At 44.6% G+C, this 72,089-nt stretch overlaps 1 protein-coding gene and 1 long non-coding RNA gene across 2 annotated transcripts; both read left to right on the forward strand.

The window, feature by feature from the left end:
- Positions 1-11,705: 11,705 nt before the first annotated feature.
- Positions 11,706-15,564, forward strand: LOC141147190 (uncharacterized). Its single transcript, XR_012245033.1, has 2 exons — positions 11,706-13,026; positions 13,798-15,564. It is a non-coding gene; the product is annotated as an uncharacterized lncRNA (long non-coding RNA).
- Positions 15,565-36,284: 20,720 nt separating this feature from the next.
- FEV (FEV transcription factor, ETS family member) lies at positions 36,285-52,557 on the forward strand. Its single transcript, XM_073634991.1, has 3 exons — positions 36,285-36,376; positions 40,591-40,662; positions 50,251-52,557. Exons 1-3 carry the CDS (start codon positions 36,304-36,306, stop codon positions 50,784-50,786), a joined length of 681 nt encoding a protein of 226 aa, XP_073491092.1. The 5' UTR covers positions 36,285-36,303; the 3' UTR covers positions 50,787-52,557.
- Positions 52,558-72,089: the final 19,532 nt, after the last annotated feature.

Raw genomic sequence — 72,089 nt, forward strand, 5'->3', positions numbered from 1 at the left:
ACCCCCAGGCCGTGGACCAGTGCCAGTCCGTGGTCCGTCGGGGGCCGGGCCGCATGGCGGGGGGTGCGAAGCGAGCGAGGCTCCATCTTCATTGGCGGCCACTCACATTGATCCCTGGGCTCTGCCTTTTGTCGGAAACGGGGTCCAGCTGTGGGCTGCATGTGCGGGAGATATGAGGCTTTGTGTGGGTCTAGTGCACTGTCACCCTCCTACCACCAGAGGGTGCCCAGTCCACTTCTCCCAGCAATACCACTCCCTTCCCTCTCTGTGGTCACAGTGTGTGTGTCAAAAAAAAAAAAAAAAAAAAAAAAAATATATATATATATATATATATATATATATATATATATATATATATATATATATATATATATATATATATATATATATATATTATTATTTAAAGAATGTGCATTTTTTGTTATTCCAAAAAAAGTTTTTTTGTTTAAAATTATTTTTGCACTATTACAGTGCCTTGCAAAAGTATTCACCTTGGCATTTTTCGTGCTTTGTTGCCTGACAACCTGGAATTAACATGGATTGTTTGAGGATTTGCATAATTTAATTTAAAGAATATGCCCACAACTTTGAAGATTTTTTTTTTTTTTATTGTGAAGCAAACAACAAATAGGACAAAATAACAGAAAAAGTCAATGTGCATAACTATTCACCCCCCCTAAAGTCAATACTTTGTAGAGCCACCTTTTGCGGCTATCACAGCTCCAAGTCGCTTTGAATAAGTCTCTATGAGCTTGCCACATCTTACCACTGGGATTTTTGCCCATTCCTCCTTGCAAAACTGCTCCAGCTCCTTCAAGTTGGATGGTTTGCTCTTATGAACAGCAATCTTTAAGTCTGACCACAGATTTTCTATTGGATTGAGGTCTGGGCTTTGACTAGGCCATTCCAACACATTTACATGTTTCCCCTTAAACCACTCAAGTGTTGGTTTAGCAGTGTGTTTGGGGTCATTGTCCTGCTGGAAGGTGAACCTCCGTCAGATCACACACAGAGTGGTACAGGTTTTCCTCAAGAATATCCCTGTATTTAGCACCATCCATCTTTCCCTCAACTCTGAGTTTCCCAGTCCCGACTGCTGAAAAATTTCCCCACAGCATGATGCTGCCACCACCATGTTTCACAGTGAGGATGGTGTTCTTTGGGTGATGTGATGTGTTGGGTTTGCGCCAGACATAGCGTTTTCTTTGATGGCCAAAAAGTTAAATTTTAGTCTCATCAGACCAGAGCACCTTCCTCCATACATTTTGGGAGTCTCCCACATGCCTTTTTGCAAACTCAAAAACGTGCCATTTTGTTTTTTGCTGAAAGTAATGGCTTTCTTTTGGCCACTCTGCCATAAAGCCCAACTCTATGGAGTGTATGGTTTATTGTCATCCTATGTACAGATACTCCAGTCTCTGCTGTGGAACTCTGCAGCTCCTCCAGGGTTACCTTAGGTCTCTGTGCTGCCTCTCTGATTAATGCCCTCCTAGCCCGGTCTGTGAGTTTTGGTGTGCGGCCATCTCTTGGCGGGTTTGCTGTTGTGCCGTGTTCTTTCCATTTGGTTATGATAGATTTGATGGTGCTCCCAGGGATCATCAAAGATTTGGATATTTATAACCTAACCCTGATTTGTACTTCTCAACAACATTGTCCTTTACTTGTTTGGAGAGTTCCTTGGTCTTCATGGCAGTGTTTGGTTAGTGGTGCCTCTTGCTTAGGTGTTGCAGCCTCTGGGGCCTTTCAAAAAGGTGTGTCTATGTAATGACAGATCATGTGACACTTAGATTGTACACAGGTGGACATCATTTCACCAATTATGTGACTTCTGAAGGTAATTGGTTGCACCAGAGCTTTTTATGGGCTTCATAACAAAGGGGGTGAATACATACGCACATGACAATTATCAGTTTTATGTATATATTTTTCTAATTTTACTTCACCAACTTAGACTATTGTGTTCTGATCCATCACATATAATTCAGATTAAAAAAACATTGAACTAAAGGCTGTAATGTAACAAAATAGGTAAAAATCCAAGGGGGGTGAATACTTTTGCAAGGTACTGTACATGATGTTCCCCAGAGCATTGCCTGCCCCCACCCCACCCCATGGTAGTTTTTGCCAACCCCTTCCCTAGTAGCCAAGATAATTTTTGGTTTAACACATTTGGCTCCTATTGATTTCAATAGGGTTCGAGTTTGGCGTCCAAACTTCTTTGAAGTTCACCGAACAGCTCAGCTCAGCTCATCACTAATCCCAAAAATAAGAGGATTGAACCTCATTTCTGGGTAGTGGACAGAACCATCCAAACCAATCCTTTATGAACTATTAATCAGATGCACATCCAGAAACGGCTCGTGTATATTGCAAATACAGCATAATATTATGGATCCATTTATTCCAAACCTGGGGCGTACATGCAGGGGTCGCAGGGGTTGCCATTGCGACCTGGCTCCAGGGGGCCCATGCGCCCCCCCTGTACAACCGGGAAGGAGGGAAGTGCCATGTAGAGGTACCAATCCCCCTTGCAGCTGCTGAATGCCCACTTCCTCCTCTCCCTCCCGCAGACACAGGGGTGGCAGTAGGGAAATGGAGGGCATTGGTTCCTTTATATGCCACTCCCGTCGCCCCATGTGTGCTTCCCTGCCCCCCCCCCCCCCCCAACGCTCCTCTGCCCCACCTCTCGACGGCTGCTGCGGGGGATCTGTCGGATTTGAGAGCGGGGAAGGAACCAGAAAATGTGACATTTACTGGCCCCTTCCTTGTCCTAATAAATAGAGTCAGTGATCGGTACCGTTTTGTTTTTGTTTTTTTTCATTCGTAGCTCAGGCATAGTAAACTGTACAGAGCTATTCCTGTTCTTTCATTCTGTACAGCTGAGGCTGCAGAGAAAAGGACCGATGAATCTATCCTCAGTGCCCTTCTCTGTCTCAGAAGACATCAGGGGGTCTAGGGGGGGGGGATATTTCACCAAATATGTAAAAAATAAACAATAAAATTGTTAAAAAATCAAATAAAATAAAGTGGTAAAAAAAATGATAAAAAAAGAAAACAACAAAAATAAAACCCCAATTACATCGGTGGTGGAAATACCAGGGTTGCAAAGGTCGCACTTACCTCTGGTCTCTGGCCCCCCGTGGGTGGGGGGGGGGCAAGGTGGTAGCAATGTGGCCCACTGCAGGACCATAATAGAGGGTCCCATGATGTGAGTAAAGGGTCCAGTGGGAAGTGAAGGGACCTGATTAGGGCTAGGGGGACCTTTAACACTTGCTAGATACACAGTGAATCCTTTGATCGCCCCTAGATATTAACCCCTTCCCAGTCATTAGTACAGTGACAGTATATAGCAGCCGTCATTAAAGGGGGAACTCTGATGGGCACATTTTATGTTAAGGGGACACACTGATGGGCACATATTATGTTAGGGGGGCACTCTAATGAGGACACCTTATGTAAGCTGGCACTGTGATGGGGACAACTGATATAAAGGAGCACTCTGATGGGCACACCTGATGTGATGGGGACACCTGATACAAGGGGCACTCAGGACAGGAATACCTGATGTAAGGTGGCACTCTGATGGGGACATCTGATGTAAAGGAGTACTCTGATGGGCACATCTAATGTAATGGGGATACCTGATGTAAAAGGGCACTCTGATGGCAACACCCTATGTAAGGGATCATTGTGATGGGGGATCTTTATATAATGGGACACTATGATGGGGACAAATGATGTAAGGGGGCACACTGATGAGAGACACCAGATGTAGGGAGTCTTCTGATGCAGAAACCTGATGTAAGATGGCACTGTGATGGGGACACCTGATATAAGAAGCACTCTGACAGGAATACCTGATGTAAGGTGGCACTGTGATGTGGACACCTGATGTAAAGGGGCACTCTGATGGGCACATCTAATGTAATGGGGACACCTGATATAAGGGAGCACTCTGATGGTGACACCTAATGTAAGCGGGCACTCTTATGGGGACACCCTAAGTAAGGGGTCACTGTGATAGGGGACAAGTGATGTAAGGGGGCACACTGATGGGGACAAATTATGTAAGGGGGCACACTGATGGGAGACACCAGATGTAAGGGGGCCTTCTGATGCAGAAACCTGATGTAAGTGGGCACTCTGAAAACATTACTTAAGGGGGCACTCTGGTGGGGAAACCTGATATAAGGGGGTGCTCTGACGGTGGCAATTGGTTTATGGGGGTAGTCTGATGGGGGCACCCAATGTAATGAATTACTCTGGTAGGGGCACCTGATGCATGGGGGAACACTAATGGGACAGCACAGACTTGAGATTCAGGCCTCGGCCGGAAAAAATTTTTAGTGACCGGACCTCCTTTAATTTTAATTCAATACTCCTGGGGTAAAGAATTGCATGACCGCGCATTTACCAGTTAAGGTTCTGCAGTGCTGAATAGCACAAAATTGACCTTGCTGCAGTGGTTAAACAGAGCTGGTGATTGCAGAGCTATTGGTCTGGCTCAGCAGAGGTGTGTCAGACCATTGCAGAGAGACCGCTGCTTCCACACAGAAAGCAAGCATCCATATGTACATTGGGCTGGCAGGGGACAGGCTTTTCTACCCAGGCTGTGGCTCCTTTCTAAAGAAAAGAACTGTAACCATCTTTTGCTTTAAAACACCTGATCTCTCTTTTGCCAATTTAGCTTGAATGTTTAGTTAGGCTTTATGATTGTTGGCAACCATGGATCCGGCCATTCTTCGCCCTTCTGGACTCAATGCTGCAATACAAGATCATTTCACGTTGGTTTTTGAGGAAGACAATGCAAGCTGCACCCTGTACAGGTGAAGAAAGAGGATATGGGATCGGGGTGGGGCATGAGAACCAGGTTTGAGGACAGTATCCTCTCTGTCCAGGATATTCCTGGCTGAGAACAGGATCAGGTATAAACACATCACTCCGCAGGAAGTCACTGTCATTGTGTAAACTACGATGAGGTCATTGTGCCACGTCTATACCCCCCCCCCCGAACCCACCAACTGCAGGAAGGAAAATTCAACAAGGTGTGCACTGTTAGCCTCAACTGACAGACCACCCGTTGTGTACTGTTCCTTTAAATAGACTTGTGCCTTTAAATGCAGATGTCAAACATAGATCATCTTTATATTATTATCTGTTGTATTGTATTTCATTTTCTGCTGCTTTCTTTGGCTTATCGCTCAGAGAAACATAAAAAAAAAGCAATAAGAAAGGACCGTTCCGTCTAAGCCCCTGTTCACATCAGTGTGACTTGTCGTGCGTTTGGACAGGTCCAAATCACATGACAAGTGACATCCTATTGTCAGCAATGGAGCTGTTCAAATCGGTGCAACACCGATTTGAAAAAGAAGTTCCTGCAGCACTTTTTGCCGATTTCAGGTGCGACTTGAATAGACATCTTAGCATGAAGTCGCACAGATGTCAGTCAAGACGCACCTGAAGTCGCACTGACATGCGGCTTTAAAATCGTCCACCAGCAGAGCCACTTGTGACAGCAAACAGCGTGCTGTCAGTGAGGAAACCAAGTCCAATGTTCCAGGAGGTGAGGAAAGCCACTGTGGAACACAGGGCAGGATGTGACGTCACAGGGCAGGATGTGACGTCACACCTCGGGTGTGCTGGTTGCTATAGTGATATGTTTCTGAACTCCTTTTGGTTCCTTTCTCAAACCACTGTGAGTTTGTACAGTATTTAGCTTTTTTTTTTATCATAATAAACTCATTGATGCTGCACTTAGCTGGCGCCAGAGATTTGTTCCTGTCTCAGGTGGAGCTGCCTACTGAAGCACGACACCCTTCCTATGGGATTTTTATGAACTTCTTATGAACATTTTATGAACTACCTATGCTACACAAGTATATCTTTACATTTATTTAGGGCGGGTAGAGGCTAACTCATGTGGATGGTGCATTAGCATTTGTTTGCGCCACAATTTCAATTGTAGTTTGAGCTACAGTATTTGTACCTGCTCACTTTTCATTTTTTTGAACAGGACTGGAGCTCCTCTTGAAGGCCTCATTCACACGGGCACACCGATCGCTACATCCACAGGAAGGGCCGTCTTCGCTTGTGCAGGATGCTTCTGGATCCTGTGCTGAGCAGCTGCCTGGCGCGGGTGCCAGTCCAAGAATGCTTTGCATTCTCTGAATGAAACAAAGCATCTTCTGATTGAACAAGGTGGCGAGGTGAGCCCACTCTATACCCCCCCCCCCCCCACCACCACCTCATCCAATCAAAGAACTCTTTGTATTCATTCAGAAAATACAAAGCATGCTCTCTGCAGCACCTGTGCTGATTGGCCAACCTCCTGTGTTTACAATGCAGCAAAGCAGTTGCTCAGCGCAGGACTCAAGTGGAGATCAGTGAAGTACGTTGGACCAAGATGGACCAATGCAGGGGCGGACTGACAACTCATGGGGCCCCTAGGCAATAGGAGATTATGGGGCCCCCAGGCAATAGGAGATTATGGGGCACCCGGGCAATAGGAGATTATGGGGCCCCCAGGCAATAGGAGATTATGGGGCCCCCAGGCAATAGGAGATTATGGGGCACCCGGGCAATAGGAGATTATGGGGCACCCGGGCAATAGGAGATTATGGGGCCCCCAGGCAATAGATTATGGGCCCACACAGTATACACACACACACACACACACAGTATACAGTATACACACACAGACACACAATATACACACACAGTATACACACACACAGAATACACATACACACACTGAAAAGGTACTGGAGAAGCGGGGCAGCTATAATCTTGGAATTTTTAAAAAAACACAGATTTTTACATACTGTCCCTGGTTTTATTGAGGCTGGCAAGCCTGATGGGGCCCCTTAGTGGCATGGGGCCCTCGGGCAGTGCCCGAGTGCCCGAATGGTCAGTCCGCCCCTGGACCAATGTAACTATGTAACAATATACCATACCTGGAATTTGTCTTTAAAGGTCTTCTTCTTAAAGCGGTTGTATATGAAATACAAAAAAAAACCCTGTAAGGCAAAGGCATAATGAGCTAGTATGCACCGCATACTAGCTCATTATTAAATACTTACCTTAGAACGAGGTCCCCGCATCGCATCCTGGTCAACGCTGAGGGAGCTGACATTTTCCCCTCTGCATTTCGCTCCGGGTTTGCGCCCCCCCCCCGGCGCTGAGTGGCTTGAGCCGTGATGACGTCACTCCCGCGCATTCACGCGGGAGTCCTCAGTTCCGACGCGATACGTCGGACCTTCACTGCGCATGCGCCACTAACGTCCGCGGCTGCATGCAGGGTGAATATCTTCTAAACCGTGTAGGATTATGAGATGTTCATTTTACCTACAGGTAAGCCTTAATTTAGGCTTACCTGTAGGGAAAAATGTAAAAGCAAACTTAAAAGAAAAATGTAAAATGTAAAAAAACATGAAATGGCATCCCAGTCTTAGTCCGTAGGGTTCAATATTGAGTTGGCCCATCCTTTGCAGCTATAACAGCTTCAACTCTTCTAGGAAGGCCGTCCACAAGGTTTAGGAATGTGTCTATGGGAATGTTTGACCCTTCTTCCAGATGCACATTTGTGAGGTCAGGCACTGATGTTGGATGGGAAGGCCTGGCTCACAGTCTCCACGCTAATTCATCCCAAAGGTGTTCTATCGGGTTGAGGTCAGGACTCTGTGCAGGCCAGTCAAACTCCTCTACCCCAAACTCGCTCATCCATGCAGGGCCGGACTGGCCTACCGGGATACCAGGAGATTTCTCGGTAGGCCGCCTGAGTTGCGGCTGCAGTGCTCCCCTCCTGCTCCTGTGTGTCACGGAGCTGGCTGGGTCTGTGTTCGGCGGCCGCGCTGTAACACGGTCCCGCCCCCCTAGACCGGCTTGTGTGATAGTGGATAGAATCAGTGTTCCGCCTATCACACGAGCTGGTCTAGGGGGGCGGGACCGTGTTACAGCGCGGCCGCCGAACACAGACCCAGCCAGCTCCGTGACACACAGGAGCAGGAGAGAGGGATCCAGTAGATGCCCGCCCGTACAGTCCGCCCTGTGTGCCTGTATAGGAGGATCGGCGGGGGGGCGCATATAGAGGAAATTAGCTTTCTATATTCCTCCATGCAGCCGCTGAATACTTGCAGGAGGGAGAGGAGGAGAATCAAGTATTCAGCGGCTGCATGGAGGAATATAGAAATCTAATTTCCTCTATATGCGCCCCCCCGCCGATCCTCCTGTCCAACTTCTTTTACTGCCCCCCCCCCAGTTCTCCTTGTGCTCCCTGGCTCCCCCCCATGCTCTCCTCCCCTCACCACACTCTCCAGCCCCCCCCCTCACAGTTCTCTCCACCCGTGTTTTTTCTGCCCCCCCCTGCTCTCCAGCTCTCCCCATCCTACTCTAGCCACCATCCCAGTGCTCTTCACTCCCCCAGTGCTCTCCACCCATGTTCTTTCTCCCCCCCCCCAGTGCTCTTCAGCTCTCCCCATCACTCTACAGCCCCCACCCCAGTGCTCTCCGCCCCCCACAGTGCTCTCCAGCCCCCCATTCTCCGCACCCCTGTTTTCGGTCCCCCCTGGTGCTCTCAAGCTCCACCCATCGCTCTCCAGCCCCCCCCCCCCGTGCTCTTTGCCCCCGTGCTCTCCACCCCTGTTTTTTTTTGGCTCTCAAGCTTCCCCCCCAGCACTCTCCTCTCCCCACCCCTGTACTTTCCACTCCCCCCTGCATTTTGCCCCCACCCATGTGCTCTCCAACCCCTGCCAGTGCTCTCCAGTCCCCTGTGCTTTCCACCCCTGTTCTTTCTGGCCCCCACTGGTGCTTTCAAGCTCCCTCCATTGCTCTCCACTCCCCCCTGCTCTTTGTACCCCCCAGTGCTCTCCACCCCTGTTTTTCTGCCCCTCCCCCACTGGTGCTTTCAAGCTCCCCCCATTGCTCTCCACTCCCCCCTGCTCTTTGTACCCCCAGTGCTCTCCACCCCTGTTTTTCTGCCCCTCCCCCACTGGTGCTTTCAAGCTCCCCCCATTGCTCTCCACTCCCCCCTGCTCTTTGTATCCCCCAGTGCTCTCCACCCCTGTTTTTCTGCTCCTCCCCCAGTGCTCTTCGCCACCCCACACTCTTAGCCCCCACAGTGCTCTCCACCTCTGTTCTTTTTGGACCCCCAGTGTTCTCAAGTGCCCCCCCCCAGCGCTCTCCGCTCCCCATCCCTGTGATCTCCACTCCCCCCTGCTCTTTGCCCCCACCCATGTGCTCTCCAACCCCGTCAGTACTCTCTGCTCCCCCTTCTTTCCAGCTCCCACCCAGTGCTCTCCACTTCCCCAGGACCAGAGGACAGGCTGACTGGGGCCGGTGTTCTGCCATATAGTGTCCTCGTATCAGATAGTGTCCGCCTCGTACTGCGCAGGCGCAGCGCCTGCGCAGTACGGAGGAGCAGGAGATGCCGAAAATGCCCGAAGTTGATCAGCTGACCATCAGCTGTACACGGCGCTCGGGCACCTGTTAGCGATGGCAGTGTAAGAGGGCCCCTCGCGGGCTCGCTTCGCTCGCCACGCTTCGCTCGCCACGCTTCGGGCACGGCCTCGCTGCGCTCGGCAAATATTTATTCTAACTCTATGTCCACTTGGATAGTAGGGAATGATCCTGGACATAGGGTAAGAATAAATGCGCAGGCGCCGTGTACAGCTGACGATCAGCTGTTGAACTTCGGAGACTTTCGGCGTCTCTTTTGTCCTCCGTACTGCGCCTGCGCAGTACAGGGAGGACACTATATGATAGGGGACTGAATTCGATAAGACACCGGAAAATGAGGATGGCTGAAGGTGCAGGTGGCCAGGGACCACTCCATCTCACAGCAAACAGATCCTCTGGAAGGAGCACTGTCCCCATCCAAAACGAGAACAGACCCTGCCTGCTGTTGGCCATCATGGATATCCTGCTGGCATGCAAGGTACCGTACCGAGCATCAACAACACACCTTCCCACAGACAGGGACTGCTGACTGGGCCATGGGGCACAGGAGGGGCTGCAATGATGGGCACAGTGAAGCTGCATTCCTGGGCACAGTGAGACTGCATTTGATGGGCACAGTGAGGCTGCATTGATGGGCACAGTAAGGCTGCATTGATGGGCACAGTGAGGCTGCATTTGATTGGTACTGATGAGGCTGCATTTGATGGGCTCTGGTGAGGCTGCATTTGATGGGCACTGGTGAGGCTGCATTGAGCTCCTGTATCATGTCTGCAGTCTCTGACCATCTCCTGTATCATGTCTGCAGTCTCTGACCATCTCCTGTATCATGTCTGCAGTCTCTGACCATCTCCTGTATCATGTCTGCAGTCTCTGACCATCTCCTGTATCATGTCTGCAGTCTCTGAGGGAGTCTGCAGAGGAGTCAAGAGTGGGAGCACCGCCGGGACGGTGCACCTGAGAGGAGGTCAGTGACAGCACCGCTAGGCCAGTCTGAAGGGGGGGTCACTGATGTAAGGGGGGAGTGAATACGGTAATGTAAGGGGGCACCGATATAAAGCACAGCCTTATATCAGTAACCCACCCCCCCTTACCTTAGTGTATTCTTTCTGCGGAAGGTGGTCCCCCCCCCTCCGACGTTCTGAGTTCCTGGGGTCCCCCTTGATGATTGATCACTTACCACTTTTAACTGGAATTTGCTTATATATATATATATATATATATATATATATAAAGCCCTATGTGATTTCATATCTGTCTTATCTATATATAATACACTCTTCAAATGTGCATTTTATGGTTTTCCCTTTCATGAACAAGAAATCAATGACGTTATGCTGTTGCGGTGGTATAATAATGCTGTGGGGCTGGTATGAAATTTTTTCCAGGGCTGGATGTTATTCCCAGTCTGGCCCTGCATCCATGTCTTTATGCACCTTGCTTTGTGCACTGAGGCAGAGGGGGGATTATGGTGTGGGGTTGTTTTTCAGGGGTTGGGCTTGGCCCCTTAGTTCCAGTGAAGGGAACTATTAAGGCGTCAGCATACAAAGGCATTTTGGACAATTTCATGCTCCCAACTTTGTGGGAACAGGTTGCGGGTGGCCCCTTCCTGTTCCAACATGACTGCGCACCAGTGCACAAAGCAAGGTCCATAAAGACATGGATGAGCGGGTTTGGGGTGGAGGAACTTAAATGTCCTGCACAGAGTCCTGACCTCAACCCAACTGAACACCTTTGAATGAATTAGAGTGGAAACTGCGAGCCAGGCCTTCTCGTTCAACATCGGTGCCTGACCTCACAAATGCTCTTCTAGAAGAATGGTCAAACATTTCCATAGACACACTCCTAAACCTTGTGGACGGCCTTCCCAGAAGAGTTGAAACTGTTATAGCTGCAAATGAGTACAGTTATTGCATACCTCCCAACATTTTGAGATGGGAACGAGGGACACCTACTAGCAAATGTATGTAGGCATAGGACACGCCCCCTGCCACGCCCCCTTAAAGGAGAATTAACCAAAAAAAAGGTTAATTAAATCCACAAGTGCTTTTTTTTACCACTACTATTCCTTTATATTGGCTATTAAAATTTACAATTGCAGCAATTTAGAAATCGGATGAAAGGTTTAGCGCTGGGAAACACTATTTGAAAGATAAAAAGTGCATTTTATATACATCTATATAGATCAGACCAAAATGAGGGACAAATGAGGAGGAAAGAGGGACATTGCTCCAAATCAGGGACAGTTGGGAGCTATGATATTGGGCTACAGAACAGGAGTGCCCATAGGCACAGGAAGGACACTGCTAGGAGGAATATCCTTTCCAGCACTTTCATTTATATCTTTGTAGCACATATGTATGTCATTGTAATTATTTCTTGTTATCTACAGGCTGTAGGAGGTGGCAGTTCTCTGGCTGGACCAACGTCAAAAACCGATCAGAGGAAGCGGCTTTACCAACATCCAACATGGACCTCCCCTGTGTGCCTGGCTTGTTTTAAGTTGCCTGTGATAGTTGATTATAACACAGGCAGCTAAAGCAAGTCTGGGAAGCAGGGGGCTGCCAGCCAGGCCCAGCAATGGTCTAAGGGAGAGAATGGAAACTTCAAGCAGGTCATAACTTTCATCACAATAACTTTCATCACAATACACTCCTGAATCTTATATCCACGGCTGTAATTAATTGCTGATGTAAAAAGATATGTGATCAGATCTAACTCTTTTATTATTATTATTATTAATATAATACAGGATTTATATAGCGCCAACAGTTTACGCAGCGCTTTACAATATAAAAGGGAAGAAAATACAGTTATAATACAATAAAATACAAGAGGATTAAGAGGGCCCTGCTCAGAAGAGCTTACAATCTAATAGGGTGGGGCGGGCGGTACAAAAGGTTGTAACTGTGGGGAATGAGCTGATGGAAGTGGAACTCTTAAAATCAATAATTTAAGAAAGCGCACACACCATTTTATATGTCCACAGCTTAAAAAAAATAGTCGAAAGCTGAACACCAAATATATGTAAAAAATGTAATCCAGATATATATTTATTAAAGTGACTATATGCTCATAGAGATCAGTGAGCCCTAAAGGCAGCTGGGGACGGGGTGCTGCGTGCAGCTGGATGTAGGCGGGGCTTATTCTTCCAGGATAACAGGGTAATGAAATTTGTTAGAGTGGCCAATGATACAAATCTTTGCCGTTGTTCTACAATGTAACCTATATGGCCCTTCCTCATTCCACCACATTAGCCATCAGCGCAATCTCACAGAGGAAGTAATAACTTTTATTGATTAGAAAGTGGATCAAATCAGCGAGCCTTTATGATAATACCGGTCACTCCAGCCTGACATAAAGCAGAACTGACTTTTATTACAGGCCACTCACTTTGCAATTTTTACACTTGATTGTGATCACAAATCAATCCATTGGTTTACATGTTTATATGGAGGGGTGGCGATAGGCTGCCATGATCTGTTTGATGTTTTTTTGTGGTCAGAAGTTGAAAGAAAAAAAAAATTCCTGAGTGTATGACCGGCTTAAAGGGAGGATTTTTATTCTGCTTGTAATGTTAACCTCCTTGGCGGTTTTCCCGAGTGTGGCTCGGGGTTAAAATTCAGTACCATTAGCGGTAACCCCGAGCCACACTCGGGATCGCATTGCAGGATCCTGGGGCGGCATTACTTACCTTGTCCCCGGGATCCTGCGATGTCCCCCGCAGTGTCCGAGGGCTCTGTCCTCCTCCGAAGCCTCTCCGTGCCAGGCTCCGTTCCCTGCGAGCGGCGCGATGCACGGGGACGGAGCCTGGCGGCAAATTAAAAAAAATGTCAAAATCATAACACATACAGTACTGTAATCTTACAGATTACAGTACTGTATGAAATGATTTCACATCCCTTTTGTCCCCAGTGCTCTGGCCCATGCCCTGCATGCAGTTTTACATGATATACACTGTTCTTTCTGCCTGGAAACTGGAGATTGTCCATAGCAACCAAAAAGTGTCCCTTTACGTCAAAAGTGGCTTTAGACCAGCTAGAAAACAGCGATAGTAAATTAGAACACTTGCAGAATTGAGCGATAGTGAATTGTGGGGAAATTTATTTTATTACTATTTTTTTTTATTTTTTTTTATTATTTATTTTTATTTATTATATTATAATTTATGTTTTTGTGTTTCAAACTTTATCATACCCGGGATATCTACTAGACTCTGGTTTGGACAGATTTAAGTGTGTTATTGTTAAGATTTACAGACCTACAATATAAAACGCCAAATTTCCATGCAAAATAATTGTACCGCTTTCAGCACCTAAAATCCGAAATAATCATACCGCCAGGGAGGTTAAAAAGTATCACTTCAAGTGTAAATTCACCTGCATTCATTAGAAAAGCAACCCGCAGTAATGCAGTTTTACCCATAGGTGGCAGCATAATATTATTAATATATCATTCAGATTTTGTTGGTCTTATTCAGTATTGTTATTATTATCATTTGTAATATTATTATTATTATTATACTATACTATTAGTTTACAGGTGGCTGTTTTTGTATTCTATTGCAATTGGTTACCTAATGATACAATATTACCATTATCTTGTACCTTGTTCTTACCCAAATAAACAAATTGAACAAGAAGAAATATTATACTATTAATATTATTATTAGTAGTAGTAGCAGTAGTGCTAGTAGTAGTCTCTGTAAAAAAGAAAAACAAAAAAACAAAAAACAATTAAAATATATTCCAAGCTTGAGAACCTACAAAGTCGATAAGTTAGCACTAATGCCCTGTACACACGATAGGATTTTCCCATGGAAAATGTGTGATAGGACCTTGTTGTCGGAAGGATCACATTTTCCATAGGAATTTCCGACACACAAAGTTTGAGAGCAGGCTATAAAATTTTCCGACAACAAAATCCGTTGTCGGAAATTCCGATCGTGTGTACACAAATCCGACGCACAAAGTGCCACGCATGCTCAGAATAAATTAAGAGACGAAAGCTATTGGCTACTGCCCCGTTTATAGTCCTGACGTACGTGTTTTACATCACCGCGTTCAGAACGATCGGATTTTCTGACAACTTTGTGCGACCGTGTGTATGCAAGACAAGTTTGAGTCAACATCCGTCGGAAAAAATCCATGGATTTTGTTGTCGGAATGTCCGATCAATGTCCGATCGTGTGTACGGGGCATAAGGCTGCATTCTCACCTGGGCGTTTTGAATCACGGGGAGAATCGCTGCCATTCTGCCCTGCAATTTCAAAATGCTCTGCTAAAATGACGCACACCGTGAATTTCGGATACCATTAATTTTAATGGCATCTGAAAACATGGTGCCGTTCTGCCACGATAAATCGCGCTGCAATTGCGGCAAACCAAATTGTGTGAAGCTTGTTGCCCCAAAAAAGGATCAGGAGCTTCTTTCGGCTGACAAGCTCTGCGCAATGCAGTTTGAACTGCGATTCTGCCTGTAATTCAAAATGCCCAGGTGTGAATGCAGCCTAAAATGTACCACATTCCGTCTGTCTTCAGCTTTAAACCTTAACTGAACTTCCTGTTTAAATCAGCTAAATGGATCTCTGGTACAGTAAAGCAAACGAAGTGCAAATTTAATGCCTCGTACACACGATCGGATTGTTGGCCAACAAAACCATGGAATTTTGTCCGAAGGGCGTTGGCCCAAACTTTTGTATACACAAGGCCACACAATTGTTGGCCAACAATTATGAATGTAGTGACGTACTACGTGGATTTTCAGCTCTTTAGCACCACCCTTTCGGCACCTTCTGCTAATTTTGTGTTAGTATAAGTTTGGTGAGTGTTGATTCGAGCTATTCATTTCGTGCTTTTCAGTTTGTTTATGAACGGCCGTTCGTCAACCAGACATGTTGCGGAATCGGAGGAGATAACGTGTTATTTATTATTGGCCTTGGAGTTATTGCTTTGACATTATTATTTTGGTTGAATAATAATGATTTGATTTGTTAGATTTTCTATATTTTTGGATGCATAGAATGCACTTTTTGGTTAAGTTCTATTGGCAGATAACATGTCTAATTTTATGTTTTCTTTTTTTAATGCTCAATAAAAAAATTGTGTAGAATAATACTTGGCTATGTGTTTTACTTCAAATGACAGTTTGGGAGTAGACAGTTACATTTAAAAAAATACAATGTAAAATTGACAAGGGACACCAACATAGTTGTATTTTTAATCTTAAAAACTACGAGATAATGGTGTTGTGGTAATTTGCCCAAATAAAAAAAAAAAAAAAAAAAGCATAATAATATTATTCTTGATATCACTAGAAAAAAAAGCCCTTGAAAATTTGTTTTCAATAACTCCATCAGTATCACCAGCAAAGCAGCTTCATTATTATCCCATGAAAGAAGAAGAGAATTGTGCGCTGCATTTCCAGATTTCATAATGTTAATTCTCCATTATGAACGCTAGTTTACAAAACCGACCGATTCTGGCTCATCCTTGCTTCCGAGCATGCGTGTTTGTACTTTGGACTTTTGTCCGACGGACTTGTGTACATACGCTCGGAAAATCCGACAACACACATTTGTCCGAGGAAAATTTGAGAACCTGCTAGCCAAAATTTGTTGGCGGAAAGTCCGACAACAATTGTCCGATGGAGCGTACACATGATCGGATTTACAGACAACAGCCTGTCATCGAACATTTCCCGTCGAAAAGTCCGATCGTGTGTACGGGGCATAAGAGTTCTTTTTTTTTTTAAAGTAGAAAAGCCTGTCCACTGCCAGCATGCTATAGGAAATAATCCTTGCTTTTTGTGTGGAAGCAGTGGTCTCTCAGTAAAGGTCCGACACAGCCCCGCTATGCTCAGGCTCTGCAATCATCAACTCTCTAGATCCCTGCAGATTGGACAGCTGTACCTTGGACTACTAGTGGAAGTGTTGGACCTCTTCAGAGAGACTACTGCTTGCACACACAGAAAAGGGGTCCTCTTTTTCAGCATGCTGGCCAAAGTCAAACCTTTGCACTCCCCAATAAAAAATTCAGAAATGGCGCAAGTTGGAGTACAGCTAAGACATATTATCCTAAACATGAATGTCCTGGGAGGGGGGGGGTGAAAACCATAAGGGCCTATATTAACTTAGAGTCCATAAATTTATGTTGAAATAGTTTGTTACATAGTTACATACATATAGTTACATAGTAGGTGAGGTTGAAAAAAGACACAAGTCCATCAAGTCCAACCTATGTGTGTGATTATATGTCAGTATTACATTGTATATCCCTGTATGTTGCAGTCATTCAGGTGTTTATCTAATAGTTTCTTGAAGCTATCGATGCTCCCAGCTGAGACCACCGCCTGTGGAAGGGAATTCCACATTCTTGCCGCTCTTACAGTAAAGAACCCTCTACGTAGTTTAAGGTTAAACCTCTTTTCTTCTAATTTTAATGAGTGGCCACAAGTCTTGTTAAACTCTCTTCTGCGAAAAAGTTTTATTTCTATTGTGGGGTCACCAGTACGGTATTTGTAAATTGAAATCATATCCCCTCTCAAGCGTCCCTTCTCCAGAGAGAATAAGTTCAGAGCTCGCAACCTTTCCTCATAACTAATATCCTCCAGACCCTTTATTAGCTTTGTTGCCCTTCTTTGTACTCGCTCCATTTCCAGTACATCCCTCCTGAGGACTGGTGCCCAGAACTGGACAGCATACTCCAGGTGTGGCCGGACCAGAGTCTTGTAGAGCTGGAGAATTATCGTTTTATCTCTGGAGTTGATCCCCTTTTTAATGCCAATATTCTGTTTGCTTTGTTAGCAGCAGCTTGGCATTGCATGTCATTGCTGAGCCTATCATCCACTAGGACCCCCAGGTCCTTTTCCATCCTAGATTCCCCCAGAGGTTCTCCCCCCAGTCTATAGATTGCATTCATATTTTTGCCACCCATATGCATTATTTTACATTTTTCTACATTGAACCTCATTTGCCATGTAGTTGCCCACCCCATTAATTTGTTCAGATCCACACAAAAGAGGCATGATGTAGTCAGCTTCACAGTATGACTTCAGGGAAGCCAAGCACAGATGCTGCTGTTATATTCAACGCTGTTCAGGATACGAAACTGGAAGTCTCTGAACCACCGTGAAGCGCATAGACTGTGCAGGGCCGGAAGTGACATCACACCTGGGAGGGCCGCACCTGGGGGGCATGGCTACGTTTCGGAGAGTGAATGCTCCTTTGCCAAGCCTATAGACTTTTGTCCTCAGCCTGCCATATGACAACTTTTATAGAAGATTTTTAGCTTGCTAAAATACTGTGCATCATGAACAATTGTCATCATTATTAAAATACTTTCATTTTATCTTTTGTTGCATCTCAGTGTTGCCAATCTTGTCCGGCCTTTCTGCAGCCACTAAGGGTTTTATTTACTAAAGCTTGAGAGTGCAAAATCAGTCTCACGTCTGCAGAGAAACCAATCAGCTTCTAACCTCAGCTTGTTCAAGCTTTGGCAATAAAACCTGGAAGTTGATTGGTTTGACTAATTTTGCACCCTCTAGCTTTGGGAAGTAAACCCCTTACTGTCTACATGAACCAGGGACATGCAGTCAGGGGAGGCAAGTGAGGCAGAGGCTCAAAAAAAAAAATAAAAAAAAATCAAGCTTCAGGGGTCATAGCTCGGAGAACTGGGGTCACGGAGATTTGGGGGGTAGGTAGCTAAAGTCCTTCCCAACCACTGGTCAAAATTTGGGTCTCCTATGACCTATGGTTCCGGAGATACTGGGCTCTTTGCGCAGCCTGTCAGAAGCTACATACAGAGCGGCCAATTTAAATACAAGCTGGCACACTCTGCAGCAGACTGAGAGGATGAGCTCACAGAGCCTCTCCTTACTTCTTGTCAGAGGCACTCAGCTTAATGGACAGCTTGGAGTCTTGGACCAATGGTAAAGAACCATTGGTCCCAGCTGTCCAATAAAAATGCTGCAGTGGAGGCTCTCCTCTCACTGCAGTGTCATAGAAGGGGCATGTGTCTAAAAGATAAATGCTCCCTTCCAGCCCAGCCCTCTTAACTAGAAGGAAAAAGCATGTGTTTATTGGTGGATTTACCCACAATCCCATGATTTTCTCACACAGTTAAGAGGGAGAGTGAGAATCTGCTGATGAAAAGATACTGTTTTAATCAAGCTAAATCAGGCCAATTCTGACACTTCTCTCCTACATATAAAAATCTTTTTTTTTTTAACAGACACCCCAGGGAATAAAATGGTGGTTGTTGCAACTTTTTATGTTTCTTGGTATTTGCGCAGCAATTTTTCAAACGCATTTGTTTTTGGAAAGAAACTGTTTCATGAATAAAAATAAATAAATAAAAAAAACCCACTAAAGTTAGCCTGATTTTTTTGTATAATGTGAAAGATGATGTTATGCCGAGTAAATAGATACCTAACATGTCACTCTTTAAAATTGCGCACACTTGTGGAACGACGCCAAACTTTTTTACAGATTACATGTTTAGTATTACAGAGGAGGTCTAGTGCTAGAATTATTGCTCTCGCTCTAACAATCGCGGCGTATGTAACCTGTGGGTATCTGGCTCTGATTCTAGCCAGTGCCTCACCAGCCACTGACCTCACTGCACGTCCCTGACTTGAACTCCAGCCACAGCTGCATGGCATTTCCGGGTGGGTTTCCTGATGGTAACAATTGAGGACCATGCCAGAGTAATTTCTGCTAAAATGCCCACTTGTAGTCTCCATCAGAAGCCCACATTATGGGGTGACAACGCAGGAGCCCAATTTTTAGAAAAGGACAGATTGGTGTCACCCTAGAACAGGAAGTGCCTGAACAATGACTTGCATGATAGGCTCACCAAGTATTATTTTAATTAAAGCTGTTGTAACTTACTGCCCGATTGTCAAAGTAAGAGGACACCAGACCTAGAAGAGGCAGAGAAGAAGATGGCAATGGAGCAGTGATTGGCATTGCAGAGCTGTCAGTGATGCAGAAAGAAAATCCCAGACATAAGTTTGCCCCAGTGCAAGAAACCATAAAGGGCCCCCCTGACCCCTGTCCGGGGGCCTTTCCCTCTGTGCCCAGTGGCGGAATTCCAGGGCCTAAAGAGACCCTCTACCGAAACTAATTGCTTAAACTGATTGTGGACCACATCCCCCAAGAATAGAGTCAAGACATGAATTCTTCTGATTGGGACTTTAAACTGGGCCACAAACAGTTTGATGGTAAAAAAATATATTCAAAATGTATTACACATTGATAATATATAGCAACATGAACATGGGGATATATGCAACAAACACAAATATTGGGAGCAGAAATGGAAACCAGCTGCAAGGAAAAGCCCAGAGCTTTGTCAGACAGACAGAACGTCCAACGCGTTTCGAAAAACAAAAATGCAGATCTTCTTCAGGGACAGAGGGCTTGCGGGTTCCAGAACTATAGCTTATATCCCAAATATTGATGCTCCACCCATAAAGACAAAAAACATAACTCAAAAATTTAAAAAAAGCTATGTCCGTCAGAGTAGCACACAAGCAACTGAGAACGTGAATGACATCAGCCAGGGGTCCGTATATTGTGGGATGGTCTTATTTTATAACTTAGTGGTATAACTCTATATAGACCGTAGCTATAGAGAGGTAAAATAATACTTTCCCCTTGATGCAGGTCTGGTTGATAGATAGTGTGTATCAAAAGTTATTAAACCATCCAAAACATAAAGGGTTAAAGATGATTGTATTCATCGGCCAGAAACCTGGATGTGCCTTATGGATCTTAAAGTTGGAGTCAAAATGATGTGGCTGGAGATATGGCTGGTGGTGTCTGCCAAGGTAGAGCAGAGCAGAACAGGGCCTGGTTGCCAGTGCTACCTTTGTGACCCTGGTAGTTACGCCACGGGTGTCAGTAGTTTATTTTTTGGAGCTTGAGAGGTCTAGCAAAGAAGAATGGGAGAAACTGTCCAAAAATAGGTGTGCCAATCTTGTAGCATCATACTCAAAAAGACTTGAGGCTGTAATTGGTGGCAAAGGTGCTTCAACAAAGTATTGAGCAAAGGCTGTGAATGCTTATGTACATGGGATTTTTTTCTTTTTAATAAATTTTTTTTTTTAGACTGTATTTTATTAATCTTTATCACATAAAGGATACATTAGAAACATAGTACATAGGAAATTCAGTGTACAATTATCAATTCGCCAGTATCAAGTGTATTTTTCACAGGCAAATTTTTTCCCCCCAACCACAATCTACATATGTTCATAACGGGATGCTCTTTTAGTCAATTCCCTGACGAATAGAAATATTTTACTTTTATAAAACGAAACAACTCTAACCAGTTAAACACTTGCACATATAGCAATTAATAGTAGAAGCTTAAAGCGGGGGTCCACCTATCTATCGTTTTTTTTTTTTTTGGAGTTCATTCACAAACTTTTCTTCTCTTGATTATCTACTCACATGTTCTGTGTAATAAGTCCGCCTGTGTCCAATTTTGTTGTAAAGAATAACTTATAAAATTCACTGAAGGCGGTTTCCATCTTCATTGTGGGCATTTGAAGCCCACAAGCATGTATTTCCTGGATGCGGTGAATGCTGTGCTCCCAGCATTCACCGAGATGTTGTGATGACGCTGTTGCACAATGCATGCTGGGAAGCCTGAGACTAGCTCCCAGGGGACTGTGGGAGGTCTGGGAGAGGCTAGAAACATGTCTACTCCCATGGGAGGAAAACCAGGAAGTGCGAAGAAGATTAGAAAAAAAAAAAAGGTAATTACGGCGATTTGAATTTTTTTACACAGCATGTCAGCATCTAGGCAAGGAAGAGAATGCATAGAGATAATGTTCAAAATTTGGGTGGAACCCCGCTTTAAGACGCCATAGTTCTTATTTCTCAGATATCACAGGCAAATAGAAATTTTAGTCCCCATCCCAGCCTAATAGAATCATCTCTTTAATCGCCCTTCAGGAGTTCAGCTCACCTTCAGGGCGTTCACATGTATCAGTAAGTTCAGTCCATTCTCCCCATATTTTCATGAATTTACTAGCACATCCCCTAGCTTCATATGTGAGTTTGTACGTCGACAGTACCTGATTAAGTTTTTCCATTGATTAAGGGGAATTGGCATGGATTGTATCCACTGCAAAACTTTTTAATACATTTTAATAATTTTGCAAAGATATCAAACAAATTTCTTTCACGTTGTCATTATGGAGTATTGTTTGTAGAATTCTGAGGAAAATAATTAATTTAATCCATTTTGGAATAAGGCTGTAACATAACAAAATGTAGAAAAAGTGAAGCACTGTGAATACTTTCGGGATGCACTGTATATATGATTTCAGGGCTGCATTATTGTGTGTCCGCACAGAGTTCAGCTTTAAAAATATTCATATGCAATACGTTTTATTTACCTGATTAAAAATGAATTTAAAAAATTGCAATTTTTTTATCTTAAGCATAATAAAGCAAATATACAATTTTCTGTACAATCTCTTTAAAGATTAAAAAAAAAAAAAAAAAAAAAAAAAACTTCCATGAATTTGCTTGTTTTGAGCTTCTTTGTTACTGAACATGAATAGAGGGAGATGCGTATCTCTCCTTGTTAATATTCATGATGAAGCTGTCTCTCTCTGTATTGTGGGGCAGGCAGAGGCAGTGTGACACTTGTCCTGGACATTTACATTAAATACACAAACCGCTGTCATCTTTGCACCTGCCTGTGCAAAAGTGACCAGAGCAATGGGATGAGCATCTATGAAGAGTACACACAGCAGAAGAGTCCGTGTATTAACATTTGAAGAGACCAGGCCTTTTCTGGCACCTTTTGTTTACAAGTTTAAATCAGTATTATCTGCTACAAAATTACTTATAACCCCCAAATATTACATGTATATATATATATATATATATACAGTATCTCACAAAAGTGAGTACACCTCTCACATTTTTGTAAATATTTTATTATATCTTTTCATGACGAAATGACACTTTGCTACAATGTAAAGTAGTGAGTGTACAGCTTATATAACAGTGTAAATTTGCTGTCCCCTCAAAATAACTCAACACACAGCCATTAATGTCTAAACGGTGTCATGTGACTCGTTAGTGTTACAGGGTCTCAGGTGTGAATGGGGAGCAGGTGTGTTAAATTTGGTGTTATCACTCTCACTCTCTCATACTGGTCACTGGAAGTTCAACATGGCACCTCATGGCAAAGAACTCTCAGGGGATCTGAAAAAAAGAATTGTTGCTCTACATAAAGATGGCCTAGGCTATAAGAAGATTGCCAAGACCCTGAAACTGAGCTGCAGCACGGTGGCCAAGACCATATAGAGATTTAACAGGATAGGTTCCACTCAGAACAGGCCTCGCCATGGTCAACCAAGGAAGTACACGTGCTCAGCGTCATATCCAGAGGTTGTCTTTGGGAAATAGACGTATGAGTGCTGCCAGCATTGCTGCCGAGGTTGAAGGGGTGGGTGGTCAGCCTGTCAGTGCTCAGACCATACGCCGTACACTGCATCAAATTGGTCTGCATGGCTGTCATCCCAGAAGGAAGCCTCTTCTAAAGATGATGCACAAGAAAGCCCGCAAACAGTTTGCTGTAGAAAAGCAGACTAAGGACATGGATTACTGGAACCATGTCCTGTGGTCTGATGAGACCAAGATAAACTTGTTTGGTTCAGATCAGGGGCGGATCCAGGGGGGGGGGGGGCAACGGGGCAATTGCCCCCTCCGAGAATGCTGGTGAGAGGGCAGGTGTCTGGCTCCTTGGGAGAGAGAGCGGACGGCCGGGCGGGTGACAGTCTGAGACTGACAGTGGGCGGGTGAGAGAACGGACGGCCGGGCTGGTGACAGTCTGAGAGAGTGGGCAGGTGAGAGTCAGAGAGCGGCCGGGCTGCTGGCCAATCAGGGAGCCGGCGGGTGGGGGAGCAGAGAGATGACATCATCTCTCACCGCCCGCCCTGCATCCCTGCAGTTCCACCCTCACTGTGCAGGCAGCCACGGGCAGCAGAGAGATTACATCATCTCTCTGCTGCCTGACTGGTAATCTGCTGCCTCACCCTCTGGGAAACAGAAAGTGACAATTTTAGCAGGCAAGTGACAATCCGCATTGTGTGGCAGATGATGTGGCAAGTGACACTCTGCATTTGGTGGCAGGTGACGTGGCAAGTGACAATCCGCAATGTGTGGCAGGCGACGTGACAATCCGCATCTGGTGGCAAGGTGACGTGGCAAGTGACAATTGTAGCAGGCAAGTGACAATCCGCATCTGGTGGTAGGTGACGTGACAATCCGCATCTGGTGGCAGGTGACGTGACAATCCGCATCTGGTGGCAGGTGACGTGACAATCCGCATCTGGTGGCAGGTGACGTGGCAAGTGACAATTGTAGCAGGCAAGTGACAATCTGCATCTGGGGGCAGGTGAAGTGGCAAGTGACAATCCGCATCTGGTGGCAGTCAACGTGGCAAGTGACACGCTCGGGGCTCCCACTGATTCTGCATTATGGTGAGTTGAACTATTTCATTTTATACAACAATGTAATAATAGAAATAATGTGTTTCAATCATCCTGACACCATAACAACCATGGTGCTGTGCCATTTCCCTGATAAATTCCCCCCAAAAAATGTATTTTCTGGCAGTGCCTCTCCTGAGACTAGACTCTGGATCCGACCCTGGTTCAGATGGTGACAAGCGTGTGTGGCGGCAACCAGGTGAGGAGGACAAAGACAAGTGTGTCTTGTCTACAGTCAAGCATAGTGGTGGGAGTGTCATGGTCTGGGGCTATATGAGTGCTGCCGGAAACAGAAGGTGGAGGAGCACAAGGTCTCTAACATCCACCAGCTCCGTGATGTCGTCATGGAGGAGTGGAAGAGGACTCCAGTGACAACCTGTGAAGCTCTGGTGACCTCAATGTCCAAGAGGGTTAAGGTAGTGCTGGAAAATAATGGTGGCCACACAAAATATTGACACTTTGGGCCCAATTTGAAGATTTTCACTTAGGGGTGTACTCACTTTTGTTGCCAGCGGTTTAGACATTAATGGCTGTGTGTTGAGTTATTTTGAGGAGGTCTAGCGCTAGAATTATTGCTCTCGCTCTAATGTTCATTTCCATATTTCACATGTGTGGTGTGAACACCTTTTACATATGCGTGCCTGACTTACGTATTTGCTTCTGCGGAGGGATGGGGGCGCTTTAATTTTTTTTTCTTGTTTATTTTATTTTTTTTTTAAACTGTCGCTTTATTTTATTTAAACTTTTATTCCTATGTATGTATGTAAGCATCCCATAAAAATAAGGATGACAGGTCCTCTTTTTGAAGAGATCTGGAGTCAAAAATACCCCAAATCTCTCCTTTACCTTAGAAAGCAAAAGATTAAAAAACATTTTTTTATATAAAAAAAGATATATACACTGTATAAATGTTATGTAGTGTTCAATCCAGCCAGCAGGTGGAGCTGTAGTTCCCCTTTACATCATTAGAATTATTACTTTACTACTTTGTTGGATTAAAGCAGTATTAAACCCCAAACCAAAAATATAATATAGCATACAGATGTGGTGGATGCATTTGTTTTCTTTTTTAGCTCTTTCTCTTTATGTTTTCACCTGATGATCTACCCAGTAACACATCTCCTGTATTTGAGTGCCCCCACTCTGGATGGAGGAGCACAGGGGGCACCTTTGGACAGCAGCATTGTCAGTCTGAGGGGGGGGGGGGTTATATACACTAAATAAATTGAAGCCAAACTCCAGCTCATACTGTATAATCAGTTGCAGCATTTTTATCTCTTTTAGAATAAAGGTTTACATAAATAATTAAAATAAATAATTAACATAAATTAAATAAAATAAATTAAAATGGATCATGCTAAGCACCCCTGTCAGTGTTGAATGGTTTGTCACATCCCTGTAACTGATACATTTCCAAGGAGAGCTTGTTCTTGTAAAAAAACAACAGACCTACTGTCTGGATCACCAGATGAAAATAGAAGAAAGAATGCCTAAAACAGAAAACTAGTGCAGCCATCACATGTAGGCATTGGTAATCTGCAATATAGTAAATGTTTGCTTTTGGGATTATTACTGCTTTCATTTATATGGGTGGGCGTCAGACACACAGATGTAGTTAACAGAGGGTTAACTCCTGGCCCCTCCTCTTCTCGAGTGCCCCCACGGAGACCCGCTTTCCAAGGGGGCACTCGTGCGGGCACGCTCCTGCTGCTGCGTCCATTGAATCGCATGCGGTTTGAATAGGAATGAGGTGCGATTCCTGTCTGAATCCCATGCGGTTTCCCCCCACCACTCCTGTTTGAACCCAGGCTTGTCATAGTGACTTTAGCCTGGGTTTACACAGGAGCAGTGCAGGAGACCGCATTCCTATTCAAACCATATGCGATTCCTTGCAGTGCGATTTGAGGCCATTTATTTTGTATGGGCTCAAATAGCACCACAAGGGTATTGGTAATAGGTATTGGCACCCGGGGCGGATCCTATATCTGGCACCCCCCCCCATCTGGCACCCCCCCCTTCACTGATCATGCCTGTACGCCCTCAGCCCCCCTCACACGTCTACACACTTAGCCCACCAACACAAGCGTAGACACTCAGCTCCCCCCCCCCCACACACACACACACACCTGAACACACTCAGCTGCCTCACACATACACACACTTGTACACACTCAGCTCCCCCCACCACAGACCTGTACACACACCTGTACACACTCAGCCCCCCCACATACACACCTGTATGCACACCTGTACACCTGTACACACTCAGCCCCCCACACACACCTGTAAACACTCAGCTCCCCCCCCCTCACACACACACACACACACACCTCCTACCGGTACACACTCAGCTCCCCCCCCCCACACACCTCCTACCGGTACACACTCAGCCCCCCCCCCCACACACACACACACACACACACCTCCTACCGGTACACACTCAGCCCCTCCTTACACACCTGTACACACTTAGCTCCCCCCCCACACACCTGTACACACTCAGCTCCCCCCCCCCACACACCTCCTACCGGTACACACTCAGCTCCCCCCCACACACCTGTACACACTCAGCTCCCCCCCCACACACACCTGTACACACTCAGCCCCCCCCACACACACACCTGTACACACTCAGCTCCCCCCCCACACACCTGTACACACTAAGCTCTCCCCCACACACCTGTACACACTCAGCTCCCCCCCACACACACCTGTACACACTCAGCTCCCCCCCACACACCTGTACACACTCAGCCCCCCCACACACACCTGTACACACTCAGCCCCCCACACACCTGTACACACTCAGCTCCCCCCCACACACACCTGTACACACTCAGCTCCCCCCTCACACACACACACCTGTACACACTCAGCCCCCCCACACACACCTGTACACACTCAGTCCCCCCCACACACACACCTGTACACACTCAGCTCCCCCCCACACACACACACAGAACTGTACACACTCAGCCCCCCCCACACACCTGTACACACTCAGCCCCCCCACACACACACCTGTACACACTCAGCCCCCCCCCACACACCTGTACACACTCAGTTCCCCCCACACACACACACCTGTACACACTCAGCTCCCCCCCCACACACACAACTGTACACACGCAGCCCCCCCCACACACCTGTACACACTCAGCTCCCCCCCCACACACACAACTGTACACACTCAGCCCCCCCACACACCTGTACACACTCAGCTCCCCCCACACACACACCTGTACACACTCAGCTCCCCCCCACACACACCTGTACACACTCAGCTCCCCCCCCACACACACACACCTGTACACACTCAGCCCCCCCCACACACACCTGTGCACACTCAGCCCCCCCCACACACACCTGTGCACACTCAGCTCCCCCCCACACACACACACCTGTACACACTCAGCCCCCCCCACACACACCTGTACACACTCACTCCCCCCCCACACACACCTGTACACACTCAGCCCCCCCACACACACACACAACTGTACACACTCAGCCCCCCCACACACACCTGTACACACTCAGCCCCCCCACACACACCTGTACACACTCAGTTCCCCCCCACACACACCTGTACAGACTCAGCTCCCCCCCCCCACACACACAACTGTACACACTCAGCCCCCCCCCCCACACACCTGTACACACTCAGCTCCCCCCACACACACACAACTGTACACACTCAGCCCCCCCACACACACACCTGTACACACTCAGCTCCCCCCACACACACCTGTACACACTCAGCTCCCCCCCCCACACACACAACTGTACACACTCAGCCCCCCCCCCACACACACCTGTACACACTCAGCTCCCCCCCACACACACACAACTGTACACACTCAGCCCCCCACACACACACCTGTGCACACTCAGCCCCCCACACACACACCTGTGCACACTCAGCCCCCCCCACACACACCTGTACACACTCAGCCCCCCCCCCCCACACACACCTGTACACACTCAGTTCTCCCCCCACACACAACTGTACACACTCAGCCCCCCCCACACACACACCTGTACACACTCAGCCCCCCCCCCCCACACACACACCTGTACACACTCAGCTCCCCCCACACACACCTGTACACACTCAGCTCCCCCCCCCCACACCTCCTAACGGTACACACTCAGCCCCCCCCCCCACACACACCTGTACACACACCTACCTGTACACAAACAGCCTCCTACCATCACTTGTACTCACAGCCCTCACTTGTAAAGTTGTCTTCCTAGTCCCAGGTCCTGTTTCTACATGTCCCTGTGAGACACAAGCGGAGCTGCAATCCAAAATATAGCACACAGGAGGGGTGCGCGTGCAAGAAGCAGCCAGAGGTGGCAGTAAAGAGCCCGACTGTGAGCTGAATAACACAAAGGTGCAGCCGCTGCTGACACGATCAAATATAAAGAAATACAAAAATTACTAAAGCGCTGAAATGGATTAATCGCTTACTGCGCAATGATGTCCTTTCTGTTTTTTTCACATATTTGCAATACCTGAGAACATCCACCTGGAAGCCCCTCAGAATACACAGACTCGATATCTGCCGGCACCTGCCGATCATTCTGCAGAGACACAGAATGGCGGTCTGCAGAATGTAAAAAAGGCAGATTGCCGTTCTGACAGTGGGGAAGGTATGGATTCTGGGTTTCTGCAAAGCAGGGACATTGATCCACGTCTTCCCCTAGTAAAAGCGCCTCCCACACTGTACTAAGACACAGGCTAGGCACACAATTATCCCTTTGATCACCCCTCATGTTAACCCCTTCCCAGCCAATGCCATTAGTACAGTGGCAGTGCATATTTTTAGCACTGTTCACTGCATTAGTGTCACTGGTCCCCAAAAAGTGTCAAAAGTGTCAGTTAGTGTCCGAATGTCCGCCACAATATCGCAGTCCCGCTATAAGTCGCTGATCGCTGTCATTACTAGTAAAAATAAATGAATAAAAATATCCCATAGTTTGTAGCCGCTATAACTTTTGCGCAAACCAATCAATATATGCTTTTTGGGATTTTCCTTTTAACAAAAATATGTAGCAGAATACATATTGGCCTAAATTGATGAAGACTTTTTTTTTTTTATTGGATATGTTTTATAGTAGAAAGTAAAAAATATATATATTTTTTTTCGAAATTGGGTTTTTTTTTTTTTTTTTGCTTATAGCGCAAATATGAAAACTACAGAGGTGATCAAATACCACCAAAAGAAAGCTCTATTATTGGGAGAAAAGGACATAAATCTTATTTGGGTACAGCGTCGTGTGACCGCACAATTGTCAGGTAAAGTAACGCAGTGCCGTATCGCAACAAAAATGCCCTGGTCATGAAGGGGGTAAATCTTCTGGAGATCAAGTGGATAGAGACTTTGAAAAATGACTCTCGTTTACAGCATGTTTGTTCCAGGTCTATGACTCAAATGAAATATTGAACAAGACACAGCCAGGCCACTAGCATTTTTTAAAAGGAGGTCAGCAATCACCGCCCCCTTACATCTCTCATGACAGATTCACAGATTTGTCCCCGGCAGAGGGTTACACTCTATTGCTTGGTTTCTGGCATACAGAGGGTTAAACTGTATCTGTAGGCCAAACCTAATTTAGGGTAAGGAAGGGTTAGACAGTCTAAAAGGTTTTCTGAAAAGATTTCCTCTAACTTCCTGTTGTGTCTATGTGTACCTCCCACTGACACCAATGATGGGGCACTATACCTCCCACTGACACCAATGATGGGGCGCTATACCTCCCACTGACACCAATGATGGGGCACTATACCTCCCACTGACACCAATGATGGGGCACTATACCTCCCACTGATATAAATGTTGGAACACTATTCCTCCCACTCACACCAATTATAGGGCAATATTCCTCCCACTGACACCAATGATGTGCTATTCCTGCCACTGGCACCAATGATGGGGTACTATTCCTCTGACTGATACCAACAGCAATGGGGCACCATTCCTCTGATTGACATCAATGATGGGGCACTATACCTCCCACTGACACCAATGATGGGGCACTATACCTCCCACTGATATAAATGTTGGAACACTATTCCTCCCATTGACACCAATTATAGGGCAATATTCCTCCCACTGACACCGATGATGTGCTATTCCTCCCACTGGCACCACTGATGGGGCACTATTCCTCTGACTGATACCAACAACAATGGGGCACCATTCCTCCCATTGACATCAATGATGAGGCACTATACCTCCCACTGACACCAATGATGGCGCACCATTCCTCCCACTGATATAAATGCTGGAACACTATTCTTCCCACTGACACCAATTATAAGGCATCATTCCTCCCACTGACACCAATGATGGGGCAGTAACCCTTTGTGTACCAGAGATATTTGACTCTGAATACCAGAGATCTAGCCGTAGAGCATAATCCTGTGTGCACCTGAAACATTTAACCCTATGTGTGCCATAGACAGAGCCATAAAGTGTAACTGTGCAGCAGACACATTTCATTTTCTGCATGACAGAGACCGAGCCACTAAGATTCACCCTTTTATTCAACCCTCTGAATGCCAGAGACCAAGCAATAATGTACAACCCTTTGTGTGCTAGAGATATTCAACTCTCTGCATGCCAGAGACTGTGCCATAGAGCGTACCCCCTTGTGTGCCAGAGGCATTAAGCCCTCTGTGTGCCACGGACCGAGCCATATAGTGTAACCCTTTGTGTGCCATAGGCATTTAACCTTCTGTTTGCCAGAGACTGAGCCATAAAGTCTTTCCCTTGGTGTGCCAGAGATTATTAACCCTCTACATACCAGACACCGAGCCATATAGCGTAACCCTTTGTGTGCCAGAGACAGTTAACACTCTGCATGCCATACACTGAGCCATACTGCCTAACTCTTTGTGAGCCAGACACATACAGTGGGGACGGAAAATATTCAGACCCCCTTAAATTTTTCACTCTTTGTCATATTGCAGCCATATTGACAGAAAAACACAGAATTGTTAACATTTTTGCAGATTTATTAAAAAAGAAAAACTGAAATATCACATGGTCCTAAGTATAAAGGTGTCCGTTTATGAAGCAGTGAAATCTATTCACTGCTTCCTTCTCCGGCATTCACAGTGAAGAATCTTCTCCTCTGTGTGCCAGTTTATGAAGCGGTGTAGATCGCTTCACCTTTGGAGGAGTGAAGTGATCTACAAATGCTTCAAATAGTGGAGAACGTCCCCTGATACTGGAATCTCGTGAGACTTTACGAGATTACAGCACCAGATGTCAGTTTATCAAGCAGTGATAAATTATCACTGCTCAACGGCGTGGATTAATGTTAATAAAATAATGTGTCCCCCTACATTATACACATATGTATACACACACACACACTATATATACATGTATATACACACACATGATATATATATACATATACACATTATATGTATATATGTATAAATATGTATAAATATGTATACACATAAATATGACAGGGGGACATGCTTACAGTGTTGGGGGGTCTGAACGAGGCATAAGGAAGTTAAAAATCTTCCTCCTTCCCCCTCAGATCCCCCCAGATTTCCTCTTCACTCCCCGATTCACCACCTCTGAGATGGTGAACCTGGGAGTGTGAATTCTGACACAGATCGCCAGTGAAGCGGTGAGATCACCGCTTCATAAACTGGCCCTTTCTGTGTCATTCAATGAGGATTCTCCGTGTGTAGAGATAATCGGCGGGAGAACAAGTTCAAACATGTTCTCCCCCGATTATCACTGTTTCATAAACTGTTTATGGACTGTGATCTGCGGTGATCCTCGGGATCACCGCTGATCACTGCTTTATAAACGGACACCTCAGACCCTTTGCTCAGTATTTAGTAGAAGCCCCTTTTGATCTAATACAGCCATGAGTCTTTTTGGGAAAGATGCGACAAGTTTTTCACACCTGGATTTGGGGATCCTCTGCCATTCCTCCTTGCAGATCCTCTCCAGTTCTGTCAGGTTGGATGGTAAACGTTGGTGGACGGCCATTTTTAGATCTCTCCAGAGATGCTCAATTGGGTTTAAGTCAGGGCTCTGGCTGGGCCATTCAAGAACAGTCACGGAGTTGTTGTGAAGCCACTCCTTCGTTATTTTAGCTGTGTGCTTAGGGTCATTGTCTTGTTGGAAGGTAAACCTTTGGCCCAGTCTGAGGTCCTGAGCACTCTGGAGAAGGTCTTCATCCAGGATATCCCTGTACTTGGCCACATTCATCTTTCCCTCGATTGCAACCAGTCGTCCTGTCCCTGCAGCTGAAAAACACCCCCACATCATGAGGCTGCCACCACCATGCTTTACTGTTGGGACTGTATTGGACAGGTGATGAGCAGTGCCTGGTTTTCTCCACACATACCGCTTAGAATTAAAGCCAAAAAGTTCTATCTTGGTCTCATCAGACCAAAGAATCTTATTTCTCACCATCTTGGAGTCCTTCAGGTGTTTTTTTTAGCAAACTCCATGCGGGCTTTCATGTGTCTTGCACTGAGGAGAGGCTTCCGTCGGGCCACTCTGCCATAAAGCCCTGACTGGTGGAGGGCTGCAGTGATGGTTGATTTTCTACAACGTTGTCCCATCTCCCGACTGCATCTCTGGAGCTCAGCCACAGTAATCTTTGGGTTCTTCTTTACCTCTCTCACCAAGGCTCTTCTCCCCTGATAGCTCAGTTTGGCCAGACGGCCAGCTCTAGGAAGGGTTCTGGTCGTCCCAAACGTCTTCCATTTAAGGATTATGGAGGCCACTGTGCTCTTAGGAACCTTAAGTGCAGCAGAATTTTTTTGTAACCTTGGCCAGATCTGTGCCTTGCCACAATTCTGTCTCTGAGCTCTTCAGGCAGTTCCTTTGACCTCTATGATTCTCATTTGCTCTGACATGCACTGTGAGCTGTAAGGTCTTATATAGACAGGTGTGTGGCTTTCCTAATCAAGTCCAATCAGTATAATCAAACACAGCTGGACTCAAATGAAGGTGTAGAACCATCTCAAGGATGATCAGAAGAAATGGACAGCACCTGAGTTAAATATATGAGTGTCACAGCAAAGGGTCTGAATACTTAGGACCATGTGATATTTCAGTTTGTCTTTTTTAATAAATCTTCAAAAATGTCAACAATTCTGTGTTTTTCTGTCAATATGGGGTGTTGTGTGTACATTAATGAGGAAAAAAAATGAACTTAAATGATTTTAGCAAATGGCTGCAATATAACAAAGAGTGAAAAATTTAAGAGGGTCTGAATACTTTCCGTCCCCACTGTAAATCTTCTGCATGATAAAGACTGAGCCAGTAGGTATTACCCTTTTATTTAACCCTCTGTGTGTCAGAGACCGAGCCATATAGTGCAACCCTTTGTGTGCCAGAGATATTTAACCCCCTGCATGTCTGAAACATATAATATAACTCTTTGTGCACCACAGACCAAGCCATAAAGTGTAGTCCTTTGTGCATATACAAGAAGAATGGAGCTTTGGACTTTTTAGGCACAATACTACGCAAGTTAGTAAAATATAATATAGTGTTGTGCCTAAAAAGTCCAAAGCTTCATTCTTCTTGTATATTCTCCAATAATCAGGACGTGGCACTTTTAACATTTCCAGTATCCACAGTACCACTCTGTGGTGATACGTGGTTAAATTAGTAGTCCTTTGTGCATCAGATACAGTTAACCCTCTGCATGCCAGAAACCAAGCTATCAAGCATAATCCATTGCATTCCGAACACATTTAACCCTCTGCATGACAGAGACTGAGCCAATAAGAGAAACCCTTTCATTTAACCCTCAGTGTAACAAAGACCAAGCCTAGAAGTGTAAACCTTTCTTTGCCAGACACATTTAACACTCTGCATGCCAGAGACCGTACCATAGGATGTAACCCTCTGTGTGCCATAAACCAAGCCATAAAGCATAACCCCATGTCCGAGACACAGTTAACTTTCTGACGTAGGAGAATTGGTGTCAGTGGGAAGAATAGTGTGCCAACAATTATTTCAATGGGAGGAATGGTGCCCCATTGTTGTTGGTATCAATGGGAGGAATAATACTCCATTATTGGTGTCAGTGGGAGGAATAGTGCCCTATAATTGGTGTTAGTGGGAGAAATAGTTTTCAAACATCAGTGGGGGGAATGGTGCACCATCATTGGTGTCAGTGGGAAGAATACACTATATGGTTCATTCTATGGCACGTTTCTCTCATGGCAGAGCTGGTAAGAGGGAGATCTTTCCCATCTTCCTGCTGGCACACAGAATGATAATGCTAATGTACATGGGGGGATTAGGGTGTGCCCAGGCACATCCGGCACACCCTGTGCGCACGCCTATGGGCATACAAAAGGGTTAAATAAAAGGGTGAGTCTTACTGGCTCAGCCTCTGCCCTGCAGAAGATTAAATGTGCCTTGTGCACAAAAGGTTACTCTTTATGAATCAGTCAATGGCAAGCAGTGGGTTAAATGTTTATGGCACACAAAAGGGGGTTACACACAAAGGGTTACACTCTATGGCTTGGTCTACGGCATGCAGAAAGTTATATATCCCTTGTTCACAAAGGGTTATGCTTTATGGCTTGGTCTATGGCATGCAGAGAGTTTTATATCCCTGGTACACAAGGGGTTATGCTTTATGGCTTAGTCTATGGCACGCAGGGGGTTAAATAAAAGGGGGACTTTTACTGGCTCGGTCTCTGTCACAAGGAAAATAAATGTATCTGGAGCACAAAGGGTTACGTTTTATGGCTCAGTCAGTGGCACGCAGAGGGATAAATGTTGTTTGCCCACAAAGGGTTACGCTCTTTAGCTTGCTCTCTGGCATGCCAAGAGTTAAAAATCTCAGGGCACAAGGGGTTATGCGCCATGGCTCAGTCTTTGGCGCACAGAAAGTTAATTACATGGTGCACAAAGGGTTACACTCTATGGTACGGAGACAGTTAAATATCTCTGGTGCACAAAGGGTTACACTCTAGGGTTTGGTCTCAGACACGCAGAGAGTTAAATTTCTCTGGTGCACAAAAGGTTACACTTCATGGCACGCAGAGATTTAAATATCCTTGGCGTACAAAGGGTTAAGCTCTATGGCACGCAGAGAGTTAAATATCTCTGGCGCACAAAGGGTTACACTCTCTATGGTTTGTTCTCAGACACACAGAGAGTTAAATATCTCTGGTGCGCAAAGGGTTACACTCTATGGCACGCAGAGAGTTAAATATCGCTGGGACACAAAGGGTTAAGCTCTATGGCACGCAGAAAGTTAAATACCTCTGGTGCGCAAAGGGTTACACTCTATGGCTAAGTCTATGGCACGCAGAGAGTTAAATATCTCTGGCGCACAAAGGCTGTGGTTTGTTCTCAGACACACAGAGAGTTAAATATCTCTGGTGCGCAAAGGGTTACACTCTATGGCACGCAGAGAGTTAAATATCGCTGGGACACAAAGGGTTAAGCTCTATGGCACGCAGAACGTTAAATACCTCTAGTGCGCAAAGGGTTACACTCTATGGCTAAGTCTATGGCACGCAGAGAGTTAAATATCTCTGACGCACAAAGGCTGTGGTTTGTTCTTGGACACACAGAGAGTTAAATATCTCTGGTGCGCAAAGGGTTACACTCTATGGCACGCAGAGAGTTAACTATCTCTGGGACACAAAGGGTTAAGCTCTATGGCACACAGAAAGTTAAATACCTCTGGTGCGCAAAGGGTTATACTCTATGGCTACGTCTATGGCACACAGAGAGTTAAATGTCTCTGGCACACAGAGAGTTAAAGATCTCTGGCACACAAAGGGTTACTCTCCATGGCCGAGGTCAATGTCCATCTGATGTGTCTTTAATGGCCTCTAATCGCCCCGCAGTCAGCCTCCTCTCTCTAATTGTCATCCTCCCTCCCATCATTGTTGGCTGAGATGTAATGAAGCGCACACAGCCCGCACCCCCCTCCGCCTGTGACGCCGCCAAGTGTTTACAAAGAGTTAAACAGGCGTGAAATGCGGCGGAGGGGGGCGCTGTCCCCATAGTGACTCTGATCTTTAACAGCCCAACTTTTATTAATACTGAGATGAGCGCTGATAAGAGGGGCAGATAAACTGACACAGTCAGATGGCGGCTTTAATTAAAAAGACTTTTACAGAGGAAATGATGGCGGGAGGGGAGGGGGGGCCCCTTCTCCTTTTCTGGAAGGGCCACATCTCAGAGGGTTGCCTGGATATTATCCTTGTCCTCCCCTCCCTCCCCATCTATTCCCCATTCTCTGCCTTCAGCATCTAATAACAATGGTGTTCTAGTCCTATTATTAATAGGAGAGGCAGCCCACCCCATGCGGGTGTCAGAGCTCCTCTCCATGGCTCAGGGTGCCGCATCCCAGCTCCTGCTCAACATGTACCTCACAGGTAGAACATTGGGGGGATAGAATGGGGGGGACCTCAAAAAAGTTTTGGTGGGAGCAACTGCCATTTTTGGACCTGCACCCCCACCTTTCCCCTTGGACCCTTTACTATCTCAGTTTTTTTATCTTCTACACGAGCTTCTCAGAATGTCCAAAGCTCTTCCCATCCTAATCCTTGGATTCTTCTGCATCCCCCAGAAAATTTCATTTGCACTTTTTCTGTCTGACTGGGGCTCTGGTCTGCCTCTGCCCCATCTCCCCTCTTCACTCCCTCATTATCCCCATATTGGTCCTATGACCCCCATTTTTTATTATCCTTGCAGCTGGAGTCTGTCATCTTTCATTTATCTTCCACCAACGAATGACACCCCTTCATCTTCTTCTGGTATGTGTGTCACCCACTCACCCAATGTGTGTCACCCATCAATCTTCTTCTGTTATGTATGTCACCCCTCAATCCTCTTCTGTTATGTGTGTCACCCCCTCATCCAATGTGTGTCACCCATCAATATTCTGTTATGTGTGTCACCCCCTCATCTAATGTGTGTCACCTATCATTATTCTGTTATGTGTGTCACCCCCTCATCCGATGTGAGTCACCCATCAATATTCTGTTATGTGTGTCACCCCCTCATCCAATGTGTGTCACCCCCTCATCCAATGTGTGTCACCCCTTCATCCAATGTGTGTCACCCCCTCATCCAATGTGTGTCACCCCCTCATCCAGTGTGTGTCACCCATCAATATTCTGTTATGTGTGTCACCCCCTCATCCAATGTGTGTCACCCCCTAATCCAACGTGTGTCACCCCCTTATCCAATGTGTGTCACCCATCAATATCCTGTTATGTGTGTCACCCCCTCATCCGATGTGTGTCACCCATCAATATCCTGTTATGTGTGTCACCCCCTCATCCAATGTTTGTCACCCATCAATATTCTGTTATGTGTGTTACCCCCTCATCCAGTGTGTGTCACCCCCCTCATCCAATGTGTGTCACCCCCTCATCCAATGTGTGTCACCCATCAATATTCTGTTATGTGCATCATCCCCTCATTCAGTGTAAGTTATTGTGTGTGTCACCCCTCACCCAGTGTGTGTCACCCCTCAATTCTCTTCTAGTATGTGTGTCACCCCTCATCCTATGCGTATGTCACCCTAACTCCAGTTCTGATGTGTCACCCCCTCACCTAATGTATGTCACCCTCAATCCAGTTCTGATTTGTCATATATCACCCAACCTGTGTCACCCATCAATCCTCTTCTGGTATATGTGTCACCCCTCAATACTGTTCTGGTGTATCAACTTTCATCCAATGTGTGTCACCCTCAATCCTATTCTGATGTGTCACCCCTCAACCAATGTGTGTCATTCATCAATCTTCTGGTATGTGTGTCACCCCTCATCCAATGTATGTCACCCTCAATCCTGTTCTGATATGTGTCACCCCTCACCCAATGTGTGTCACACGTCAATTCTCTTCTGTGATGTGTGTCACCCCTCATTCAGTGTAAGTTATTGTATATGTCACCCCTCACCCAGTGTGTGGCAACCCTTGCCCGATACATATCACTCCTCAATCCTACTCTGGCATGTGTCACCCCTCAGTGTTTGTCACCCCTCAGTTCTGTTCTTGTATGTGTCACCCCTCAATCCTGTTCTGGTGTGTCACCGCTCTATTCTGTTCTGGTAAGTATGTCACATTCTATTTTGTTTTGATATGTCTCATCCCCCATCTAGCATTTGTCACCCCTCTGTCTTGTAATTGTGTCACCCTCACCAAATTTGTGTCACCCCTCTTTTTTATCCTGGCATGTTTTTCACCCCCTCAGCCATTGTGTGCGAATTCTCTGCCCTGTTCTGGTATGTGTCACCCCTCACCCAGTGTATGTCACCCCTTTATCCTGTTCTGGTTTGTGTGTCCTTATAGTCCCCGTGACACTCCAGTCTTTTTCTGTCACCCCTTAACTATTCATGTCTTCGCCTAATTCCACCTGTAAATGTCATATCATTACTATTTTTATCCGGACCCCCATATTATACTCTTCTCCCCAAATCTAATGAACTCTTATTCCTATTTGCAGCCTCACGTATTCTATCCCTATTTCTGTGCCCCCTCTATCCTTCCAATTTTATTCAGGGTGACCCCAAATATCATATTCTTGCGAGTTTTCCTCTGTTCTGCTACGCAAATGTCACCTAGTCATCCTCTATAGGTATCCCCCCAGTATAATCATCATCTATGGGTGTCCCCCCAGTATAATCATCCTCTATGGTTATCCCCCAGTACAGTCATCCTCTATGAGTGCCCCCCAACATAGTCAGTCTCTATGAGTGGCCCAACAGTATAGTCATCCTCTATGGGTGTCCCCCAGTATAGCCATCTTCTATGGGTGCCCCCCCAGTATAGTGATCCTCTATGAGTGTCCCCCAAATATGGTTATCCTCTATGGGTGCCCCCACCCAGTATAGTCACCCTCTATGAGTGTCCCCCCAGTATAGTCATCCTGTATGAGTGTCCCCCCAGTACAGTCAATCTATATGAGTCCCCCAGTATAGTCATCTTCTATGGGTGCCCCCCCTATAGTCATCCTCTATGGGTGTCCCCCCAATATAGTCATCCTCTATGGGTGTCCACCCAATATAGTCATCCTCTAAGAGTGTCCCCCCAAATAGTCATCCTCTATGAGTGTCCCCCCAGCATAGTCATCCTCTATGAGTGTCCCCCCAGAATAGTCACCCTCTATGGGTGTCCCCCCACCCCCCAGTATAGTCATCCTCTATGGGTGTCCCTCTCGTCTGTCCTCGGGCTCCTCTCCGCCGTCTTATAACTCCCCAGAAATCGGATTTCCTTTTTCCTGGACGCGTTTCCTGCCGTCTCTCCTTACACTGACTGGAAGCCGGGGATCAGCCTGTCCAGCCCCCCAAAACTACAGAGCTCCTTTTACTACACATTATCTGAATCCTGGGAACCATCTTGATTTTATCCCCCCAAACTACTAGAGCCCCCCCCCCCATACCACAACGACTGATTGGGATTCTAACCCCCCTCCCCTAGAAATACAACAATGCACCAAGACTGATATTTGGGATATGACTGATTTCTGTCCCCCAAAACCGTAATCACTAAGAACCCAGCTTTTTCCGGCTCCCCAAAACTGCTAACCCCCTCATGGAATACAATAGTTGCGAACCCTGCAGGGAACAGCCTGATTTTCAAAGCACCCCAAGTTCCCCCCAAACCAAACTGATATTTCGGGAGCTTTTTGCCTCCACACCACTAATTGCAGAGGATCCCCTGAGCACACAGACTGAGATTTAGGAAGCAGACTGCCCCTGACACCCCAAATAACAGACTCAGGGCATGTTGACCGACTTCTGTTCTGGGGAACAGCCTAACCTTTCACCCCAAAATACAGATTATTCCCAAAGCACATCAACGGACACTCCGATCATCTGCCCATACCTGCTGTCTGAGATCCGGGGAGCTGCCTGCCCCTGCACCCCAAACTACAGAGTATCTCCTGAGCACACTGAGATCTGGGGAGCTACCTGCCCCTGAACCCCAAACTACAGAGTATCTCCTGAGCACACTGAGATCCGGGGAGCTGCCTGCCCCTGCACCCCAAACTACAGAGTATCTCCTGAGCACACTGAGATCTTGGGAGCTGACTGCCCCTGCACCCCAAACTACAGAGTATCTCCTGAGCACACACAGATCTGGGGAGCCGCCTGCCCCTGTACCCCCAAATTACAGCGTATCCTTTGAGCACACTGAGATCCGGGGAGCTGCCTGCCCCTACACCCCTAAACTATAGAGAGTACCCTCTTGAGTACACTGAGATTCAGGGAGACGCCTGATCTTACACCCCGAACTGCAGGATATCTTCCGAGCACACTGATAAAGATCCGGAGAGCTGCCTGCCCCTGCACCCCAAAATACAAAGATTGTAAAACTCAGGGGTTCACTGGACAGAGTGGCTGCGATGGAAGAATCTTTATTTCTTTATTGTTATATTCGTTCTCCTTTCCATTGTATGTGTTTTAGTTAAATATATTTGTATTGTGTTTGTTGTATTGATTGCTAATACATTATATACCGATACACCAACCATCCTGCAGAGTACTTCATTCTACATACATTGGCTGCTTGCAGATATCTGAAAGATGGAATTCTGGAAACGTTTTATTACATGTTGGTTGTTACTTTATCTCAGATCCGGTGGGAGAAACTTTCCTGAAGGAGAAGACCCCAAACTGGAGACCCTTCTCAGCCGGCGTGCAGAAAGGTGAGCAACCCCCAACCCCCCCCCATGTACTGTCCGATCCGTCCTCCGCCTGCCATTGGATAGGAACAATAATATTATTATTTGATCTTTTTAATCATATTAGTTTTATATTGAGATTCTGGTACACAGTTCGTCACAAATATCCAGGGTATCTAAACAGAAGTATTTACCGCACCATAGAGAAATACAAGTAAGCCAAACATTTTTGAATATGATTTATTAAAAATGTATATATATATATATATATATATATATATATATATATATATATATATATACACTGCATATTTTTACATTTTGGATTTACTACAGGTTATAATAAGCCAAATAATTTTTAATTTAGATTTATTAACTAATAAATTATCTATCTATTGTTCTATCTATACTAACTATACAGTATATATATATATATATATATATATATATATATATATATATATGTATATATATATATATATATATATATATATATATATATATATATATATAGATATAGATATAGATATCTATATATATATATAGATATATATCTATTTATCTATACACACACACTATATATTTTATCCATTTTGGATTTACAACAGGTTATACTATGCCACAAAAAAATCTTTCTATCTATCTATCATATAGCTATTTCATTTTGCAGTAGCTATAAGTTGCAAGGTGTATTCCTTGATTTCTAATTTTTCATTTTGAATTTACTACGGGTTATAGTAAGCCAAGTTATTTTTAATCTGATTTATTACCAAAATAAGGATATATATATATATATATATATATATATATATATATATATATATATATATATATATATAGTATATTTTTACATTTTGGATTTGCTACAGGTTATAGCAAGCCAAATAGTTTTTAATTCTATCTATCTATCTATCTATCTATCTATCTATCTATCTATCTATCTATCTATCTATCTATCTATCTATCTATCTATCTATCTATCTATCTATCTATCTATCTATCTATCTATCTATCTATCTATCTACATTTACGTAAAATAACGCAATAGCCCCATAGAATATAAGTGGTCGGGAGGTCAGGTCAGCCAGTCGGGTCGCTGTCCGTGGTGCTGAAGCACAATATAGCAGTGACTGCGGTGCTGAGTCTATTTCTACAAAGGATTACCTGTTACATTGTGACAATATGTCTATCTGTATCCCATAAGGAACTTTGTTTATTGTGTACTAAAAATGCCTCGAACGACCTTTATTAGCCATGTTCTCTATAATTTGGAGATTCTAAATAATATTTATGAAAGGGGCTCTTTCACCTGATTGTGAACCAGGAGCCATTAATTGATAAGACCCTCATTAGGTAAAGTAGCATTTTTTTTTTTACTTTTTTTTTTTCTGGTCGCCAGCGGCTAGATTAGTTTTATTGCTCTATAATACATTTATTGTGCCCTGCCATCTGCAATAATTACCTGTAGTATCCAGGCAAATTGCAGTGAGAGGGCAAACTCCGAACCAGCTTCTAGGCAGCCAGTAGATTGATAAATAAAAGGCTTAAACCTGTTGAATTTACACTGCAGATTACTTGGCAACTGCAGCAAACATGTTAGTGTTTTTGCATTACCTGTCTGCTCTGCAAAGCTGTGATCTGAGCTCAGAAGTAACACTCATCCCATCTGCCAAGTGCACTAAGCTTTCTCCCTGTCTATACTGGTTACCAGCACTATGAGCTGATAATTATTATTATTTTATTGCTGTTTGTAACTAGCTGAATGAAGATGTAAAAAAAATATAATAATAATATAATAATAATAGTATATAATACAATTATAATATAACAATATCTTATAAAATATTAATAACAATAACAATTATTATTATTATTATTATTATTATTATTATTATTATTATTATTACTATAATTATACATTTTAAATTATCTTTGTTATCAATATGATTTATTTTTATAAGCATAATGGTTGACATTTGTAATAAAGGAGGGGAGACCTGGCTAAACCCAACAAAAATCTGTATCCCATATTGACCACTACAATACAAGGATCCCTCCACCCTTAATCAAAAAGCAATGCATGTGCATACTCCTATAACCTAGACTATAACCAAATGGTCAGGATTATTATATAGCATTTATTACATGCAGGATCAAAACGTTATAAAATCTTGCTTTGAAATGTAACATGTTTCCCAAATGTCCCTTACAATCCATATACTGTATATAGTCTTAATATGGGTCGCTGTGTATAAATAGCTTGTATGTAGACATCAATTATCAGTGTACCAGCTTATATACAATGTATCCTCTTGAAATCATTGTTGATATACAATATGTTAGTAATCATGCTTTGTAACTCATGAATCCCTTTGCTGTGTAATTGATCTCTACAATCCAAAAATAAAAGAAAACATGCCCTGTAGATATAAACCTCATGGGATCTCTTTTTACAAACCCCCTGCTGCTCTCTCTTTCTTTTATAGCATGTTTTTAATTATAAATGTATGGTCATAGTCTATGTGGTAGGAGTATGCACACAATTCAGATTTAGGATGGAGGGATCTTTGGAATGTAGAGACCAATTTGTATTTGTTGGATGTTTGAATAGTATTTAACTACGGTCTGTAATTCCATATTCCACCTTTATCTGAATTATATATTATATATATATATATATATATATATATATATATATATATACTGTAAATATATAGGAAAAATGAGAACAGGATCTCCAAATCTTGCAATAAAGTCTTTTTACTTCAAATGTACATTTTCAAACAAAAATTTGTGCTTAGCATATCCTTGCTCTTTATCAAGAGCAATGATAAAACTGCACAGTCACGCTAATTTTTGTATGAAGATGTACATTTGAAGTATAAAAGACTTTATTGCAAGATTTTGAGATCATGTTCTCATTTTTCTTGGATGTTTGTTTTCGTGGAACAATGGGAGCCCACCATTAATGAGATCTCCAGCAACGACAGTTTACACTTACAGATGGGGAAGGGGGGGCTTTAAAAAAAAAAAAAACAACAAGTGGTTGAGCCACAATTTTACCACCCCCTGACCATCCCTCTTAAGGTGCAAAAGCAGCCAGATGGGGTTGTGATGGGGTTGTGAAGCTTTGGTTTACGGTGCAGCAAGAATTATACCCCCTGTAAGTACCCAGGTCAACAGTGCCATGCTGCAACCACCCTTTTAGGGGTAAAAACAGGCGGTAAGGCAGTTCAATAATTCCTTCAAGCCACCTGTCAAACACTCTCTGCAAAGCAATCCACTGCAGATCACTCTTTAGAGTGCAATGCAGTGTAAACAAGCCCTTAAAGTGTAAGTAAAGGCATTTTTTTTCTTGGGATAAAATGTGGACAGTTTAGATTGTCTGTCAGGTTTATTTTGCTGTTTGTGTCCCCACTGGGGAGATTCACCCTCTGTATTTGTTCTGGTTATCATTGTCACTGAGACAGAAAGGGAGGGGAAATCCAAAATGTTAAAATTGTCACCAGAGCAAGAGGTGAGAAAAAATTAGTTGGGACTCAACTGTCTTAAGGGCCGTACACACGCGCTGAATAACAGGTGGCATCTGTCGATTCAATAGACACCGGCCGACATTTGGCCTGTGTGTGCGGCAGCCGGTCCGACAGAGGCCTATCAAAGAGGCATGACCGAAAAAAAAGTGTGCTCATCAGCCATTGGCTGACAGCACTGACCGTTGTGTTCTGGGGTGGGGGGATCCCACCACTGTCAGAACACAATAGCTTAGCGGGGGAGATCACTGTACTAACATCCCAAGCTCTTCAGTTTTTTTTTTTTCGTTCAGCACGCTGGGTTGAACGAAAAAAAAAAAAAACAAATAGTGTGTACCAGGCTTTAGAAGAAAAAAAAATCCACTTTGGGAAGATTTCCTCCTGTTTTATGTTGTGTCTCTGGGACAGGAAATGAAAGGGAATCTGCTCAGCAGAATTGAAAGCCCTCAAATATTAAAAAAAAGTCTTGGCTTTAGGTTTCTGCCTTTTTCCATACTAGGAGGCCAGGGATGCTGTGTACAGCCTGCCATACAAGTGAATGTATGTAGCACATGCGACTACCTGACCTAGACAATATATTTTTAAGGCACTTCTATCATATTTCTAGGAAATACAAAAAAAAAAAAATATTTGGATAAAATGCAACTTTACCATAAGCAAATTGTAATGTTTGAAGTGAACATGAGGGTTACATAAAACATCAGTCAATGCTTTAATATGGAAGTGTTTTCTTTAATTAATCACTTAATTAGGCTATAAATTACAGTTGCAGTTTTACAGGGGCATTTTGTATGTGTAATTTCATATATTTTTGAAAATAGTCTCCCAATTTGCAGTGTGTTGTGAAATTTCTCAGGTATTCTAAAATATACAGGTAAATAAGCATATAGCAATATATTTATGCAGATTTTAATATTTATACTTTTATACTAACTGTCAGGATAAGTTGGGTTCTAAAGGGATGTAAAGTCAGCAGTCCCAAACCCATAATAGAGCTCAACATTTAAGCTCTGACTTGCCCAACAGATATAAAGATTTTTAGGGTTCTGTAGGTTACTAGAAAGCAAAAGCAAAAACATACAGTCATTTAAAATAAATCCAGTTTATCATATCCAACTAAATTACATTGACAATTGAACAGTATAAAGAGATGGCTATGCAGGAATAGGCATTACAGTGAAAAATGTAAAAATGTCTCTCATTATGACATTCAAGAGTGGTCACATATCCACTAAAATCAGGTGATTTAACACATCCAAACATTGCAATCTACTCTTTTTCTTTTTTAATTAGAGAGTGTTGAGATTTTTCAGTGTATCTAGTTTATTTTTTTAAAGTTATCTTTGCATTTGTGTATTTTTCCTTTTTGATATCTGATTTATTTGTGCACTTTTAATTTTAATTTTTTCTTCTTTTTGTAAAATCAAAAAACAAAACATAAAATGAGGGGAAGCTAATGAGAGCAGTTTGGTACAAAAACAAGTCCAAAAGACCTGAATGGAGCTTCCGTAACTCTCAGGAAACATATAGAAAGTCTAAAACCCCACAAAAAATCCCTAATTTCTCCTTTCCCATTGACATCAAAACATTCACCAAATTGGCAAAAATTCACAGAAATGTCCTGATTCTCAATTAAATTTCAGGGAAATTTTATATATACCTAATGACAAGTCCTACCATGGATCGGAAGGGTTTTTTTTTTTTTTATCAGAGGGGCTTATTTATTAAACTATGGGAATCCATACACTCCAATATTCACCAGTATCATTTGCCATTTTAAACAGAGAGAGTAGGATGTAAATAGATGTTCAAATGATGAAGTGCAGTGAATGTACACTAACATTTTAGGGTGTGTCTGTAGATGGTTCTGATTTAGTGCACTCTGATTTTCTCTCCTTGGAATCAGTCTTTAATCCCTTTTATTTAAATATAGGTAATTAGAGCACTTTCATCCTCAGAAATATGTACCATACAATTTGTGATTTACAGATTTAGTAAACAAAATATTAATTTAAATTATGTTTGGTAAATTCATATGTTTAGTGAATATACCACTTGATCGCCTACTTGATATTTGTCATACAGTATATGCAGTATATCTTTATGTATATCTTGAGAAAGATGAACTGATTGAAACATTGACAATAAAATGCAGTTGTTTTGATTTATTTCTGCTGCAAGACTCTTGCGTGCCTCTATACCTGTTTAGAATGCACAAATATATACAAGCGAGAACACCCCTCACACGTAAATATTTTATTCTATCTTTTCATGTGACAACACTGAAGAAATGACACTTCGCTACAATGTAAAGTAGTGAGCGTACAGCTTGTGTAACAGTGTAAATTTGCTGTCCCCTCAAAATAACTCAACACACGGCCATTAATGTCTAAACCGCTGGCAACAAAAGTGAGTATACCTCTAAGTGAAAATGTCCAAATTGGACCCAAAGTGTCAATATTTTGTGTGGTCACCATTATTTTCCAGCACTGCCTTAACCCTCTTGGGCATGGAGTTCACCAGAGCTTCACAGGTTGTCACTGGAGTCCTCTTCCACTCCTCCATGACGACATCACGGAGCTGGTGGATGTTAGAGACCTTGCGCTCCTCCACCTTCCATTTGAGGATGCCCCACAGATGCTCAACAGGGTTTAGGTCTGGAGACATGCTTGGCCAGTCCATCACCTTTACCCTCAGCTTCTTTAGCAAAACAGTGGTTGTCTTGGAGGTGTGTTTGGGATCGTTATCATGTTGGAATACTGCCCTGCTGCCCAGTCTCCGAAGGGAGGGGATCATCCTCTGCTTCAGTATGTCACAGTACATGTTGGCATTCATGGTTCCCTCAATGAACTGTAGCTCCCCAGTGCCGGCAGCACTCATGCACCCCCAGACCATGACATTCCCACCACCATGCTTGATTGTATGCAAGACACGCTTGTCTTTGTTCTCCCCACCTGGTTGCCGCCACACACAATTGACACCATGTGAACCAAAGTTTATCTTGGTCTCATCGGACCACAGGGCATGGTTCCAGTAATCCATGTCCTTAGTCTGCTTGTCTTCAGCAAACTATTTGGAGGCTTTCTTGTGGATCATCTTTAGAAGAGCCTTCCTTCTGGGACAACAGCCATGCAGACCAATTTGATGCAGTGTGCAGCGTCTGAGGACTGACAGGCTGACCTCCAACCCCTTCAACCTCTGCAGCAATGCTGGCAGCACTCATACGTCTATTTCCCAAAGACAACCTCTGGATATGACGTTGAGCATGTGCACTCAACTTCTTTGGTCGACCATGGCAAGGCCTGTTCTGAGTGGAACCTGTCCTGTTAAACCACTGTATGGTCTTGGCCACCTGCTGCAGCTCAGTTTCAGTGTCTTGGCAATCTTCTTATAGCCTAGGCCATCTTTATGTAGAGCAACAATTCTTTTTTTTTAGATCCCCTGAGAGTTCTTTGCCATGAGGTGCCATGTTGAACTTCCATTGACCAGTATGAGAGAGTGAGAGCGATAACACCAAATTTAACACACCTGCTCCCTATTTACACCTGAGACCTTTTAACACTGAGTCACATGACCCTGGGGAGAGAAAATGGCTAATTGGGCCCAATTTGGACATTTTCACTTAGGGGTGTACTCACTTTTGTTGCCAGCGGTTTAGACATTAATGGCTGTGTGTTGAGTTATTTTGAGGGGACAGCAAATTTACACTGTTATACAAGCTGTACACTCAATACTTTACATTGGAGCAAAGTGTCATTTCTTCAGTGTTGTCACATGGAAAGGTATAATAAAATATTTACAATGTGAGGGGTGTACTCACTTTTGTGTGATACTGTAATATGATCTATATATCTATATATATATATATATATATATATATATATATATATACATGTATATATATATATATATATATATATACATATATACATATATATATATATATATATATATATATATATATATATATATATATATATATAGATGTATATATGAAAGTACATAATTATTATATAATTATATACTTATTATATATTATATAATAGGGATTATATTGTGCTTTTGTGTTTTACAATTAATTGGAATAAAATAAATTTAAATATTGTATAAAAAAACACCATTTTATTCTACAGGGTTTTTACCACGTTTTCATGTAAAAAAAAAAAAAAGAATTTTGGTATATATGGCTCCATGCACACTGTAAAAAATGTTTTGTGTTCTGCCTGTAGAAGCAGCTCAATGTTAACCTATGTGTCCATGTACATTAGGACGTTTACAGGCATATTTTGAGATCAACGTTTAAAAAAAAAAAACCCTTCTTATTCGCATTTCTGATTGGAGCTCGCTGGCAGAAAAAACGTAAAACTCTTCTAAACTCGTCTAAACTTTGTACAAGAAATGCTCTGACAGCAAAAGGATTAAAGCACATAGCAAAAATTATAAAATCTGAAATCTCCCGATTTTAACTGGAATTTAAAAAATATGGATACTCAGTTTCACCACCGGGGATAGGAAGGGTTAGTTACTACGAAGAGGCTCATTTATTACATTTTGGTGAGCCCAGACACCCCAAACATTCGCCAGCATCATTCACTTATTGGGATTCACCAAAAAGACAAAAGATGTGGAAATCTCTAGATTTTGCCCAAAATTTGGGGGGAAATAACAAACTCTAATTTTTGTAAATGTTTGTAAAAAAATTTTTCATAGCTTATTTGCTTAAAGACTATATAAACCCAACATTTCATATTCCTGATATACACACACACAAATGTTTTGCCTATCATTCCTATTTTAAAATGGTTGTTTTACAAGGTAAGGATTTACATACACTTTAACCACTTACAGACCAATTTCTTCATCAGTTTAGGCCGATATATATACTTTTACATATTTTTTGTAAAAAAAAAAAAAATCTGCGATTTTTTAGTGCGACTGCGACATTGCAGAGGACAGATCGGACACTTTTGACACTTTTTTGGGACCATTGACATTTATACAGGGATCAGTGCTTTAAAAATGCACTGATTACTGTGTAAATGTCAGTGGCAGGGAAGGGGTTAACACTAGGGGGCGATCAAGGGGTCAAATGTGTTCCCTCGTGTGTGTTTCTAACTGTGGGGGGAGTGTACTGACTGGAGGAGGAGACATATCGCTGTTCCTAATCACTAGGAAAAGCAGATCTGTCTCTCCTCACCAGTCAGAACGGGCATCTGTCTATTTACATACACAGATCCCCATTCTGGCTCTTGTGTCCGTGATTGCTGGTGGCCGGCGGACATCGCGACCAGCAGCCACGCGCATTGGGTTCCCCGCAGTGCAGCACGCGTGCCTGCTGTCGCCCTTAAACGTACACCTACGGCGATTTGCGGGAATGAGCCGACCTGCCGCAGTATAATGACAGCCCCTGGTTGGCAAGTGGTAAAGAGGAACTGCAGTCTGCTCACATAATTTGTAGTAAAAACATCTTTGCCATTCTGAAGCTTCCCTCCAACCACTTTGCATATTATTTTATATATACTGTGATTCTGTACTTGCCAAATATGCTGCAGAAATCTCCCTCCACTGAGTCTGGCTGCAACCATTTTAACTGTGGGCAGCTGTAGCTGCTGCCTGTTCACTTCCTGGATTTACACAGACACACACAGAGGAACACCTCCAGCTCTGCAGCCCTGCAGCTTTCATTGGCCCTCTTATGACGAATCCCCCTCCCTTCCTCACAAACTCTCACGAGAGTGAGTGAGAGAGAGAGAGAGAGAGAGAGAGAGAGAGAGAGAGAGAGAGCTGTGCATGATGCCATAAACCTAGGCTAATAACCAGACAAGAAACAGGAAGTGGGCTTTATAAGGTATTTACTGGCAGAAAAAAACATGTTTTTTTGCTATCCAAAGTTAAAACAACAAGGGCAGAAGATTTAATGGATGGAAAGTTGAAAAAATGAAGGTCCGCTTTAAGCTGCCCAATACACTAATCTTATAGTTGGGTCTCATCTAGACAGCTGCCATACCTAACCTTGAATGACATTTGTGACCTTTATTAAACCACCTTCTACATAGCAGTAATCATATTTTCTGTCTCATAGGGAGCGGGCAGATACAGTTGTGGCAGTTCCTCTTAGAGCTTCTGTCTGATCACTCCAATGCCAACTGCATTGCCTGGGAGGGCACCAACGGAGAGTTCAAGCTGACTGATCCCGATGAGGTTGCCAGACGTTGGGGGGAGCGGAAGAGCAAACCCAACATGAATTATGACAAGCTCAGCCGCGCCCTGCGCTATTACTACGACAAGAACATCATGGCCAAAGTACATGGAAAGAGATACGCCTACAAGTTCGATTTCCACGGCCTGGCACAAGTGTGCCAATCTACACCCACCACCGAACAGTCGCTTTACAAATTCCAAAGCAACCTACCACACTTACCTTTCCCTGGCCTCTCGAAACTTAACCTGATGACCTCCGGCGTCTCTCCAGCCAGCTTCTCTTACTGGCCGAGCACCCCCTCGGCCCTGTATCCGGGGCACAGCCTCCAGGCCCCTCCGGGGGGGTTTGGTTCTGTGTCCACCCCACATCTTGGCTCGGTCAACAGCGTGGGCAACATGAGCGCCCATTACCATTAACCGGACCAGTACGGACTGGGAGTTTACGGTGTCACAGTCGCATTGCATTAATTCAGAATAATAAATGATGACATCAAAGTGTATTTGGTAACTGTTCCAAAGCACAATGAAGCACATGTATTAGGCAGAGATTGGCCATGTATATGTATTAACATATTGGGAATTTTTTTAATGCATGTGAAAGAAGATCATGAAAATAATCTGATCAATATTTGTTCAATATTTGTTCCTGGTATAGTTTGTAACCATATATGTACCTGAAGGGCAGCCATAGTCACTCGTTATATATTCACAGTCTGTGTTTCCTGCTTAATAGTGCTGTACAATGGTTGTGCCCTGTCGTTCTTCTCTTCAAACATGTTGGTCTATTTAAATAAATTCCAACGCAGGGCTTTTGTTCCCTCCCTAAATTACCCCTCCCCCCATTCAGAGGCATGTACTATACGTTATGCTTTTTTTTTTTAAACTTAGCTTTTCCAAAGTCTACAGGCTGGTCAAGTGACTCTCTGGTCTTTCTCTTTGGTTTTCATGTGGTGGTAGGTGGTTCTTCGTGATGCAAGCAGCGGCACTGACGTTGTCACTGATCTCTTCATCATTACACAGTATGTGAACTGTCATAGTGCATGGCGTCAGAGGGTGGACCCATGACAACTTGCATTCACAGTAGAGTCCTTGGTCCTGCCAGTTGAGTGATGCTGGGTGTTATCTTGTGCTGAACATAGTGCCTGATTACCAAATAGGCAGAGTAGGCAAGAGGCTTATAGGCCATTTAAGGGCCCTGTGTCAATGGTTCAGAATAATATTGATTAGATCTTGAAAGAAAATTACAATGAAGCTTTCTTAAATAGGTTACAAAAGATAGAAAAAAATGAATCAACTAAAAAAAACAAAAACTTTACATTAAAGGCTCTATAGAGAAAATACTGTGTTATTGGTTGAACTAGATGGACTTGTATCTTTTTTCAACCAGACTAATTATGTAACTATGAAACTATGTAATGTACCCAAAAAACAATGTAAAGTACATAAACCAGAGACAATATTAGATAATAATAGTTTGCCTTGTAAAAGCTCATCTACTTTCAGCTGTCAGTTTGGTGCAACCTACGTCCATGCAATGTACAGCAGTGATGGTCATCTCCATCTGGCGGTCGACATCCATGCTACTTAGTTCAATGTTATCCCACTAGAACAGGCAAATGTGAAACCTCCAGAAACCTGTGATGGGGGCCCCGAAGTTTTGACTGCCTAGGGGCCTCCACAGAGTTTAATCCGACATGGCTGAAGAACAGGTACTACCTGAGACAGCTCCACTTTGAAGGTGAGTATTGAGTAGCCGCTTGTTTTAAGAACTGGATGGGGCTCCATGTTTTAAATTACCATTTTCCTGTAAGTGATATTTTTTTTATTTTATTTTTTTTTTTATTAATCTTTTGTTCAAATATTTTATTAAAAGTATAACAACTGACATGTCAAGGTACATAAAAAGTGGTACTGAATTCTAGAATATAAAGCATTAAGTAACATATCAAATATGAGAAACAATGGGGAGATGTTTCAGATGTACCAATGTGTGACAGAGAGAGTTCCAAGACAGTGGGCGTCAAGTAGTGCCATGCAGCAGCCCTGGTAGGGATGGTAAACCCTATGTGGTTTAAAATAAGTGAAAGTTGGGCTGTAGAAGTATTTTCAGACCAGGGGAGAAGGGGTAGGGGGGAATTAGGGTAAATGGGCATCTCAACTGGAATGCCTGTAGGTTACAAATTCAGAAGGTGGGGGGATGAGCGGAAGAGAGGAGGTGTGTGTGTGTGTGTGGGGGGGGGGGGGGGGTGACAAGAGGAATTGGGGTCCCTTGAGAGGTCCCAGGCCAATAGGGGCCTATAGCACTTATAGATCTCGGTAATAGGAGTGAGTCGTGAAAGTTATGAGGAAGAAAGTGGGTGATCCAAGGTCTCCATAGTCTTTCGTGAGAGGGGACTTTGTCTAGAAAGACCGTCTCGATCTTGGCATGAACCATTGCCTGAGTGATTCTGTGCTTCATTGCTAAGGTTGATAGAGTAGGGGATATCCAAGATTTTGCAATAGTCTGCCTACCTCCCAACTTTTTGAGATGGGAATGAGGGACATTCATCAGCAAAAGTATGCAGGCATAAGAGAATTGTACAAAAAAACATGATTGGTTAAACCCACAAGTGCTTTTTTTACCACTACTATTCCTTTAAACTGGCTTTTGGAATTTACAAATGCAGCAATTTAGAAATTGGATGAAAGGTTTAGCGCTGGAAAACACTTTTTGATAGATAAAAAGTGCATTTTATATACATCTATATAGATCAGACCAAAATGAGGGACAAATGAGGAGGAAAGAGGGACAGAGGGACATTGCTCCAAATCAGGGACAGTCCCTCCAAATCAGGGACAGTTGGGAGCTATGAGTCTGTTTGGCTGCTGTGGTGACAAAGAGAAGGAGGTGACTGAGATTTTATCTCAGCAGTTCTTGATGAGATAGTCTGGGTTGCTGCAGGAAAATACAGGAGAATGTGAATGTAGTACAAGAAAAGAAGCATTGTACAGCAAGCATATAAATTGTGAATGTTACATCAAACGTACCTTAATTTGAGACAAGATTGAAAGGTAAACTTTGAAATACATGCACAGCATACCTTCTAAGGGATTACATGTAATTAGACGGTGTGAATTTATGACTTCAGTTAATCCAAATGCTGCCGGACTCTTATGCCCCGTACACACGGTCGGATTTTCCGACGGAAAATGTGTGATAGGACCTTGTTGTCGGAAAATTCTGACCGTGTGTAGGCTCCATCACACATTTTCCATCGGATTTTTCGACACACAAAGTTTGAGAGCAGGATATAAAATTTTCCGACAACAAAATCCGTTGTCGGAAATTCCGATCGTGTGCACACAAATCCGACGGACAAAGTGCCACGCATGCTCAGAATAAATAAAGAGATGAAAGCTATTGGCTACTGCCCCATTTATAGTCCCGACGTACGTGTTTTACGTCACCGCGTTCAGAACGATTGGATTTTCCGACAACTTTGTGTGACCGTGTGTATGCAAGACAAGTTTGAGCCAACATCCGTCGGAAAAAATCCTAGTCCGACCGTGTGTACGCCCTATTAAAGGGCTCATTAACACTTTCTTCGACTTTGAACACACATTAAAGCACCTACCGCTTCAGCATGCTTTTTTGATGTGTATTTGATGCTTCGGTGAAGCTTTAATGAAGCTTGGGAAATGCCCTGTGTGTGTGTGTGTGTTTATTTTCTATTTGTTTTAAAGGGCCCAGTAGAACCCCGTCTCAGTAGCACTCCCACTCAACAGATCCCCAGCTCACTAGTACCCCTGTTCAGCAGAGCCCCAGCTCATTGGTACCCTCATTTAGCAGATCCCCAGCTTATTAGTACACTCGTTTAGCAGATACACTGCTCAGTAGTACCCCCAGCTCTGCTGATGCCCCTCCGCAGTAGTACCACCAGCTCTGCTGATCCCCTGTTCAGTAGTAACTCCCAACTATGCTGATCTCCCACTGAGTAGTAACCCACAGCTCTGATGGTCATCTGATTTGCTGATCCTCCTCTCTCTCTGGTCCCTGCTCACCTCCCACTATATTGCGCCCACGTTGCGCACCACGTGTAACATTGCTAGTTTCTCCTGCTCTGGTCCCCCAGCTCTGCCGATCCTTCGCTACTCAGTCTTCTCTCTCCAGTCCCAGCTCACTTTTCGCTATAGCGTTCCCATGTTGCACACCACGTGCAATGTCTGCTAATTGCTCCGCTCCAGTCCGGACCCCAATTACCTTCTTGCTGATCCATGCTGCACACAAGATGTGATGTCTACACCAGACACTTCCAGAATATGTATACATGGACCGAAAGTGACTGCTGATGACTTTTTCCAGTGCGCTTGTTGGTTTCCCAGTGCATTCTGGGATATCTCATACCAGCAGCATCCCCAAAATACAGCTAACTCTGAATAAAAGCCTCTCAAAAGCTTCAGGTGCTGTAAGCGAGCGTTGTCATGGACTTCTTTGAAGGCTTTAGAGATTATTTGAAGCACCAAGAATGTGAATGTGTGGGGTATAATTTTTGAAGCAAAGCAAATGCAAAGTGTGAACAAGGCTGAAAGGTAATCATTTTATTTAGTGACAGGAGCTGTGATTGGCATTCAGAGTACCTTTAAAAAGCCACATTTTGAAGCAAGTGTAAAGGAGCCCAAAGAGACAGTCATGCAGGGTAAAATAACTGTCGTTGAAAGGTCTCAACCATCAACTCCCTTATACTCTCCTTTCCTGCACTCCCTCGCTGCTTCCTTCTCTGCACTGAAATGACTGCTGATGGGGACCCAGGTCACATGACAGTGCTCAGGTCCAGCGATTGGCTACTTGACCCTTGCACAGTAACAGGGGAGGGGGTCACAAGCTCTTCAATACCTGGAAGTTGTGGGTATGGTCACCAGCTGCAGAAGAGGAAGAAGTGGCAAGGGAGAGCAGGTAAGGAGAGTATAGGGGGTCAGGTCACAGGTGGGCCCTTTCCAGAGACCCTATTACTTTGCCACTTTAAGAGACATTTTGTCTAATTCGGTGGTGGCGGGTACTGGAGGATTTTGGGGGGACGTGGGTGGGCCCCTCTAGGTCCGCACTCACCATACGGGCGGATCCCTCTACCAGTCACAGCGCCCCTGGTGCCTGGTGCCACGGATTCTGTGTTGACCCGGTCTTCTTTGCAGGTTCTTCGGCCTTCTGTCCTGATTGGCCGGGGCAGGAAGCCGAGTGTTTATTTGCTGGTATCACAGGGTGGGAGGGTTTAAGGCGCAGTGCTCGGTGCCCCAAGGACATCATGAAACAGGCCAATTGGGGCCTCGGGCTCTGGTCACATGCTTGTGAGGGGGCGACGAACCTGGTAGAGACCTGTTGGTCCGGCGCCTCACAGAGTGCACAACCAGACACATGATGTTTGATTGTGCAAGCTAGGGGAGCAGATTGTGCAGGCTTGGGGAGGGGGGAGGGTGGCGCCCCTGCGCCCCTTGTGTACCAGCCGCCACCAGTCTAATTCATTAATGGCTTCTTTTCTATGACAGGTTCTCTTCATCATCTTAGTAATTTCATAATCATCTTTAAATCTGAGCTCCAGTCTTCCCTTTAGTTTTGCACAGTTGTACCGGCTCCTCTCCTATACTGAAATTACTTCCTCTGATTTCACTGCACACTGTGAGCTTCTCACAAAGTGCATTAGAAGCTACAGCAAGTCAAATACAGACCGCCTAATTTCCTGGCTGGGGGATGTCCAGCCTTATCTAGCTCTTTCCTCTCCAGCCTGACTCTCCCCATCCTTTCATTCATTGGATTTGAGGTCTTTTAATCTCGGAGACTCAGTCTTACATGTGGATATTTCCTAGAGCAGTTTGCATGCAAATACAGCCTGCCTAGGAATGCCCACGCCTCCAGACTGACATCCACCCATTAAGACATTTTGATATATGCATAAATCCTCTCAAGAGGCGGCCCGCTGCTTGTTTCAGGGCTGAGAGCTCTTGAGATGAGTACTCAGGCAGGGTGCTGTGATGTTTTCTAATAGTTATGTACAGCACCCTGCTGGCCCCTCCCACTTGCCATGCTCTGCCTGCATTGCATAGAGAAGCACAGATGACAATACTGGATCTAAAACATGGTGTGTGACATTTTTATTAAAAATGTAATTAGCATGTTGATTGGGGAAGGTGCAACCAGGGAAAGAAAAATATAAGCAGATTAAATTTTAGCTTTAATGAATATCGGGGCTTTTTACTGTGAACTGAGTTATGTCTCAGAGGGGTTATTTCTCCTGCTTTGATAAATGTGTCCTCCAAATGTGTCCTGTGTTGAAACAAAACACAGAAAATCGATATTCCAGATTATTAGGCTTCAATATGTGATGGTAACAGCTGCAATTTCCAAGGATGGCACAACATATGTAATATGCATGTGTATAGTCTATTATTTATTGGTTTAATGAATAATCTATGTTATTACACAAACCGGCAGGTTTTCTGGTAGAAATTAATTTAAGTGACAATTTTGAAACTGTTTTATTTATTTCAACTCATGTAAACATTAAAAGCTATTTCACTATACCAAGGTGTAAAGTCTTTTGTTTGATGGTTCTAGTTGGTAAGTTTCTGAAAAGATCTGTTCCGAAGAATTGGGAGGTTTTTGGAGATGGACTTCTATAGCAGCCTCTCTCAACCTTTTCAACACAGAGGAACCCTCGAAATAACTTTCCGGTCTCAGGGAACCCCTGCTAAAAATGACTATAGCTACAACTCATGATACATTAGTGTGATGGTCAGTGGGAAGAATGATCCTTACACTTATGGCCATTGGGAAGAATTAACTCCTTACAAATAGCCAAAAAGATCAATGGTGTCAGTGGGAACCTATCAGAGAGGCAGAAATTGCTCCTTGCTCAAGGAACCTTTAGCAACCTTTGGAGGAACCCTAGTTGAGAAACCCTATTCTATAGTGAGAGGACCTTTATCAATGATGCTTGTATACTATATGGGCAAAAGTATGAGGATACCCCTCCAAATGATTGAGTTCAGGTGTTTCCAGTGAAGGCTATGTGAATGCTACAGTATACAAAGAGATTTTGGTTGATTGTGCTCTTCCAGCCTTGTGGTAACATTTTGCTGAAGGTTCTTTTCCGTTCCAGCATGAATATGCCCCTGTACAAGACCAGCTCCATAAAGACATAGTTTGATGAGTTTGGAGTGAAGAAACTTGAGTGTCCTGTACAGAGCCCTGACCCCAGCCCTCCCGTTCATCTTTAGGATGAATTAGAATGAGCAAGGTCTTCTCAACAAACATCTGCACAAAGACATGGCTCGATGAGTTTGAGTGGAGGAACTCAAGTGGCCTGCAAAGAGTCTTGATGCTATTGGAACAGGCAAGATTTTTTCTCAGCCAACATCTGCATTAAGGCATGGTTTGATGAGTTTGGTGTGGAGTGACTGACTTCAACCCTACTAAACGCCTTTGGGATGAGGATATTCAAGTCAGGTCTTCTCTTCCCAACATCAGTACCTGACCTTGCAAATCCTCTTTTGGCTAAATGGGCCCAAATTCCCACAGACACACTCCATATTTTTGTAGATTTTCTTTCAAGAATAGTGGAAGCTGTTATAGTTGCAAGAGGACAGGCAGCTCCATATTAATTATGATGGTTTTAGAATGGGATGTCTAACAACTCATATAGGTGTGATATTCAGTAGGGTTTAGACGAACATACCTGAGTTTGGTTCACAATTAGGGATGGGCTTTATGTTCGGGTCGAACACGAGTTCGACTCGAACATTGGCTGTTCGCCCATTCGCTGAATAGCGAACAATTTGGGGTGTTTGCGGCAAATTCGAAAGCTGCGGAACACCCTTTAAAAGTCTATGGGAGAAATCAAAAGTGCTAATTTTAAAGGTTAATATGCAAGTTATTGTCATAAAAAGTGTTTGGGGACCCGGTTCTGGCCCCAGGGGACATTTATCAATGCAAAAAAAAGTTTTAAAAACGGCTGTTTTTTCGGGAGCAGTGATTTTAATAATGCTTAAAGTGAAACAATAAAAGTGTAATATTCCTTTAAATTTCGTACCTGGAGGGGTGTCTATAGGAGTGTTTCTCAACTCCAGTCCTCAAGGCACCCCAATAGGTCATGTTTTCAGGCTTGCTATTATTTTACATAGGTGATTTGATCAGTTTCACTGCCTTAGTAATTACCACAGCCGTTCCATCTGAGGGAAATCCTGAAAACATGACCTGTTGGTGCGCCTTGAGGACTGGAGTTGAGAAACACTGGTCTATAGTATGCCTGTTAAGTGGCGCATGTTTCCCGTGCTTAGAACAGTCTAACAGCAAAATGAAATTTCTAAGGGAAAAAAAGTCATTTAAAACTACTCGCGGCTATAATGAATTGTCGGCCCGGCAATACACATAAAAGTTCATTGATAAAAACGGCATGGGAATTCTGCACAGGGGAACCCTGAACCAAAATTAAAAAAAGAAAAATTGCGTGGGGGTCCCCCCAAATTCCATACCAGGACCTTCAGGTCTGGTATGGATATTAAGGGGAACCCCCGCCAAAATTTTTTTAAAAAGTGGCGTGGGGGTCCCCCTTAAAATCCATACCAGACCCTTCAGGTCTGGTATGGATTTTAAGGGGAACCCCACGCCAAAATTTTAAAAAAATGGCATGGAGTCCCCCCAAAAATCCATACCAGACCCTTATCCAGGCACGCAACCTGGCAGGCCGCAGGAAAAGAGGGGGGGACGAGAGAGCGCCCCCCCTCCTGAACCATACCGGGCCACATGCCCTCAACATTGGGAGGGTACTTTGGGGTAGCCCCCCCAAAGCACCTTGTCCCAATGTTGATGGGGAGAAGGGCCTCATTCCCACAACCCTTGCCCGGTGGTTGTTGGGGTCGGTGGGTGGGGGGCTTATCGGAATCTGGAAGCCTAGATCCCACCCGGTGACTCCGCCCCCCTCTGACGCACGGGGACTTCCCTATGGCTCTCCCCGTGATGTCAGAGGGAGGCGGGGTCACCCGGTTACGTAACCACTTCAGCCCCGCACCATTTGGCTGGTCAAAGACCAGAGCACTTTTTGTGATTCAGCACTGCGTCGCTTTAACTGACAATTGCGCGGTCGTGCGACGTTGCTCCCAAACAAAATTGACGTCATTTTTTTCCCACAAATAGAGCTGGTGGTAATTGATCATCTCTGCTGTTTTTATTTTTTGCGCTATAAACAAAAAAAGAGCGAGAATTTTGAAAAAATAGCAATATTTTTTACTTTTTGCTATAATAAATATAACCAAAAAATATATAAAAAAACATTTTTTTCTTCAGCTTAGGCCGATATGTATTCTTCTACATATTTTTGGTGAAAAAAAATCGCAATAAGCATTTATTGAATGGTTTGCGCAAATGTTATAGTGTCTACAAAACAGGGGATAGTTTTATGGCATTTTTATTAATACTTTTTTTTTTTACTAGTAATGGCGGTGATCAGCGATTTTTATCATGACTGCGACATTATGGCGGACACATCGGACACTCTTGTCGCTATTGTGGGACCATTCACATTTATACAGCGATCAGTGCGATTAAAATGCACTGATTACTGTTTAAATGTGACTGCCAGTGATGGGGTTAACCAGGAGGGGGCGCTGCAGGGGTTAAGTGTGTCCTAGGGATGTGTTCTAACTGTAGGGGGGATGGGCTACGTGTGACATGACACTGATCACCGCTCCCGATTACATGGAGTGGTGATCAGTGTCCTGTCACTAGGCAGAACGGGGAGATGCTTGTTTACATTAGCTTTTCCTCGATCTTCAGCTCCGTAAGACGATCGCGGGTATGCCCGCGGATATCGAGTCCGCGGGACCCGCGATCACACTCACGGAGCTCGCTGCAGGGTCGCATGCGGCGCCAGCGGCACGCACGCGACCACACGGCAGCAAATTCAAAGGGACATACAGGTACGCCCATTTGCGCAGCCATGCTATTCTGCCTACATATATGTACATGCGGCGGTCGGCAAGCGGTTAATATACTTCTTTTGCAAAAATATCAAAGCTTTCCATTAATTCTACAGACACTTACTTCACCACCTTCATGGATGTTTGTACAATCAGATTGCATAGTGTATGGCCATCTTTATACACCTAAAATTACTAGTTGCTCTTTCAGTGCCATTAATTGTTAACAGCACACCAAACACGGAAGCACACACACATTTTGCCATGTGAAAAAAAACGAGTGTCAAATGCTGCAAAAAACACAGTAAAAAACACACAACCCAACAAAATGCCAAAATGTCCCATTACCACATGAAACCAACAGGCTGCCCTATGCGTGTCACAGGAAAAACGAGATACAAAATGTGCGCTGCCACTATGCTAGATGTGAATGGGGCCTGAAAGTGCAATATGTGCAAGAACAACCTAAAAACGCACCAAGCTCCGCTCTAAAAAAAATATTTTTTTTTTGGGCGATTGCTGTGTGTAGGGCGGCCCATTCAAGTGGATGGTCTGCCCCACGTGTGATGAGTGAAAATGCTCAAACGCCTCCCACCCCTCTCTAAAAAAAAAAAAAAGACGCATGTGGGAATGCGAGTTCCCGCTATGCAGAGTTGTGAACGGGGCTTGACAGCTGAGTGTTTCTGTCCACTCTCTCCTATGTACTTGTATAAAGATGGCCATACACTATGCAATCTGATTGTATATTGTGTATTTAGTGAGAAGGGTGATCACTGATTGATTGCATTTCATTTAAAAAACATGCATTTGGGAATGGGAGAGTGGATGATGCAGGGAGTGTCAGAGGCGTAACTAGAATATTCAGGGCCCCAGTGCAAGAAACCATGAAGGGCCCCCACCAGGGGCATTGCTAGGTCTACAAAAGATCTTGGGCTAGAGCCCATAGCAGCGATATAATACATATAATATATATAATACATGTGTGTGTTAGAGTTGCCACCTCATCCCTTTAAACCCAAACACATATGAATTACACAGGTTCTGAAGGCTAATTGAATGCAGATAAGGCACCAAGTGAGTTTAATTACTACCTTAATCAGCCACAGAACCCGTGTAAATAATATGTGTTCAGGTTTAAAGGGATGAGGTGGCAACCCTAATGTGTGTGTATATATATAAAATATTGTTACATTGTGCGGATCCCCACTTACATTAGGGTCCCCAGAGAGCCTCCCTACTTATGTTAGGATCCCCAGAGAGTCCCCTCCCCTTACATAAGGATCCCCAGAGAGTCCCCCCCTTGCATCAGGGTCCCCAGAGAGTCCCCCCTTACATCAGGGTCCCCAGAGAGTCCCCCCCTTACATCAGGGTCCCCAGAGAGTCCCCCCCTTTACATCAGCATCCCCAGAAAGCCCCCCTCATACATCAGAGTCCCCAGAGAGCCCCCCTCGTACATCAGGGTCCCCAGAGAGCCCCCCTCGTACATCAGGGTTCCCAGAGAGCCCCCCTCTTACATCAGGGTCCCCAGAGAGCTCCCCCTTACATCAGGGTCCCCAGTAGAGTTGCCACCTCATCCCTTTAAACCCGAACACATATGGATTACACAGGTTCTGAGGCTAATTAAATGCAGGTAAGGCACCAAGTGAGTTTAATTACCACCTTAATCAGCCACAGAACCTGTGTAATTAATATGTGTTCGGGTTTAAAGGGATGAGGTGGCAACCATAGTCCCCAGAGAGGCCCTCCTTACATCAGGGTCCCCAGAGAGCCCCTTCTTCATATCAGGGTCCCCAGAGAGCCCCTTCTTTACATCAGGGTCCCCAGGGGGCTCCTCCTTACATCAGGGTCCCCAGAGGGCTCCTCCTTACATCAGGGTCCCCAGAGGGCTCCCCCTTACATCAGGGTCCCCAGAGAGCCTGCCTTTGCATCAGGGTCCCCAGAGAGCCCCCCTCTTACATCAGGGTCCCCAAAGAGCCCCTTCCTTACATCAGGATCCCCAGAGAGCTCCCCCTTACATCAGGGTCCCCAGAGAGCCCCCCTCTTATATCAGGGTCTCCAGAGAGCTCCCTCTTACATCAGGGTCCCCAGAGAGCCTCTTCCTTACATCAGGATCCCCAGAGAGCCCCTTCCTCACATCAGGGTCCCCAGAGAGCCCCTTCTTTACAACAGGGTCCCCAGGGGGCTCTTTCTTACATCAGGATCCCCAGAGGGCTCCTCCTTACATCAGGGTCCCCAGACAGTCACCCCCCCTTCCAGAGGTTCCCCTGTACCTGGCTGGTCTCCGCTGTGCACCTTGGACCCCCAGCACATCTCTGTACCCCACTTGGGGGAAGGTGGGAGGGGGTGATCGGCAGCTTTATGGTGTCCACGGGCGGTGGGATCTCCCTGGGGCTTGTAGTTCTCTCTTCGAATGTATACAGTGGAGGGGGGAGGGGCCTCTGACTCGGGCATGTATCATCAAGAGTGTAGAAGCAGAGCGACTCACTGAAGAGTGAAGCCGATACATGCCTGGGGTCAGAGGCCCCTCCCCTCTCCACTGTATACATTCGGAGAGAGAACTACAAGCCCCAGAGATCCTGCGGCTCGCGGGCACCATAGAACTGCCGATCCCCGCCTCCCACCTGCCCCCACTGCATGTTAAACGGACAGCCATGGGTGCAGGGGGAACGACAGGGCCCAGTTGCAAGTGCGACTGCAGTGACCCCTATAGTTCCGCCATTGGGTTGTTTGCTAATGAGGTCAGCTGGTAAATTCCTTCCTGTGTCATAACCTACAGTCTGTAAGGAAGAAGACATTACTAATGGAAATGTCTGGAAATGTGGATTAGGACAAGAAAAGTAAGTGACTGTAGATTTAACGGAAAGCTTTGATATTTTTGCAAAAAAAGTACATGAATGCTATATTGGTACATTGGGGAGCAAAGTGTACAAAGATGAACTTACCCTTTAAGTCTTAAGTTATTACTAAAACCAGTAATAATTGAATGCAGAGGCAATGTTTAATATGATCAAGAGTAAAGGAATTGATATAGTCTTACAGATAAAACCGGCCTATGGACAGCAACCATAATGCTAATGCGGCCTGCAATTAAATTGATTTTGACACCCCTGTGCCAGGCCTTTCCAATCCACGTGCCTGCATCATCCTGATTTTAGCTCTGATGAAGGGTGAGTGCTGAGCCCTCCCGAAACACGTTGGATGTTACTAAATAAAAATGTTTTTAAAAGTCTGTACAAGCTGATGTGGCGCTCCCATCCTTTCAAAACTTCAACAAACTCCTGTGGGGGTCCAGCAAGATTCCACAGTTGCTGGCGAGCAGCCTCTAGGAACACAAACCACTAATTTTGTTAAAATGCATCGGCATAGGTTTCAGCACTCCTACATCACAAAGCCCCCTGTTCTAGAGGAACAGAAAGTGATGGGAACTTATATGGTGACAAAAAAAAAAACTGAATGATGTTTTCTATGGATGACAACTATTCCCCAGTTTGTTGTTCCTATTTACTGAACAGATAATCATTGTACATCAAATACAGAGCTATGGTGATCATTTTATTATACTCTGCTGCCATCTGCTGGCTGATCTTATGATAACATTTATGTAACATTATGGGATCTGTTTATGAACACTAAATCCTATGTTGATTATTGTTTTAACACTTACTGACCCACAAAAAAAAAAAAAAAGTTGAATTCAATTACGTAAGTGCATTCATCTCCTATCTATCGACATTCCTGTCCCTCCTCCCATATGCAGGCATTAAATAGTGGCGCTGGGTACAGTGATGGATGAACGCCAGATTATGCAATAAAGGATTTTATAATAATAGTGAATAGAATAGCATTGTATAAACCTATGCAGCGCTGTATACCTAAAAAAAAATGGTGAAATTTAAATAAAATGTACAGTGAAAATATGTTAACAACCAATAAAAAAACAATAATAATATAAAAAAAAAATCAATCAATTCATAAAACCACAAATGTATTGGTTGTTATGAATTGATGGACTTTAGATATTATGTTTTTTTTTTTATATATTTTATTGGTGGTTAGAATTTTTCACAGCACATTTTTTTTTTTTAATTTAAATGGGTGATTTAACAATTTTTGTAGTTACACAGCACTGCATAAGTGTATACAATACTGTTTTATTCACTATTATTATAATCTTTCTGGGTATGTTAATGTGGCAGCAGTGAAGGCATAAGGTGCACACAATTTTAGATATTTTATTTTTATACATATTTATTTGTTTCCAGCATTGCGGAATAGCGGTGATTTGATTATAATAAAGGATTTTACCTTTAAAATTTCAGCTGCATTTTTTTGAACGTGTGTGATGTTGAGCAAGGGGGATCAAGCTCAATGGTTCTTCCACCAGAACCAGTGGTGTATGTTTTAAAGCAATCAATGTCGATGATTGTAAGATTGGTCATTATAGAGAGCGAAAGGGTTAGTAAACCAGGGATTATCCCAGGGCCTCTGATAGGTGGGTACAAGCAGCTCTCCTGTATGGGGCCCGGGACCCATCAGATCAGCAGGGGAGCCCAGCAGGGGCTGCCTGTGTGCATTTCACTCCTCTAATTTCCTAACCTCAGGTCCCCACTTTCTCTGCCCCTCATCCCTAACTATTATGGGATGGAGAATGTGGAGCAACAGGGGATGCAGAGTGTAGGGCTCTAGTGCCCAACTTGTGGTCCCAAGGCCGCATGCAACCCCTTGGTATATGAGGTGCAGAGCAGCCATCAGAAATTTTGGGGCCCATTATTCAGCTTTAGACCTGGGCCTGACCACCAACATTTCCCAGGGTCGTCCCACTGAATCCGCCCACTGGCCATCCCATCCAGTCTTTCAGTGCACCCACGTTTATTTTAACACTCTTACAACCTAATATATGAAAATGAATCCAATCCAGCAAAGAGACATCCACATATATTCAGCAAAGAGATGGCCCAATCCAGCATGGAGACATCCCAATGCAGCGAAGAGACGGTCCCATATATTCAGCAAAGAGACAGCCCTATCCAGCAAACAGACATCCCCATATATTCAGCAAAGAGACAGTCAAATCCAGCAGGGACATCCCAATCCAGCAAACAGACATCCCCATATATTCCGCAAAGAGACATCCCCATATATTCAGCAAAGAGATGGCCCAATCCAGCACGGAGACATCCTAATGCAGCAAAGAGACGGCCCCATATATTCAGCAAAGGAAAACAAAAAGAAGAGAGGAGCGCCTCTAAGTGAAAATGCTTTATTCCATATAGTAAAAGAAAATGTAGCCACTTACATATCAGTAAAAAACGAGGCTCTCCACAGGTAAATAACAGATGATATAGCTGCGAGTTCAAACACAAGCTCGGGGAGTGTCTATAGTCCGTGGCTGCAATGGTGGCAGAGAACCGGGACGGAAACAGCCGATCATGCAGAGTAGAGGAAGGGACAGCTCGTGGAGCTAGGGTGTGACGTCAGTTAGTGAGGGGAACACAACGCTTTTCAGAGCATGCGCAACGTCCGTGAGGCGCATGTGCGCTCCTTTCTCAAGTGTAACCTGATATGTAAGTGGCTACATTTTCTTTTACTATATGGAATAAAGCATTTTCACTTAGAGGCGCTCCTCTCTTCTTTTTGTTTTCCTCTTGATGATTCCGAGCCGGCTTCACTCCCGAGAAGAGCTGCCCTTCGTTGACAATGTTACATTTACTTTCCCAACTAGCAAATCACTCATCACCAGCACTTATTGGACTTGAATTGGATATGGATTTTATTTTTCCTATTACATAATCTTTGATTTCTGTACAGTCAAATTTGCCTGTTTGTTGTCTCCCTATCAGCAATTTTGAGCGCCAGTTTTATGTGTTTTTTTCTCCATATATTCAGCAAAGAGACAGCCCAATCCAGCAAAGGGACATCCCCATATATTCAGCAAAGAGACATCCCAATCCAGAAAAGAGATATTCCAATCCAGCAAAGAGACATCCCCATATACAGTATTCAGCAAAGAGACATGGACCATAGGGTGAATACATGGATTGAAAACTGGCTACGGGGCGAGTTCAGAGGGTGGTGATAAATGGGGAGTACTCAGAATGGTCAGGGGTGGAAAGTGGGGTCCCCCAGGGTTCTGTCCTGGGACCAATCCTATTTAATTTTTTCATAAAAGGAGGATGGGGTAAACAGCTCAATCTCTGTATTTGAGGACGATGCTAAGCTAAGCAGGGCAATATCTTCTCTCCAGGATGTGGAAACTTTGCAAGAAGATCTGAACAAATTAATGGGGTGGGAAACTACATGGCAAATGCAATCGGCTCACTGGGGGGAGAACATCTGGGAGAATCTAGGTGGAAAAGGACCTGGGGGTCCTAGTAGACGATGGGCTCAGAAATGGCATGCAATGCCAAGCTGCTGCAAGCAAAGCAAACAGTATATTGGCATGCATTAAAAAGGGGATTAACTCCAGAGATAAAACGATAATTATCCCACTCTAGAAGACTCTGGTCCGGCCGCACCTAGAGTATACTGTCCAGTTCTGGGCACCAGTCCTCAGGAAGGATGTACTGGAACTATAGAGAGTCCAGAGAAGGGCAACAAAGCTAATAAAGGGTCTGGAGGACCTTAGTTATGAGGAAAAGTTGGGGGCACTGAACTTATTCTCTCTGGAGAAGAGACGCTTGAGAGGGGATATGATTTCAATTTACAAATACTGTACTGGTGACCCCACAATAGGGATAAAGCTTTTCCGTGAAAGGGAATTTAATAAAACATGCGGCCATTCTCTAAAATTAGAAGAAAAGCCTTTTAACCTTTACTGCATAGAGCATCGATAATTTAAAAACTATTAGATAGGCACCTGAACGACCACAACATACAGGGATATACAATGTGATACTGACATATAATCACACACATAGGTTGGACTTGATGGACTTGTGACTATTTTCAACCTCATCTACTATGTAACTATGTAACTATGACATCTCAGTCTAGCAAAGTGACATCCCCATATATTTAGAAAAGAGTCATTCCAATCCGGCAAAGAGACATCCCCATATATTCAGCAAAGAGACGTCTCAATCTAGTAAAGAGACATCCCCATATATTCAGCAAAGAGACGTCTCAATCTAGCAAAGAGACATTCCCATATATTCAGCAAAGAGACATCCCAATCCAGCAAAGAGACATCCCAATCCAGCAAGAAGACATTCCATCGGCTGCATCAGGCTCACTCTGTGGCCGCTCTGCTTTAGCAATTGCTAGTTACTACAGCAGCAACAACTCTGTGTCGTTGGTTGGGGCCTGGGCAACTGGGCCCCTCAGGACACCCAGCCCCCCTACATGTGTATAGGCTGTCACCCCCTGATGACGGCCCTAATGATATGTGCCCCTCGGACCTCAGAAGTCTGTAATGGGAACACTGATAAGGGTAATAGCATTGATCTCTACTAACCTCGTTCCCAGTTTCATATTGTCTTCTGCAGAATATCCCCAGCCATAAAGTATCCTGTTTGCACTCTATGATCCTCATTTCCTCGATTAGGTCTGCAGTCTCTGGCAGTCCTCTCATTTTCAGTATTCAGCATTTTCAGCATTTTCAGCATTTAGCATTATATACTGTATATTGAATATTATGTGCGGGCCTTCGACGATGTCTGGGGCTGCAGTTGAGGCCCCCTTTAGGTTAATAAGTTGACAACCACAAGTGTATGTTAATGGATAATGCAGGAGCTGCAAAGTTTGGGCTAGGGGGGGGTGCAGGGATACAAGTGAGTTGCTTAGTGGGATCAAAGAGAGTATTGTGAGATGCAGGTGGTACAGATTGCTGGGTAATGTGGATCGCAGGGGGTATATAGTAGGATGTAAGGTGGGGGGGTGCGGGGTGTGGAATAATGTGTGGTGCAGGGGGTACAGAGGTAGGGGGCAGGGTGAGGTAGGAAATACTGGGCCAGCAGGGCCACCTTAAGGGAAAAAGCTCCTTCTCCAGCTTTACTCTGTTGAGAATAATGGATTCCGGTGAGTCTATGGAAGGTAAAAATTGTATTAATTGCAGAAATTAAAACAGGAGAAAAGTAGATTTCACCAAATTAGATATCCATTAGGAGCCACAAGTAACACTGGCTGGCTGGACCCAGGTCCGGCACAGGGAGAGTTATTGTAACCACTGTGATGTACAGTTGGTCCCATCAGTAGGGCAAAGGTGACTGAATTCAAAACATTTCACAAGGCCACTGGGGACAAGGCCGAACAGGGATGGCAAACTTCCCTTAAGGCCTATTTGTAACAAAAAAAATTGCATAGCTATTCATTCAGTGAATCTGCATGTATATTCGATTGGTGCAAATTGGGCAAAAATGCTACTTTCTATTCTGAAAGACATGTTCCTTATTGTGGGCAGCAGTAGAATACTACATTACGGCCACTAGATGGAGCTGAGGAGCATGAGAATTACATTCAATGTAACAATTCTAGAGAGGTCTAATGCCCTGTACACACGGGCAGACTTTTTGGCAACAAAGGTCCGACAGTCTTTCCAACGGAGGAAAGTTCATAGCCAGTAGCCAATAGCTGCCCTAGCTTCGGTTTTCGTCCGTCAGACTAGCATACAGACAAGCGGATTTTTCGATAGGAACTGGGTCCGGCGGAGTTCCGACGTAAAGATTTGAAACATGTTCCAAATCTAAAGTCCGTCAGATTTTCGGCAGAAACAGTCCGCTGAAGGTCCGATGAAGCCCACACACGGTCGGATTGTCCGCCGCATTCGGTCCGTTGACCATAGGGTGACCACATTCCCAAACTGCCATTCAGGGACAACCCCCCCCCCCGCACCCGCCGGCCCTCGTAGGTGGGAGGAGGCTCAGGAGGAGAGAAGTCGGGCTGCTGGCAAACGGTGGCAATGCGCTGCAGCAGTGGCGTAACTTGAACCTTAAGGGCAACAGTGCAAGAAACCATGAAGGGCCCCCCGACATTCCCCGCCCCCAGCCCGGCGCCCTTCCCTCCTGTCAAGTGTTGCCAACCCCCAATTACTTTTTTTCATTGATAAAGCAACTGTTGAGACAATGAACACCTTGGTCAGGTCTATGTACAACATAATATAGAACATACATAGTATAGAGTGCGGGGTCAGAAATATGTAACAAACAAAACAACATATGGAGTGCAACAGTCAGGATGAGTGTTACATTCCCATCAGAGTCCTCCCTTACATCAAAGTCCACAGCATTCCCTCTATAATTCAGAGTCCCCCTTACATACCTGTCCCCAGGGTCCCACCTTACATCCTCCAGCATGCCCCCCTACATCATTGCCCCTTACACCTGTAACTTCAGAGTGCCCCCTTGCATTTTCCAGAGTGGTAATAAGGGGTCACTCTGGAGGATCTAAGGGGGTGCTCTGGCGGTACTAGCTCAGTACTTCCAGAGCGCACCTTTAGATCCTTCAGAGTGCCCCCTTACATTCTCCTCCAGAGTGCCTCCTTGGTATTACTGTACTAAAGGGGCACCCTGGAGGATGTAAAGGGTCACTCTGGAGGTACTAAGGGGTCACTCTGGAGGAGGATATAAGGGGCACTCTGGTGGATGTAAAGGGGCACTCTGGAGGAGGATGTAAGGGGCACTCTGGAGGAGGATGTAAGGGGCACTCTGGAGGTACTAAGGGGTCACTCTGGAGGAGGATATAAAGAGGCACTCTGGTAGCACTAAGTTAGTACCTCCAGAGTGCCCCCCCCCCTGCAGAGAGCCCTGAGGAGCAATGACTGCCATAGATGCATGCCATGCAGACCAGCCTGTTATCATCATGTCAGTGTTAAGAGGAGCAGAAGGTCACGTTGCCTACCTGCCAGCCATCCTAGTTCCGTCCTGATCACCTTCACCCTACCACGGTCCGACATTCACTCGTTCCAGCTTGTGGTGTATGTTTCTATGTTAACTGTGGATTACTGTGGCTTCTTGTTGTCGGCATCATCTCCAGCAGCAGGTATCTTCCATCTTTCTGGTGGAGTGCAGGGAGGTGGGGGGGGGGGGGAGTCCAGTCTACAGATGACACATCAGCCAAAGTGCTGGGGCAGGAATCCTGACACCGCGTCCTCCTTCACTCATGTCAGCCAAGAAACCTCTGCAACTGTTTTGCTAGCCGGGGAAAAGGGATTCTGCACTGCCACTCGGCCAGTATTGGACCCAACCCCTGCCGCCCGAGCAGAAAGGAGTAAGCCCCGGGACTGGCACTGGGCACTGGCTGCCGTGGATCCTGGTTTACCAGCACTGCAGAATGCCGCTGGACTGGGGTCAGGACTCAGGAGGAGGAGCTACAGAAGACGCTCTCTGGCAGGCCTGGGCTCTGAGACTGGCTGCTCTCTGCTGCTGCGGTGCAGCTGGAGGCGAAAAAGGAGAGGAGGTGGGTGGACTCGGAGTGCTGCGCAGGGCAGCTCTGGGTAAGGCCACGCTCATCCGATGTCACTGGTTGCTAGACACGAGTCGAGGCGGCCCTAGCAACCAGTTCGGCAATGTTTATCAGGGTGGATGTGTGTGCTTATTTCATTCCGGGACACTGTATTGTCCCGGAATGAAGGTGCCCGGGACACGGGACACGGGACACAAACTTGAATTAAGGGACAATCCCGGGCAATCCGGGACACGTGGGCACCCTAGTCGACCAGTCCAGTCGAAAAGTCCGCTCGTGTGTACAGGGCATAAGTCTTGGTTCACACTGCCACGACTTGGGATCTGACTTGTGAGACCCCAAGTTGTATGACATCTGAAATCCCATGTTGGTCAACGAGAGCTGTCTTAATTAGCACTACTGAAATCGCTCCAAAGAAGATTCCTGTACTACTTCTATCCGACTTGTGCCCATAGACTTTAAGTGAAGTTCCCTCCAAGTCGGATCCTCATCTATATTGATGTGATTTGGACATTGCAGGAAGAGTACACAGGCATTCCCGAAAATTGCTTCTAAATTTGCATCAAAGTAGTACTCAGCAGCAAATCGCCAGCTAGTCGCCAGTAGCAGTATATCAACAGGTTGCTGATTAACCACTTGCCGACCACGCTATAGCCAAATGGCGGATACAGCGCGGTCGTCTAGCTCTGGGATGCCGTCATATGCAGGGCGCGGTCTGCGCACTCTGTGATCACAGTGTCCAGAGGACACTGCTAATCACATATTGAGGTAAAGAGCCAATCAGCGGCTCTTTACCACGTGATCAGTCGTGTCCAATTACAGCGGATCACGGATGTCAACAGAAGCCGGTTATCCTTTCCTCATGCTGAAAGTGTAAGTAGATGAGAAGAGAGCCGATAACCGGCTTCTCTAAAAGGGACATCTACACTGATAACCAGGGCACTGATTATCAGTGTCCTGATTATCAGTGCTGCCAATCAGTACCCATCAGTGCTGCCAATCAGTGGCCATCAGTGCTGCCAATCAGTGCCTCCTCATCAGTGTCGCCTATCAGTGGCCATCAGTGCTGCCTATCAGTGCTCATCAGTGTCACCTTTCAGTGCTCATCAGTGTCGCCTATCAGTGCCACCTATCAGTGCCTCCTCATCAGTGCCCACCAGTGCCACCTATCAGTGTAGCCTCGTCAGTGCCTCCTCATCAGTGCCCACCAGTGCCGCCTCAACAGTGCCTATCAGTGGCTATCAACGTTCACCAGTGCCACCTATCAGTGCAGCCTGATCAGTGCACATCAGTGAAGGAGAAAAATTACCGGTTTGCAAAATTTTATAACAAACTATGAAAAGGTTTTTTTTTTTAATTTTCATTCTTTATTCGTTT

The sequence above is a fragment of the Aquarana catesbeiana genome, linkage group LG06, assembly GCF_042186555.1.
Source record: "Aquarana catesbeiana isolate 2022-GZ linkage group LG06, ASM4218655v1, whole genome shotgun sequence".
Classification (NCBI taxonomy): domain Eukaryota; kingdom Metazoa; phylum Chordata; class Amphibia; order Anura; family Ranidae; genus Aquarana; species Aquarana catesbeiana.

What these genes read in the sequence shown, in the direction of transcription:
- FEV (XM_073634991.1), top strand. Translation starts at nt 36,304, where the DNA reads ATGCGGGTGTCAGAGCTCCTCTCCATGGCTCAGGGTGCCGCATCCCAG. An exon ending in GCTCAACATGTACCTCACAG is followed by an intron (nt 36,377 to 40,590) that starts GTAGAACATTGG and finishes ACTTTATCTCAG; the next exon opens with ATCCGGTGGGAGAAACTTTC. An exon ending in CTCAGCCGGCGTGCAGAAAG is followed by an intron (nt 40,663 to 50,250) that starts GTGAGCAACCCC and finishes TCTGTCTCATAG; the next exon opens with GGAGCGGGCAGATACAGTTG.